The sequence below is a fragment of the Neovison vison genome, chromosome 11 (assembly GCF_020171115.1).
Source record: "Neovison vison isolate M4711 chromosome 11, ASM_NN_V1, whole genome shotgun sequence".
Classification (NCBI taxonomy): Eukaryota; Metazoa; Chordata; class Mammalia; order Carnivora; family Mustelidae; genus Neogale; species Neogale vison.
This window is the reverse complement of record NC_058101.1, coordinates 68116705-68187399: the sequence shown is the minus strand read 5'-3', so window position 1 is coordinate 68187399 and position 70695 is coordinate 68116705. Positions and strand designations below refer to the sequence as shown.

Sequence of the window (70695 nt, the reverse complement as noted above, 5' to 3'; positions counted from 1 at the left end):
AACACATGAAGGGCTGGGTGCAGCGGCCCTTGGGGGGCTCTGAGGAGCCGTCATGGGTCAGAGGCTGACAGCACCACCTGCCAAGGTGAGGGGAGGCCATCGTCACAACACAGATTACTTTGGGTCATTTCCTCTTTCTCCTCAGACTTCCAGAGATCTACACCTCTGACCTCACGGTGCTGAGCTGTGTGGAAGATCCAGAGGCTCACGTCTCCCCAACATTTGAGCACGGTGGTGTTGGAGCCGAGGTTCCTTCCTGCTCCACACCAGTCCCGGGTGAGGGTGGTCCCATCTGATGGCCAGCCGCACCCTCCGGGGAGCAGAGACTGCACGGGTCCCCAAGGAGAGCCCGCCAGGCTGGGCATGCAGGTGGAGCCATAGAACCGAGAACCACCTGGGGCCAGAGGGCAGGACACACGGACCTCTGGGAGCCGTGGGGAGAGGGGAAGTCATCAGCTGTCCAGGGGACAGAATCACTGAAGGCTGAGGAAGGGATGTGCAGGGGCAGCAGGACTCTGGGACCCAGGGGGTACTGTGGGTCTGTCCCTCCTCTGCCCGGTCCATCCTGAGGCTCTCTCCATACGACCACCACACCACTGCCCCTCTCCGGGGCCTTCTGAACGATGGATGGCTTAACTGGATGTGGGGCAGGGGAGGGGAACTCACAGGGATACTCAGGACCCAGCAGGGCCCACCCAACCCAGCTGGACAGGAAGAAGCTGAAAAACCGCAGTCTGGCCCATCCAGGTTCCACTCAGGCCCTTTGCAGCCTCTCCTCTGACCCATCAAAGAACAGCCCCAACCCAGCAGCCAGGCTGCTCCTGCTGGCCTCCCAGATGCTGATGGGAGACCCAACCCTGGGTGCGGCCCCTGGGTCACTGTCAGACCAGGCTGAGCCCGGGGCAGACGGGGGAAAGACAAGGGTGGCAGTCCTGCCTGTCTTGGTCTGTCCCTGCCCGTGTGGGGTCTCCTGAGCCAGGCTGAGTGACCGACAAGGGGAGGAAGACATCAGGGTCTCAGGGCCCCCCAGGGCCACCCCCAGGCTGCACCACAGAAGTACCTTGGGCTACTTGGTGAGGGACATGGCCGAGCCCACAGGGCAGGGCTGGAGGGGCCTGACGGTCCCCACATACACCTCCCAGAGTCCTCCCCTACCACCCAGGTCCTCCTGCCGGTGCATCCACGTGGCGGCCAGGCTCTCCATGCTCCACACATTTGCACTGTGCATCCCCACTAAGGGGAGGCCATGTGGGGCTGAGCCCTCTCCATGCTGTGTGCCCCAGGCCAGCTGCCCCCACAGCTGGTCTGCCTCCCCCCACTCTGGGCAGCCTGCACTGACCCTGGGAAAGGGGTCCAGGAGCCCCTAACACATGGGAGAGGCAGACACCACTGGGGAAGGTGGAGAGCCCCAGAGTCCCTTCCCTGGGGACCATGGTAGTGCAGGAGCCTCCCAGAGCCCCGGGCTCCCCAGAAGTGTGGAGTGTGACAAGTGGGGTGGCTGAGAGGGAGCTCCCCCTCCCCGGGATGCACACCCCTGCTCAGGGGCCTGGGAGGGGGCGGGGGAGTGCGGTGCCCTGGGCAGGCCAGAGGCTCCATCCACATTTCTCCAGACTCAGTTCTTATTCCTGCTGGGGTAGCACAGCTTGTTTCTCCCTTTCTTTCTTTTTTTTTTTTTTTTAAAGATTTTATTTATTTATTTGACAGACAGAGATCACAAGAAGGCAGAGAGGCAGGCAGAGAGAGAGAGGGGGAAGCAGGCTCCTGCTGAGCAGAGAGCCCGATGTGGGGCTTGATCCCAGGACCCTGGAATCATGACCTGAGCCGAAGGCAGAGGCTTTAACCTACTGAGCCACCCAGGTGCTCCTGTTTCTCGCTTTCTATAACCAGCTGTTAATTAACTTTTTATTTTGAAAGAAAAGTACAGATTACATGATGTTATAAGAAACTATATAAAGAGATCCAATGTACCCCTTTGCCCACTGTTCCCTGAAACTACCAATCCCAAGGGAGATGGAGATGCAGAAGGCCCCACGGGGGGTCCCTTGGGGTCATAGGGGCCGCCCCTCAGCTGGCAGTGGCCGGCCTGTCCTCTGCAGGAGGCCACACAGGTGGAGTCCGGCCGACATGTCTTTGGGACTGGCTCTTGTCACCTGGTCCCCGGGGGATCAGCCAATCCCGAGTAGGGCTCCCCCTCTCGCTGGTAGCGTCAGACGTGTGGACATCCACCCTGTGCTTCACTGTCACTCACTGAAGGACATGACACTCCTCCCAGCTTTGCAGTTGCGGGGCTTCCGGAATCATGCTCCTTCCACGCAGAGTGGCAGAGGCCTCATGGCTGGGAACCAGGAGCCATGCCTGGCCAGCCTTCTGCCCTCTGCGGGGGTCTCCCCACCACTGCCCTGGGGGGGGAGGGGCTTCCAGCCCCTCGGCTGAACCAGGCTGGCTGCAGCAAGGCCAACCCCACAGGCCTGGCCAGTGTCCTCGGCCAGCACCACCCACCCCCACACCACCCACCCACGCCCCTGCACCACCACCTGCCTGGCCCCAGCACAGCCCCCACAGCATGCAGCACTGCGCCCCTCCCCGTAGTCCCCACTCCCCAGTGGGGACTGGCCCTGTGCTGACCACGGGGCCCCATAGTACACCTGTCCCCCTGCCGACCCTGAGCCCTGCCTCTCCCTCAGAACAACCGCACACAAACGGCGGGCAGGTCAGGTGACGTGGCAGAAATGACCAAACCTCCTTGGGGGCTGTCAGCCTCCAAAGCCTTGGCTCCGGCTGCCCCTTCAGGCGAGACCCCACGCAGTCCCTCAAGGCTTCAGAGGTGACTGGGGGCCAGGTGCAGCTGGTGGCCCCCCAAAACAGTGAGGGTCTTAGTGAAAGGGGAAACTATAGGCAGCCCCACAGCCTGGGCCCTGGGAGCCCACCAAGCTGGGGCCACAGAGCGAGGGGGCCGAGGGAAGCACTCCCCATGGGCGCTGAGACCATCACTGCATGCCCACAGGCAGCGGCAGGAAGGAGACACCCGGAGAAGTCGGGGAGCCGACTCCAGACACGGCCCTTCCCACGGGCTTCACTCTGTCCCCAGACCTGAGGCTGGTCTGGAGTGTGGAGACCCCAAACCAAGAGGGTGAGAACAAAACCAGAAAACACACAGAGAGAGGGAGGGAGGGAGGCGCAGAAGGCGCCCTCACGGGCAGCACGTCTCCCGGAGACAATTTTTAAGCGTGAAGAATTACCGCTGCCGGATCCTTCTGGAAGGCCCCCTTCCCGCGCGGGGGACTTTTCTCTGCATAGTAATGTGTCTTTAAAAAAACAAGAACCACTGATATATGTTACAAGAAGTGTATCTCTTTCACCGAGACAGAACATTTTAATTCCCCGACACCTTTTAGTGATTGCTTCAATTTCCGAAGATTTTGATAAAATCGTGCGGTTTAAGAGACTCGGGAAGGAGCGCCCGGCGCGGGCAGAGCGTAATGAAATGCTCCTGCTTCGCAGTCTTCATTTGACACAGCCCAGCTCCGGGGGCTAATAAACGCTGAGTGATAAATGTTGGAGCCACGATTGTAAAAATATACTTGTAATTGAGTTAATATGCCTTAAAATACTGCCCATCAGTTACCTTTCTTTCTCCTCTCTGTGGCATGCGCAGGGGTGCGTGTGGGTGCCGCTCCGTCCCACCCCTGTCCTGTTTCCCTCCTGCTCCCCTCCACCCGTCCCTGCCTGGCAGGCCCTCTGACGCTGCGGTGAAACCATCCAGGGGTGCTGGAGGGCAGAGGCGTGCCCCAAGCCAGGCCGGGCCCTCAGTGGGAGCCGCCACACAGCAGGACTCGTGGACCTGCTGTCCTCAGGTGGGAGAGAAGGGTGCCCTCCCTGTGACCCCCAGGCTTGTGGTAAATACCCTGCTCATGGGCTGTGAGGTCTCAGAACAGGGCCTTCCTCACCCAGCCCCAACACTGGGCTGTCAAGAGGTGGGACCCGGCTGGAGACCTGGCAAGGCAGGAGTGGCGGGCAGGGCAGGAAGCAAGGGGCCTTTCCTCTCTGCTCTGAGGGGCAGCCTGGGCAGGAGCAAGGCCCCATGCTTGGCAGGACTGGGCTCTGCACTGAGCAGGGGTTATGGGAGACACATTGAAGCTGAATTGAGGGGCTCAGATGGGACCCCAGGATGGACCCCAGTGGCCCCATTGTGGGACCACCAGGGGCAGCCCGGCCCTTTCACCCCACTTGTCACCTGTTCCTGCTGGCAGAGGTGGAGTCATGAAACAGCAGTGTGTTCTCCTTGGTAGCCGAGACCCTGGAACTCACCCTCTGGATTCCCAGTGCCCAGACCACGGCCTGGCCCCAGCAGGGTCCTGTGCATGTCTGTAGACTCCCTGATCAGATGGCTGGATGGGCAGACAGATGGGTGGCTAATGGATGATGGAGGAAGGGAAGAAGGAATGTTGGAGGGATGGATGGACAGATAGGTAGATGGATTAATAGATGAATAGACAGACGAATGGATGGATGGACAGATGATGGAGGGAGAAGGAATGGTGGGGGATAGATGGACAGATGAATGGCTGGGCAGATGGGTGGATGGATTAATAGATGGACAGACAAATGGACGGGTGGATGGATAGATGGATAGTTGGATAGATGGACAGACGGATGATGGAGGGAGGGAAGAAGGAATGGTGGGGGTATGGGTGGACAGATGGGTGGATGGATTAATAGATGAACAGACAGATGCATGGATGAATGGATGGATGGATGGACAGATGATGGAGGGAGAAGGAATGGTGGGGGATAGATGGACAAATGAATGGCTGGGCAGATGGGTGGATGGATTAATAGATGGACAGACAGATGGACAGATGGATGGACAGATGGATAGATAGATAGATGGAAAGACTGATGATGGAGGGAGGGAAGAAGGAATGTGGGGGTATGGGTGGACAGATGGGTGGATGGACATTTGGGTGGATGGATTGATAGATGACTAGACAGATGGATGGAGGGATGGATGGATGGACAGACAGACGGATGGATGATGGAGGGAGGGAAGAAAGAATGGTGGGGGAATGGGTGGACAGACAGGTGGATGGATTAATAGATGAATAGAAAGATGAACAGAGGAATGGACAGACAAATGATGGAGGGAAGGTAGGGAAATGGATGGACAGATAAGTGGGTGGGCAGATGGGTGGATGAATTAATAGATGGACAGACGGATGGTTGGATGGACAGATGAATGATGGAGGGAGGGAAGAAGGAATGGAGGGAAATGGGTGGACGGCTATTTGAGTGGGTAGGTAGGCAGTGGTGGTGGAGGGAAGGACTATGGGTGCCTATCACGCAGTGCTGTGAAGCCCCTAGAGTCAACGCAGAGCCGTGGGCAAGATCAGGAGCTCCTTTGTGGAGGCCAGAGAGTGTGAGGGGCCTTGATTCAGACCAGAAGGGGTTCCACCCTGCCCCCCAGCAGCCCAGTCCCTGAAGCCAGTGTTCCCAGCTCACTCCCTCCCTGTTTCTGCTCTGGTCTTGCTCCCAGCAGACCCCCTGTCCTCCCGTCTCTGAGGAAGCAGACATGGGAGCTCCAAGATGGGGCAGAGACTGGCAAGACCAGCTCGGGCATCCGCAAGGGACCGGGGGCTCAGAGCCAGCTTGGTGGAGAAGGGGCCCCTGGCTAGTGAGGCAGGCGGAGAGAAAGGGCCACGCTCCCCCAGCAGAGACCAAGAGGTGGGAGTGGTCTGCAGAGCCCAGACCCCAGCGGTCCCAGCTCAACCCTGGCCCCTTGAAGGCATTTGGAATGTTCTAGAAGCTGCAGCCCTCAGAGACGGGGCAGGCAGCTGGGAGCCCACTGCCTGGACTGTTCCCTGGGCCACAGAGGAGAACACACGACCCACATGTTGTTTGGCCCCTTTCACAGACAAGGAGGCGAGGCCAAGTGAGTGAGCTCTGCGTGAGAGCCAGGCAGGCCCACGGAGCTGCCAGCTCACCCAGCAGCAAACGGGCTCTGAATGAAAAACCACCATGCAGATGGCAGAACGGGCTGAAAAAGGTGAACGCTGGCCTCCACCTGGGTGACCTAGGGCCCCGCGACCCCACTGCCTCTCGGCAAGAGCCAGAGCAATGCATGCAGCCTAGCCAGCCAAGGAGGCCACACTTCTTCCCTGGCACACCCTACCCCCACAGACAGACAGACAGATGCACACACGCACACTGCCCCCTCACAGCAGGCAGTGGCTCCACCCCACCATGCACACCCAGCAGCTCTCACCTGGGCCTCCCCACCCCCACACACACAGCCCCCACAGCGCCCAGGCCCACCTTCCACACAAACATTCACACCCCACCCCTGGGGACTGGTGCCTCACGCCCTCTCCTTCAACCAACGTGGAGCCCTGTGGCCTCCGACCATTTCCCCCAAAAGGAGAAGCGTCCTAGGGTGCCTGGGGCAGCAGGAGCTGAGTGGGGCCAGACTGGGAGGACAGCAGGCAGAGAACCAAGCTGGGCACCGCTGGGGGCCCCCTCGGCCTCCTTAACCCAGGCCAGTGGGTACGCGAGGCACACAGTGCACCCAGAACCCCCAGCCCAGCTCTCCAGCTCTGGAGATGCATGAGACCTACTGCTGCCCTTGTGTGTGCGTGTACGTGTGTGTGTGCATGCACATGTGTGTGTGCGTGTGCATGTGTCTGTACATGTATGTGCATGTGTGTGTGTGACTGTGTGTGCACATGTGCGTCTCTGTGTGTGTGTACATGTGTGCACGAGGCAGAGGCAGGCCAGCACCGAGCAAGGCTTGCTAACATCACTTCAGGTCTCAGGGCAGGTGGGCAGGGTCCCTCCAGGTTTAAAGAAGCAGGGGCTCTGGCCCAGCCAGCCCTTCGTGCGCCTGGCAGGTGGGGGCCCAGGTTGGGGAGGCCATGCAAGGACAAGGCCATGGCTGAGAGGGCTGTTTACCACCCAGGGTCACCCAGGAACTGTAGGTAGAACCCACATCTCAGAGCAGGCTCTCCCCAGGGCTGACCTCCAGGGACAGATGGCAGACTCCCAGGCACCAGGCAGTCCAGGTGGCCGAGAGGGACTCTCCTTGCCCCAGGGGACCAGGCCCAGTCATTACTTCTCTGGCTGACATCAACAGGCCTGGTGTGGTGGCTGAGGCTGCAGGGACCATGTAGGGACAACACAGCGGGGGTCACACCACGGGGTTGGGGGCAGGCTGGTTCCCTGATGGCAGAAAGCCTCTGAGCTGGGGCCGGGGGAGGCGTGCACTGCTGGGGTGTTCAGGGGTAGGACAGACAGGAGGGGACGGGCAGGGCATGCTACCCAGGGGTGAGGGGTGGGAGTTTGGGAGGGGTGGGGGTCTCTGCAGGGAAAGACTGTGGCCCCAGTGGAGCAGGCAGGAGTCCTGTGTGCACCCAGGAGCCCGTGGAAGCAGACCTCTGGGTGAACAGGTAGGCACGGCAGTCAGCAAGGCCAGAAGGAGCTAGAAACACCATGTCTGCTGGCAGGTGGGACGGAGAGGAACAAAGCTCAATGGCTCTATCCCCCTCTACGCCGCAACTCCAGCCTTCTTCCTGGGGATGTCCAGCCCCGTACTCCCCATCCCCAGGGATCCCCGCCCACTACCCTTCCCACCTGATGCTCCCCGCCCACTGCCCCTCCCACCCACTGCCCCTCCCATCGGCCGGTAACCCTCAGGGACCAGTCCTGCTCTTGGAGCATGGGGACCATGGTGTCCCGTGGCCCCACCACACGTGGCCAGCCAGCGATCTTGCCTGGGGCCACCACACCCATGCCATCTTCCTGTCTCAGAAGCTGTCTCAGAAGCATCTGTACAAGCTGCTGCTAAGTCCTCTCCAGAGCAAGGGTGCTGTAAAGACAGATAGACCCATTGCGTTCAGGCCATGCAGAACATTGGACATCGGGAACTCCAGGTCCCAGCCCTGCCCTTGAGAGCCCATGTCCAGAGGGAGGTGGGAAGGGGCTGTGACGCTCCCACACCAGCAAGTGCAAACCCCAAATGACCTAGATACCCCCCAGTGCCCCACTTGGGGTTTGCAAAACAAGGGTCACCTGGTCTTGGGGCTGGCCGTCCTCTGGGACCCAAGACTCTACCCTCTCCAGGGTTCGCTTGTGGGGCTGTCTGCCCAGCCCTGCACCAGTCACACAGAGTCACGACCCCAACCAAGCATGGCAGCCAGAGCTCCCCCATCCCTCAGAACCTCCAGCCTCCCAAAACACCTGGGCCAAGGGGAGAATGGGCTGGCCCAGGGCCAGGTGCATAACTGGAGAATTCCATCTTTAGAGTCCAGGCACAGGAAGGGCCAAGGGGGGGCCCGGGGGAGCCAGGGTGGGCGGGGGGCTGTGGCCCACCCCCGGGGGTGACGGCCTCGCTGTCGGCGTCGAGGCCGGGAAGGAGATGACAGGCCGGGCCTCTGGCCCACACAAAGGCCACAAATGAAATGGTGTTCGCCTGCTTATGTGCAGTGATGAAACTTTAAATGAGTCGCTGACCTTTCTGGAATGACAGGTGACCCGAGCCATATCTGAGGTGGGTATCGAAAATTGCTACTGCGGCCCGAAAATAAACAATAAGACAGCAAATGTGGTTGGAAAGAATTGACTCACTCCAACACGGGGGTGGGGGACAGGGGGAGCTGGCTAGTGAATGACTTCAGCCGCGGCTCAGAGCCCGCAGCTGGGACCTCCCCTCCAGGCAGCAGCTAGGCTGGCTGGCCAAAGACCCTACTGGGCCCCGGACCCCCCGGGCCCCAGGGCATTGGCCAGCCCTGCATGGGAAGGAGGGGTCGGAGGGCCGGGCTTACAGGCAGCCATGGGTCCTGGGGAGACACCTTCCTGGACAGGCTTCCAGTCACAGGCAGGGATTCTGAGGGCAGAGGACCCCTGGGAGCTGGCACTGGCTTCTCCTGCGCAGGTCACAGCCCAGCCCCCCGAGTCTCTCCTCGGGAGAAGCCGAGGAGGCAAGGAGCCCCTGTGTGCGGCCCTGTCCATGACTAAGACACAGGCATGGGCAAGTGGAGCGGCTCAGAGCAGAGAGCTCAGCCGCTGGTCACACACCTGGAGGCAGAACAAGCTGGAACCCAGGCCTGCCACCCCTATGGGCACCCTGCAGGCCAGCAATTGGGGTGAGGACAGCCCTCCCAGGTGAGCAAAGGCCTCCACAAGGTCAGGTGCCCTCAGCACGGGGGAGGGAGGCAGAGCTGCGTTGACCAAGCATATGGTCAGAGCAGGGAAGGCCAAGGCAAGTGCTGGGGCCCTGACGGTGGGCTGGCCAGGTGTCCTCCTGAGGCCCCCCAGGCACCGAGAGGGACCCAGGCCAGAGCACAGCTCAGTACCATTTTGCCTCAGGTGCCCTCGGGGCATCCCCTGGCCCATACCTTCCCGGAAAGAACCTGGTTCCCCACGTCAGCCCCAGATCTGGCCCCAGACAGGTCCCATCTGGCTGCTCTGATGCAGGTAGCCCCCCACCTCCCGAGGTCTCTGATCCTAGTGGTACAGCCCCCCAACCCTTGCAGCCCATGTCATCTACCCATGACTGCTGACATTCCCCCTGTAGGCCCCCTACTCTCAGTGAACTGGTTCTGACCTGCTACCCCAGTCCTGATGGGCCTGCCAAGGGAGCCCCCACTCCCAACTAGGCCTCAGTGTGGAGGGAAGCCTGTGGTGGCTCAGTGTGGGGAAACGCTCCCCCAGAGCCTTTGGATGCCCTGAGGTCATCCCATACCTATCTGGCGGGCTCTGCAGAAGTGGCAGCCCCCAGGCCCTCCATCTACCCTGCTAGACAGAGATGGGCCAGCCCAAGTGATCTCTGCCCACAGGACCTCTGCGCCCCTCTGCCCTGCAGGGCCTAATCCCACCAGTGGCTCTTGGGGTCCTCTCCATGGACAGGCCTCCCCTGCGCAGCCACTCAGCACATGGCTGGTTGCCCAACCTTCCCTGGCCAAGGGCAGGGCTCCTGTGGGCAGTGGCTACAACCCGGGGCCTGTATGAATGTGAGACCACTGCCAGGGCCCTCTGAGACCCCGAGAGCCAGGACCAGGATGAGCAGCCACCCACCAACATAGTTCCATGGCCACCGGCCTCGTGGCCAGGCCCGCAGGGTGTGTCTGTCCTCCACCCAAGAGACCCTTGGAGCTCCCCACTGTGAGGCCTGAGCAGCCCCACGGCAGGGCCCACGCTCAGAGCCCCCGACCCAGGTCCCAGGTGTGGCTTTGGGAGTCCTGATGGTGGGCCCCCCACCCTACAGCAGTGGTCCTGGGGCCGGCTCGGGATGCCCAGCTCCCAGGCTATCATGCGGGTATCTCCTCAGCCCCGCTGTCCATCAGCAGGACCCACATGGCTGGTGTCCAGTGGGCTTGGCAGACACTTCTGGCCACTTCAAAATGTGACCAAGAGGGACTGTCAGAAGAGGGCACCAGGTTGGGCTCCTTGCGAAGGGAAAGAGGTATGCAGGACTGCCCTGCACTGAGGATTCCCGCAGGGGACAGGGCCCCACATTGTCACAGGCTTCCTGGGGGGAGGGGGCCCAAAGCCACACAGACAAGGATGTGGAGGTCACTGCAGGGCTTGGGAAAGGGCGGGAGGAGTGAGTGAGCTCAGGGCCGTAGGGCAGGGGCGACAGCCTTCAGTGGTCAGCAAGTCCCCCCTAGATTCCAGAGAGTGCCCCCCTCACAGACCCCTTGCCCTGGAGCCCCCAGAAGGCCACGCACTGGCAGCTGAACTCTGGCACATTGGCTGTCCTCCTCCAGGGACCCTCCCCCCTGGGGCTGCCACCTCCCCTTAGACAGGCAGCCTCCAGCCCTGCCCCAGACAGCTCACCCCCACCGTGTCCTGTCTACATGGCCCGGTGGCCTCCCTGCAGCGTGGGCTGCAGCCACCTCAGTGGATCCCCTCCTCTCGGCTATAGTGGCGCCAGTTCCTTCCCTCCTGTCCCCCGCAGGTGTAGACCAGACTCCATCCTGGCCCCTTCCCTGCTCTGCTGGAGCCAGCAAACCATTCTGGCGCCTGGCAGCATGTGGTCAGGAGCCTGGATGAGACCCAGCGGGGCCGGCCTCCCCCAACCATGTCTGAGCCTCACCTGGGGAAGCTTAGCGTCTGGACAAGCCCAAACCACGTCCCCACACAGCTGCGGCTGCGGCTGGGGCCTCGGGCAGGGCCAGTCACCACTCCCAACACCGTCTCAGGGCACCAGGGTGTCCCCCAGCACGGGCCGCATCCCGGGAGCCCTGTCCCAAGAGAAGGAGGAGGAGTGGTCTTGCCTTCCCTGACCCGGAGGAGGGGGTCAGGCCCATGGAAAGATTGCGTGTGGGGCGGAGAGCTCCCCACAGTCCATGGCCTCCCCTCGGGTCTCAGCTCCCCCAACGGCTCACCCCACTGCCCCCACAGGCCAGGCTCCAGCCCACAGCACCTCAACTCATGGCGTAGGAGTGGGGCTCAACTCATGGTAGGAGTGGGGCTCCCTGCAGTGGTTCCTCCGTGAGATCAAGTCCTTCCTGACAAGATAGCCACCTGGCAGGCACATAGCTGGCACATGGTGGGCACATGGCTTCCTGGGACCCGCTCCTTCTTGGCTCTCAGGCTCTTGGTCAGCCTCCGAGTGGCCCTCCTATTTCCTAAATCATAACCCATGTTGGCTACTGAAGGGTTCAAGGGCCACAACAGTCTTCATTCTGTGCCATCTCTGCCCCTTTCGCTCCAAACTGAAAGAAAGAGCTTTATCGTGTCTGAGCCGCTTTGCTGGGCATTTGGGCTCCCGGTCCCAGTGTCCCAGACCACTGCTCCCAGCCTCCTCCCAAAGCAAGTCCCTCAGCCCCCCTCCATCAGGAGCCCCAGGTCCTGTCCCCTCCTGAGTTCCCAGGGCTTGGGGGCAGTAGCACCACCCCTAGGGCCATTGGCACGGAACCCAGGCGCACGTGTTAACAAGCGCACAAACATTCACGCATGTGATGTAATTCACATACCATGCAATTCTCCCACTAAAAGTACATCATCAGGTGCCTGGGTGGTTCAGTCATTAAGCATCTGCCTTCAGCTCAGGTCATTATCCCGGGGTCGTGGGATCGAGTCCCCCATCAGGCTCCCTGCTCACTGGGGAGCCTGCATCTCCCTCTCCCACTCTCACTGCTTGTGTTCCCTCTCTCTGTCAAATAAATAAATAAAATCTTTTAAAAAAATAAAAAATAAAAATACATCAACCATTGGGTTTTGGTAAATTATATTTTTTAATTGTGGTAAAATATATGTAATATTTTATAATAAAAATAATACATATATATTTTACATAAAATGTAACCATTTTTAAGTGAACAATTCAGCAGCATCAGGCACGTTCACAATGTTGTGAACAGCCTCCCCCACCTTCAGAACTTTCTCCTCTTCCCAAACTGCCCCCAAGAAACACTAGCTCCCCATCTCTTCCCGTCCCCCAGCCCGACACCCACTGTCCACATTCTGTCTCTATGTTCTGACTCCTCTGGGGTCACACAGTGTTGTCCCTTTGTGGCTGCTCATGGCACTGAGCACAGTGCTCTTGGGGTCCATCCTGGTGGGGGCAAGAGTCAGAATATCCTCCTGGAAAACATTCCATTGTGTGGATCATGCGTCCGTTTTGTTTATCTATCTGTCCATCTGTCTATCTGTCCATCCATCCATCCATTCATCCTTCTATCTGTCCATCCATCTATCCATTCTTCCATTCAGCCATCCATCTGTCCGTCTGTCCACCCGTCCATCCATCCATCTGCCCATCTGACCTCGAGGGCAGGGCTCAATACTGCAGGTCAAAACCCACCAAAACCCCAAGGGTGCTCTGGCCTCAGAGCAACACACAGTAGGTGCTCAGTAAAGGCCCCCACGGTGCCTTGAAAAGTTCCAAACCTCTGAGCACCAGGCTCAGATGCAGCCAGTCTGCTGGCAAGGTGTGTGTGTGGGGGGGTCAGCTCCCTGGACAGATGGACAGGTAAATGGGGGGGCCCTTGAACCCAGGGCGGGTGGGCAAACAGGTGGTGCCAGAAGGCCTGGTCCACCGGGAGCGGGAGCACCTCGGGGCCGGGCCCCAGCGTTTGATGCAGCCTTGAGCGGCACTCTGCTCCCCCCAGTTGCCCTCCCAGCCTCCCAGGGGCCAGCAGAAGTCCCTGGCTGTGGTCCCACACCCGAGGTCCCTGCCTAGTCAGCAGGGCCACCACCCACAAGGGATCTGGACCCCAGGCCCCTCCTGGCGCTCAGCTGGCCAGGTGGTAGCGCTGTGGTGGGGGCAAGGCCTGGTGCTCTGAGCACCCCTTGGGCGCCTGTTGGCCTCTATGGAGGTTGGGACGTTTATCACCCACTGTCCTTCACTGGCCCCCTGCTCCTCGCCTGAGGGAGAGCCGTTTGGACCTGCCCAAGCTGAACAATACAATATTTCTGTTGAGCTGTGAACTTGATTAATAATTTGGAAATGAAATCAATATGGGCTCTGCTTTCCATTCCTGGAGTATCCTCGTGCACAGGGACGCTGCCAAGCCAGCTGGCGTGCTCAGACAGGGGCCACCAGGCGGGGCTGGGTGGCCAAGATCTGCCGGCCAAACTCATGCTTGCCTCTACTCCACCGCAGAACCCAGCACCTGGCCTTGGGAAAGGGTGGCTGTCCAGACTGCAGTGGGCAGCTTTGGTGACCTCGAGCCTCCACCTGCATTCCCTCCTCCCCCCTGTGTCCCTCAAGTCATGGGGAGGCCCCAAGGTTACTTCCATGGAGGCCCAGGAGACGGTGGCTCAGCCTGGTTCCCTGAGGTCATCTGTGACCCTGGAGGGTCGCTACAGAGCCCCCTGCCCTCCTCATGGTGGCACTAGCTCCTCCGCCACTCCAGGACCCTCCTGCAGGGCCACCGCACCCCCTCCCACTGCACTCACCCCACTAGGGCCCACAGGGCTGGAGCCCCCACACCTCAATCCTCCTGCTCACTCTCAACTCCTGTAGATCCAGCCCCCAGACCCACAGCTGCATGAGAGAAAACCTGCAGGTTCATCTTAGTGAGAGCAGAGGACGGGTGTGTGAATGAACGGACAAACGAATGAATGAATGAATGGACTAATGAGAAAACAAACCCACGGCGAGGCTGAGGGAGGGGTGTGGGGGACCACAGAGAGTACAGAGGAGGTGGGAGGTGGGGCCCAGAGGAAGGTGGGGCAGGTCCTGGGATGAAGAAGGGAGCACCAGCATGAGGGTCACCCCACCCCCTACTCCAGGGCTGGGATGCTGGGGCCACTGCACCTGCTCCAGAGAGGGGGCCCTTTGGGGTTCACAGTTCCCATGGCCACCGCACCATACACCCAGAGTCCCTCCTGGTCATGTCCCCCCAGCCACCTGGGGCAGGTAAGTCCTGTACCCCAGCCCTGGGGCCATCCCCCTGTGGCAGCAAGTGTCCAGCTGGCCCCTCTCCAAGGCGCTATGTTGGGGGTATGGGCCTCCGCTGGGGCTGCTGGGGCTCTAGGCGCTGGGGCTGCCTCCACAGCCCAGCCTCCCCCTTGTGTTCCAGCTGCACCGTGTTAGTCTAGACCTCATGACTTTCACCTGCCTGGTGACCCTGGGTAGGTCCCTGAGGCCCCAGCCACCAGGCCTGGGAAACAGGGGCTCAGGACAGAGGCCTCAGGCTGCCCTGCTGATGGGTTTCACCCCAGCCCAGGGGCAGGGAGGGCATGGTGGGTGCAGACATTTCTGTCCTCACTTGGGCAGCAGCTCCCCCTCCCCACATCACCCCCTCTGCTCCGGCCAGGGTACAGGAGGCTGTGGGGTCCAGTGCCCGGGACCCTGGAGACCCTCCTGCCAAAAGACCCCAGTCTGATGCCTGGATGTCTGCAGTCATCCGACTCCCCACCTGTCTAGAGACCAGCCCTCCACGCAGGCCCCAGCTGTCGGGGGCAGCTCTGGCCTGGCCCCAAATGCTGTCTACCAGCTCCCCGACACCTCCGGGCCGGGACAGCGCAGCTGACAGGGCCCCTCCTGGGCTACCTCCGGCTCCAGGGAGGACAGGTGGCTCCAGACTAAACAGTCGGGAGTGTCCCCGAGATGGCCCCGACACACAGCCAGACACCGTGCCCAGCCCTGCAGTGTCAGCCTGGCTGGGGAGCCCCAGGGTCTCATCCACTCAGCAGACAACATGCCAACATGAAGAGGTCCCTAAGTCAGCCCGAGATGCTCCGTGGGCCAGGGCAGCAGCACCCCCACCCTCCCACAGTGGGCTGCTGCACACACAGAGGCCGGTGATCCCCGCCTGGGCCCGCAGCTCCCCGAGAGCCAAAGTGCCTTGACCCGCGCCAGGCGGGGGAATGGCTGTACAGGAGCCATTGACCGGCAGCATTGATCCCCCAGAATGTATCGCACAAATCATTTTGCACTAAACTGCGGAATCGATGGAGAAATCTCCCGGAAAATTTATATTAAAAGTCTCTGTTTGCCTAAATGAGTTCCCTGTGCCCCATATTGAATATTTGGCTGATGAATTGAATGGGTTTAAATTTGAACATTGCAGACCCATTAAAGAATGAATTCTTAAATCAAACCCTGCCATTTATGATTGAAATGAGATTTCCTCTGTGATGGGCCAGCCGCTATATAAATCAGCCCTGCGTTTTATACCGAACCATAAACAAGATATAATTCTTTTAATACACAACAGGTGCCTTAAATCTTTTGATGCATCTTGTATTTATCTGAAGTTGGGATTGCTGTATTTACACCAGGTCCCATGGGGAACTCTGCGGGTGCTGCCTGGGGAAGGGGACAGTGGCCATGCCTGTAGGATCCCACCCCCAAGACCCTGCCGAGAAACCCGCAGGGGCCAGGTGAGGCCAAGCCCGGGCGTCCAGATGGGCCCCCAGCTGGGCCCCCCTTGTGAGCACATACTACACACACGCTTGTGTGTGCACACGCATGCACACTCCCATAGCTCCTGTGTGTACACACAGGCACACGCGTGCCCACGTGGACCTGCAGACGTGCACGTGAACACACAGAGCAAATTCACACACACATGTCAAGGTGCTCCAATTTGTACAAACGTGTGTACACGTGCAGGTCATACAAGCGTGCCCTCCTGTGTACACTCATTGACACACACACATGGCAAATGACCAGGTGCATACACGTGCACACACACCCAGCTCTCCGAAGAAACCAGGCCCCGTGGGCCCTCCCTCCGCTAAGCAAGGCTCCCCTTGCGCACGGCCCCTTCTCTGTGCCATGGGCTCCACCCCCACCTGCCTGGGCTCCTAGGGGCTGGAAGGAGCCCCACCACCCCAGTACCAAGCTGCCCCACTGCCCATGCCAGGTGGGACCTACACACATGTGTTCCCCAGCTGCCCGTGGGACCCATCCTTGCACAAGCCAACGAGTCCTCTGGGAAGAGCGAGGCCAGAACCAGGAACCATCAAATCATTAGAGATGCCAGCTGGACACCCAGGAAAGCTTCCTGGGGGAGGTGATGCCAACACTGAGCCCAGAGCGTGAGTGGTCTCCCCACCTTGGCTTGGGGGCAGAGAGCAGGAGCATCTGTCCTTCTCTCTCCTGAGCCCCTCCACCCAGTCCCCCCTGCAGACTCAGAGTCCCCCCAGCGCCTGGGCCTCCCACTCCCAGGCTCAGCTGCGTACACCCAAGGGGCCCAGAACCCCCACCATGTCTAGCTAGCACCCCAAACCTGTGCCCCCAGCCCAGGCTGATCCTCTGCCCCGAGCCCCTAGGCTGAGCCCAGCACCCCCAGACCCCAGCTCTGGTGTCCTCACACCCAGAGCTCACCAGCTCACACTCCTCACCACTTGCCTCAGCCTCTTGCCCCAGCCCTCTGTCCAGGTCTGCTGCACGGTGCCCAGAGCACGTACGCAAAAGGCCACCCAGAAATGCATCAAGGCGGGGGTTTGAAACATCCACCCTCCCCCACGCCAGAGCCAGAGCCAGAGCCGGCTGGTCCCTCAGCTTCTCCGGGGGCTCCCATCTCCCTGCCCAGATTGAGCGGCTCCCAAAAACAGAAGGGGGACTTCCACCGCAGCTCCCCAGTTGGGGCAACCCTGATGCCGAAACAAAGCCCAGGCAGGCAGCACAGGACGGAACAGCAGAACCCAGAGGAGATATGTATGGATGTGTGTGTGTCCACGCGTGTGTGCTCACAGGTACAGACGCATGCATTTTAAGTGAAATACTCTGACTTCTGACTTCTGAGCAGTGATGTGCTCCTCGTGACCAGCAGGACGGGCCTCAGAAAGTTTGTCTGTGTGACTCGGCTCTACCAGGAAAACACACCATCAGCTCAAAACCATGCAGAAAGGACACTTGGTAAACATTGCTTTCTAGTTTTTTAATCTCTCCCACACCAGGGGTGAAGGGAGATGGGATCATTACACGGAGAACATGGAGCTGTCCTCTGAGCTCCGGCCGTGCACACAGATGGAGTCCACACCAGCAAGTTCTGGAAGCGGATACGGAGAAGCTGAAAGACTGAACAGACTAAGTGAGCCAGGAACTCACAGAGGGAGGAGAACCCATCAGTGATGTGGTCGCCCCGACAGGAACCAGATTCAACACAAGATACGTGTTGCCCAAGAACTGGTACCGCCCCAAGGCCCAGGGAGACAGGATGTGTGCAGACCCCACACCAGGCCCACGTGGCCAGGCCACCGGCATCGACCATCAAGAGAGGGAAGAGGGGGGCAGAAGACACATCCACACGTGGATCTTAACTGGAAGGTCACGTGGGAGGGAGCAAGGGAGGCCTGGTGCCAACATAAGCTCCAAGGCTGCAGTCCGTTCTCGCCCTCCAGGGCTGCTGGAGCCACGAACACACAGTCCAGGCTCCTGGGGGAACGCAGGGTCGGCTTCCTGGGAGCCTCTGGTCACAATAGAACCATGTGCCATGCGGCTTCTGTCTGAAGGCACCTTATTGACTCTGCTGTTGGCTCATCAAGGAACCAGCCGCTGGCATCGCCGCACCGCACCTGGCAAACCCACCCCGCTTGCAATTTCCTCCGTGGGCCCTTCGCAGCCTCTGGTGTGTGGAGCCCCAGGTGGGACTCCAGCACCATGGAGGGGGGAGGTCACGTTTTCAGCCACGGAGTCACAGCCAAAATCACGAAAATTCAGGACATGGGGCACTAGACAGACAACAGACAGGACACTGGTTTCAAGGGCGAGCAGAGCCAAGAAAGCTGGGCGCTGCCTCCTCCTGTCTCTGCCGAGGATGTCGGGTCCCGCTCCGTCCTCGCTGCTCTGGCCATGTCCCCGAACGACCATGGACACCGTGGGCTTACAAACAGGATTTAGCAAGCAGGTGAATTCGCGATTCCAGGATCCGTGAATACTGAATATCGGCTACAGAAACAGCACATGCACCGTTCCAGAAAGCCACGCACACAGTGAAGGCACTGTGTCTGCAGTCGGTGGGGGCAGGAGAGGAGCCGTGGGTGCAAATGCTGTGGGGATACTGGTTGGTCGTTTTGACAGAGGACAGCTGGCCTTGCCTGCACCAGTCATCCCCCCTCCCTGGGAGGGAGAACCCCCACCAAATGCCTCCTGCCCATACTCGGTCGCAGACCATGAAACGCACCACAGGCCAACCTGGGGGGTTCCGTTTTGAAAGGCAAGGGGAGCGCAGACACAGAGGACAGTGAGCCACAGTGAAACAAAACGTAACATAGAACAAGGCATGGGAGCGTGTGCCCGGGGCATGCGGCAAGGAGGGCACCTGCCCAGGCTATGGTTCAAAGGCCATTCATGATAGTCCTTGTTTGTTTCATTTCATATCCAAACTTAACCCCAGAGCACGTGAGTTTTGATGTGTGATGTTCTCGGTATCACTAGTTTCTAAATTGCCCTTAATGGCTGAGCTTTTGTTTCCCCTTTGAATCAATTGTTATTTAGGGAATAAAGAAAGAGATTACATTTTTAGCAGGCTGTGAGGATGCTTAGTTGGTCCGGCTTTTGTTATTGATTCTGAGTGTTATTATATTGTAGCCGGAGAATATAAATGGGGTCACTTCTGTTTGAGAAATTGACTCAGATTTTCTTTGTGGACCATTAGATACCTCTTTTTTTTAATTTTTAAAAGATTTTATTAATGTATTTGAGAGAGCACGCGTGTGCAGGATGGGAGAGGGGAAGAGAGACTCTCTAGCGGACTCCCCACTGGGCACAGAGCCCCACGCGGGATTCCATCGCACCACCCTGAGATTGGGACCTGAGCCAAAACCGAGTCAGACTCTAAACAGACTGAGCCACCCAGGTGCCCCAATCCCTCTTTTTTTTTTTTTTTTAAATTTTTTTTTAATTTGTTTATTTGACAGAGATCACAAGTAGGCAGATAGGCAGAGTGAGAGGAGGAAGCAGGCTCCCTGCTGAGCAGAGAGCCCGATGTGAGGCTTTATCTCAGAACCCTGAATCATGACCCGAGCTGAAGGCAGAGGCTTAACCCACTGAGCCACCCAGGAGCCCACCGATGCTTCTTTTTAATTAATGTTCCCTAAATGCTTAAAATAAAGGTAATCCGAGGGTACAGTATGAGGCTTGAGACATCCACACGAATGCATTTTCATCTGGCCGCCCCCCCCCCGGGTCCCTTCTGGCACTCTCCCTGCAGTTAGTTGTTCTTTAAAATGCTGTGTTGTGCGTCACAGAGTTTACACCTCCTGTGTCCTTACTGTGGAGTTTACCTCTTATCAGTAGAACGGACTTTGTCTCCATTTTAATGCTTCCTACCTTGAACTATGTTTGGTCTTAAATGCCCATAGATGTCTCAGCACTCTTCCACTCAGGACAAGGAGGATAATTCCTGTCTCCCGCGGGCAGGAGAATGGGACAGTGAACAGCTTCTCACAGAGCGAAGCACAAGCGTTGTGTGACTTTAGAGGTCACACAGGCATCGCAGTTTCCCCTCCAGCAAGGCTGCACTCAGAGGACCCGAACCGGCCCAAGTCCCAGCCGAGGCTTTGGATGACACAGCCGGCCACTCACCCATCACCCAGTGAGAGACCCCCCAGCCAGAACCCCCCAGCCACACTGCCCCCCAATTCCTGCCCTGAAGAAACTGTGAGACAAGCGTGTTTACTGTTTGAGCTGCTAGGTTTTGGGTTAATTTACTGCACAGCAAAGGATAACTGACCCAGTTTGGTGACACTCATACCTCATTTCCCTCTACAGCTCAGTGGCTCGATTCTGTGTTGGGCAAAGGTGGCGGGGTCCTGGCAGGAGGAGAGATAAGCCAGCCTCAACGAGGAAGTTGCAGGCTAAGGTGGAAGGGCACATGCGCAAGCACAGGAGTGGCAGGGCGAGCGGACAGACGAGCGGACGCCAGCATGCAGCACCCTGCCCAGTGGCAGACACCCGCTGCCTGGACACAGACACAGTCATCATGTGGTCACACGGCGTCCCACTTACCCATGTTTGTCCCACAACCGCAGGGTTCTCGCAAGGCTGGTCTTCATGCTTCCCACTCCCTCCACTTCTGCCATCAGCTGAAGACTTATGTTTTCGTTGCTTTTTTCCCATTAGTGATTTTAAGAGTAAACATGCATTCTGTGTTTTAAAATTTACATAAGGAATTGCTTCTCGGCCTTTTGGCTAAGATCAAGTGTAAAATTTACCTCTGGTTATGTTTGTATCAAAACCACAAACTTGAACTCCATTTCTCAGTTTACCGTTACTCTTATTTAGATTCATCTTTCAGGAGAACATCTTTAGTAATTTTTAAAGGAAGGCTACATGATGGGATATTCTGAGTCCTTTCATCTTGGAGAGTGTATTTCAATATCTTTACATGTTATGGAAATGATTAGATCATAATCTTGTTTCAAAATCTTATCACTTATTCACTAATGACACTATTGTTCACGTGGGAACCCCTGACCTGGCGGGCGGACTGGAGGACGCCATGGTGCTCACTCCTCACCTGCCTCCCTCCATGTGCCGTGGACCCAGTGACTCGCATCTAATGCGTGGAATCATGCGGGGATGGGTGTCTCTTCTGGGATTTAGCCATTAAAGGCTGTGGCTTCCTTTCTGCGCACATCCCCTCCCTCCCCTCTCTTGGGCCACTCACCTGGGGGAACAGCAGCCACATCAAGGGGCAGCCGGGGATGGGCCTCAGGTGGGTGAGTTTCAAGTGGCTCCCCACCCACCCCAGGAAGCCACTGGATGAGACCACGACCCCAGCCAACAGCGTGACTTGGGAGACCATGAACCCAAGGCCCCCAGTTAAGCCACACCCACTACTGACCCTTAGAAACTTTAATTGTAAATAGCTATTGTTTTAAGCAAATAACTTCTGGGAATGATAACTAATACCCCGAGGAATCCACAAAACGACTACTGACAAACAGCTCTAGTGAGATCACAAGCTCAAGGTCAATGCACAAAATTCAGTTTAATTTCTGAAAGTTGATAGTTAACAATCAGAAAATGAATTTTTAAAAATCTATTTAGGGGCATCTGGGGGGCTCAGTTGGTTAAGCCTCTGACTCTTGGTTATAGCTCAGGTCACCATCTCAGGGTCATGGGATTGAGCCCCATGTTGGGCTCTGTCCTCAGTGGGGAGTCTGCTAGAGGTTCTCCATCTCCCTCTTCCCTCCCCACAACTTGTGCTCTCTCTCTAAAATAAATAATATATTTTTAAAAAATCTGTTTAAATCAGCACCAAAAATGAAATGCATGAGAATAAACCCAACAGAATGTGTGAAAGATCTCATGTGGATAACTGACAAATCAGAGACAAATACACAGAGACACAAACTGTGTCCGGAAAACTCAGTCAGGTTGGGACAGAAATCCTTCCCTAAACTGGCACATAGATTTAACACAATCCCAATCAAACTACCAATAGCCTTTTTTGGTAAAACTTGCTGAGTCATCTGGAAACATAGAAAGACGAAAATGGCCCAAAATTTTTGAAAGAAAGGAAAAGACTGGAGGACGGCACTATCTGATTCAAGGCTTATTCTAAAGCCACAGGAGTCCTGGCGATGTGACAGGGCATTGAGACAGGCCAGCACCATCTTCGACCACAGGTCAAGGCAAAAAAAACAGGCCCATGAATGTACATGGCCAATTTACTCTGATGAGACACTGATGCTCGTTAATGGTGCAAAGCAGGTCTTATCCAAAAACAGTGCTGGGACAGCAGGTGAATATGTTCGCTCCCTCACACACTCCCCAAATTAAGTCACGATAGAGCGCAGATCCAAATCTAAAAGCAGAACTATTAATCTTCCGGGAAAAAGTCAACAGAGAATATCTTCATGTCTTCAGGGTCATTTGGGGGTTTATCTGTAGGGCTTTTGAGGTTTTCATTTAGTGGTGGCTCCTCAGTTTGCTTGCGTCTACACCGCACCAGCTTCCCCATCCAGAATCACAGGACCGCATTGTGGCTCGGCGGCAGGCAGCTGCAAGAGGGAGAGCGGCTGGCTCAGGACTGGAGGCGGGGAGGGAGGCCCAGAAGCCCTGCAGGCTTGCAGCCCCAGCCCCTCAAGAAGCATATGCCAGGGGTGCCTCCCACCTGACTGCGGCCTCATGCTGTGGGCATGTGTGCAGATGGGCTTGGTGGCAAGGGAGCACTGGGCCAAGGTGGGGCCCCAGGGTGCAAACCGCTGACCATGTAAGCCCCAGCTCTGCACTCCAGTGTCCCCTGCTGCCCACCAGAGGCGACCCCGACCAGTGAACCCGGCTGGGGATCTGCCCAGTGTTGGCAGGGAGCAGGGCCTGGTGTGCACCAAGATGGCTTCACAGTAGACCAGCCAGCAGCTAAGCAGTCACCCCATCCTTCCCTTGCCCCCGGCACAGAGCCACACTTGCCATTGGGTATGGACAGGGGAATATCCCAGGACCACTGATCCAGCCCCAGGACCAGCTGTGCACACCTCCCTGTGTCCCTCTCAGGCAGGACCTTGGGAGTCTCCTATTGGCAATGGAAGGAACCCCATCCCCAGGCATGCCGAGAGGAGAAACAAGCCCAGACTTGTGGGGGCCCTGAAGGCTCAGGGGCTGTCCACAGCAGCTGTGAAGTGCACCCTGAATTAACCCAATACATAAGCAGGTTATTCAAACTCAGGATGCCCGACCTGAGCTGCAGACACTTGGGAGGCTGCAGGGGTGCCTCTGGGGACGCCCCCAGCCACGCCTAGCCTGTAGGTAGACATAGGTAGACACGGCATCAGAGCAGCTACACGGGGGGGCCTGTGCCCTCATCCTCCCTCGAGGCTTCAGGGGTGCACGACCGCCCTCCTGGGCTCTGACACCTTCTACACAGAACAGCTCAGCGGTCCTAGCACATGGCGGGGGCTATTCCCCCCCACCTCACAAATAAGTGCCAGTGAGGGACTAGCCAGGGTGCTGTAAAGCTGTGGCCCCCTCCCCTAGCAGGTGACCCCCCTCGCCCCCCCAGCATGTGGAATGAGGTGGGGGGCTGAGACCGCTGTGCAGTGGCCACTGCCTACCCCCGACCCCGGCTGCCCGAGGCCCCTGTAACCACTGGAGGGCATGTGGTGCCTGCAGGACCCCAGGGTCCAGCCGAGTGCAGATTAGGGGGAGGCTGCTCTTGACCTTCGTGTGCCCTCTGGCCTGTGCACACAGGGGCTGTGCCCTCCAGGACATGGTCCTCTTCTGGGCCACCACTTGCCACCTCTACTTCTTCCATCACCTGGGCTGTCAGCCCTGCCCACCTCTGAAATCCTGCTCTCCTCCAGGCCTCCTAGACCCCCCTTTCCTAAAGCTGCAGCAGTCACCCCTTCCCCTACTGCCCCCCACCACCGCACCACCGTCTCTGGGGCTCAGGCAGGAGGGCCCTGGGACCGCCCACAGGCCAGGGAAGCCTCATGTCCCCTGGGGGCCAGGAGGCAGCAAAGGGCCCTGAGCCAGGAGCGCAGACAGGCAAGGGAGGGGGGCCTCAGTAGTCCCACGGGTCCCACAGCACATGGAATCCCTGGGACCCGAGTGGCTCCCCTCCAATGTCTCATGCAGCCACCTTATCTCCATGTTTTGTCTCGTCTCCACATTTCCTGACAATAAGTTAAAAACCCAGTAATGCCTCATACACGTGGTTTCATTTTCTCAAGGGAGAGCAGTCCAAGCATCTTTGGCCACTGCCACTGAACAAGAGGACCCACCCCAAGCACATTCCTTTCCCTCTGAGCCCGACAAGGCAGACCTTTCCAGGGAGCTGTGTCCATGTGGGACAGATTCTCCTCGGTTCCTGCCTTGGTCGACGATGGTGCTGACTGACCTGCCCACCAAAACACCAACCCCAGAAACACCACCAACAAAAGTAGGTTTAGTAAGTTAGGAGTTCATTTCTCATGGAGAAGACAAGAGCTGGGGGTGGCCAAACCAGGGCTGGTTTAGGTCCCATGGGAATCAGAGAGCCAGGAGCCTCAGTCTTTCTGCTCCATCACCTTGCACGTGGCCTCTTGCCTCAAGGTCACCTCTTGGTACAAACAGCTGCCAGAGCCCCAGCCATCACACCTCTGTTCAAGAAGCAGGAAAGGGTGCCTGGGTGGCTCAGTGGGTTAAAGCCTCTGCCTTTGGCTCAGGCCATGATCTCAGGGTCCTGGGATCAAGTCCCGCATCGGGCACTCTGCTCAGCAGGAGGCCTGCTTCCCCCTCTCTCTCTGCCTGTCTTTTTGCCTACTTGTGATCTTTCTCTATCAGATAAATAAATAAAATCTTAAAAAAAAAAAGAAGCAGGAAAAATTAAATACAAAGGGTAGGGGGGCTTTTCCCAGCCAGGTCAGCCACTTGTATGGAGCTTTCCCCGAAGTTCTGCCCAGCACTTATACTCCCATGGGCCAGAAGAGTCAAAGGACCCCACCTTCAGCTTTAAGGAAGACTTGGGAATGCAGTCCTGTGAGAGTACCTGGCTTGATCCTGACAAGCAAGAGCCCCAGCAGCTGGGGATTGGGGGTCCCGAGGCACAAGTCTGCCCCTCCAGCTGTAGGAGCAAGGACAGGGTCCCTGCCAAGGACATAGGGCTGGCACCAGCTCCACTCTGTGGAGCTTGATCAACCCCCATGCCCTCTCCCTCACTGACCCACGCCCCCACCCCGACTCCAGTCTGAGACCCCAGGAGGGCCCACCAATCGGGCAAACATCTGGGCTTGCATCATCCTTGACATGGCACTCAGGGCTGATGTCCCCCCCAGCTCCACGGTTTGGGACCCTGCAGTCAGCTCAGGACACAGGCCCACTCTTGAGTCACCCTGCTAAGCCATGGGACAGTCAAAGCTCGGGCCTAGATGCCTGAACTAACACCCTCCAGGCCCCTGGCCCCCAGCTGGGCCCTCAAGGGCTGGCACCCCACTGCCTCTTCCCCTGGGCTTCCCCCACCTCAGAGCTCTACCCCTCCCCCCACTGAGCCACCCACACAGGACCAGGCCTCAGGGTTCCACATTTCCAAACACGCTGAGGATCTCTAGGAACTCTGCATCAGGCCTGAGGTCGGGGGGCAGCACACCTGCCCCTCAAGCTCCCAGGGCAGGGGTGTGACAGGAGCAGCCATCTGCCCCCACCAATCAGCATGCAGTGGGAGGGGCCTGGATAGTACAAGGCCAAAGGAGAGGTCCTTTGTAGGGGCTCAGGAGTGTCCAGAGACAACCTCGTGCTTTGCCCGTGCTGACCTCCTACAAAGGGGAGGCAACATGTTCTTCCATCATACACGTGGGGAAACTGAGACAGAGAGCACAAAGCTACCTGCATGGTCACTCAGGTGGTCACCCCCATGGTGGCCATCTGCCTGGCCAGTCTCCATGCTGAGAACTGGCACCCTGGCCATGCCCAGGTCCCCGGAGCTCCCGTCCCAGGACAGAGTCACTTGGCTATAGCCAGATCCCAGCCTCCATCACTGCTATGCCCCTGTGGGGACAGCTGCTCCGTGCCAGTCAGCCCTTCCCCAGGGACAAAGCTCCCCCGTCCTGCCCCAGCCACTTCTACAGAGGAGCAGCCGTCAGCAGAAGCCCAGCCCAGTTCTAATCCCTCGTGAGGCTTGGCCACGGCTGCGGGCTCCACGGGCCCCAGGGCTTACTCGCCCATGTTTGCAGGGGACAGCTCCGTTCCATCTGCCACTGGCTGGGCCGCTTCGGGAGTCCACTCAGCCGCCCACCTTCCCTGGCGCCGGAGGCCCGGCCAGCCCCTCCCGCGGCGGGTGGTGGCTGCGCCCGTGACCTTGTGATAACCCGAGTGCCATCCGTCAGCGGCCGGCCGCCAGGCTCCGGAACACTGCGGCAGCTCATCTGAATTCAAATTACCCCGGGAGCCGCGCGCCGGAGCCTGCCATAACTCAGCACGGCAGGAGGAGCGCGGCCCGCCCGCAGATTGGACATTACCATACATTCCTGGGGCGTCGGACAGGGCTGCTAATGAAAATATCAATCAAAAACTCGGCTGACTTAATGGTCAATTTAAATTAATTAATTGGGGAGGAGAAAAAAGTCGAGGGGGCAGCGTTGACGGGCTGCGTCTCGGGCAGGCGGCGAGAAGCTCGATGCCTGGACGGGCACAGCCCCTGGGCCGGGGAACAGGGCATCCCCTCTGCAGAGACCCCAGCAGGTGCACGGGCCTGGGGCCGGCACCCCCCCTGGGAAGGGTGTGGGCCCTGCGTTCCCACCTCGGCAGCTCCAGGCAAGGTTCCGGTGGCCTGTCCCACAGTCCAGCTCCCCGCATCCGTGGGGAGAGCCAGCTGCCTCCTGCCAAGTCCCCTCCCAAAGCCACGCAGTAAAAAAGCCACTTAGCCCGCAGGACTGGCAGGGCTGGCAGGACACTAGTCCCCTCAAGGAGGCCTGCCGACCCCAGCCAGGCCTCAGCTCCTTGTCCGCAGAGGGGACAGTGGGCTCCACCCCCAGGGCCTGGCAGGGGGTGGGCAGGAGGCCATGGAAGGGCTCCTGCAGGGACTTCCAAGGTTGGGCACCCCAGGGGCCCCTTGGGAGGGTCCAGAGATGGTCTTCAACATGCAGAGAGGGAGGGCGGGACCGCAGAGCACAGCCTCAATGCGGCAACGCCAGGAGCCTGTGGGTAGCCGGTGTCCCCTGCAGCCACGTGACACTGGGAAAACTCTCCATGAGCCCCGGGTGACAGGAGAGCAGGGTGCCAGGCAGGTGCAGGCCCCCCACTGCCCAAGGAGGACACGGAGCTCATGAAGCAGTGAGACCACCCACTCTGAGTCCCAGATGTGACAGCCCAGGGGGCCCGAGGGGGACCCCAGCAAAGCCCACCAACAGATTCCCACCCCGAGCCCTTGAGGAGATGCTTCCCACCCTCAGAAGCCCTCCTCCACAAGAACCAAAGGGGAGAGATGATGGCAGCCGGGCAGCCCCGGCCCCCCACACCCCTGCAGGGCACAGGCCAGCCGCTGGATCTTTCCAAGAAAGCTGGCCGAGAACTCTGTCCGAGTGGAGCTGCCCCTCAGGTCAGAGGCAGGCAGCGCCGTCCTGAAGGGGTCACTCATGGACGTCAGCCATGGCATGGGAGGCAGCTTAGCCCAGGCTCTAGGCCGGCGTGCTCAGTGCCGGCATGGCCTAGGCAGAGTGGCCGTGGCCGGAGGGGCAAGTCTGGGTGGCCAGGGGCAATCCAGGGAGCCACACTCCCAATGCCCATCCCTGATCCAGGACCCCACAGCCACAGCCTTTCAGTACCAGAGACCCGCTGGCCCTGGGTCCGGCCATCACAGCTGACTTGACCCACAGGACACAAGGGGCCATGACGCACTGGCCCAGGAGAAGCCACATGGGCCGGGCCTGTGCTTCCGTGAGAGATCAATGCCACTAGCCCCTCAGCAGCAGCAGGACAGAAACCTGACCCATCCAGAGAGGCCTCCTGGGCTCCTGGGTGGACCCAGCAGGAAAACCCTGCCACAGGATCGAGGAGGGGGTCCCCCAAAGACCCAGAGACAATGTCCTGGTCAAAGGGGCTGGGATGGGGTCCCTGTGCACCTGTCCAGGAGAGAGGAACCAGCCCCCCCACCAGGCCCCTAGGTGGGCAGGGCTATGGGATAGGACCGGTACCCAGGCTTGGCATAGAGTGGCCCCAGAGAACAGAGCGAGGCCCCCACTGAGAGAAGAGCTGGAGGAACAGGAACAGGTGAGGGGGTTGGGGCAGCACCTACCCAGCCCCCCACCCAGCCCCCCAGCCCCCCAACCTGTCTCGCTCCATCTCCACGGGCTGCAGCCAGTTGGGTGTGGGCTGCCTCCATTTGTAAGGCTTGGGAAGGGCAGGAGGGCCCTGGGTACCTGATCCCAGCAGTGGCAAGTCCCAGTGAGTTAACTGGAGGGTGGCGTGGGGTCAGGGTAAGGCATCAGGGTGGCCGTGGGATTTGGGATGGGTGGGGGTTGTGGCTGGCATTCAGGCTCAGCTGGGGATTCGAGTCAGCACTGGCACTACGTTGTGGTTGAGGCTGGGGTCCCAAGTGGGCCTTGGGCAGTACCCCCTGCACACACATACAGCCCATCTTCCAAAGGAAAGGCCCGCTGCTTCTGCGGGACCCAGGGCCTGACGGCGACCCCAGAGGCTCCAGAGAGGGTCATCAAAGGACACATGAGGGCTTGGTGTCTGGTGCTAGGCCAGGAGGACTTGGGGGTCACATGTGCCCATGAACTGGGCATTGCCTCTGGCCCCCACCAGGTCTTCCTTGCCTAGTGCCCACCTGCCCCTGCCCCCACCTGGCCTTGAGTGCCCACGGCTTCCCTGCACAGGGGAGGTAGGACCCCACCTGGTCCAGAAGGTAGAGGGGTGTCCCCCACACAGTGCTGCATCTGGTCTGGCCAGACCTGACCATGCCCGAGCCACAGGGACTGATTGGCTGGTGGCTCTGTCCCTTTAGTGACAGCTGGGATCCCTCATGTAGGGCACACTTCCCAGGACCCTTAGGTGTCATGACCACTTCTCCAACAGCCTCAGGACCAGGGAGACTGGGGGTGCCCAGCTTACTACCCTCTGAGCCCAACCACCGTGCAGCCTGGGTCTGACCCTATTTGTGCTCCCCCATGACCAGAACCAGTGTGCACGCTAGCCCGGGGGGCCTGGACCTGCAGCCGAGGCCAGCGTGGAGTGGGGAGGGAACCCAGGGGAGAGGGCTCTCGTACCCTTACTGATATCCTCTCCTGTGGTCCCAGGAGCAGGTCCTCCCAGGGCTCCCCTCAGTGAGGGACTCTTCCCAAGGTCACAGGGCAAGTCAGTGGGGGCCTAGGGCTTGAAACTCAATTTCCCCAGAACCCACGGGGCTCCCCACCAACCATGGAGTGATCCCTGGAAGAGTCCAGCTCCACTATGAGCTATGTGACCTCAGGCAAGTCACCCCAACTCTCTGGGCTCAGGGTACCCTCCATAAACTCTACACAACCACATAGGACCACACTCACAACCCACCTGGAACGACACACTCACCTGGGTCCACACCCACAGCCACAGCTCACCCCTACCCAGATCTGGTGCACTCAACAATCCCCTTGGAAGGCTGGGCTTCACTGGGGGCGGTGGGGAGGGCTGTCTCTTCCCCATCTATGTCCCCCGAGATGCCAAACACTCCTCGGGGACAGCACTGTAGTCCCTTCCTTGGACTAGCACTGGCTAGGATGTAGAAGGAGCCACCAGAGGGCCTGGAGTAGTGGGGCTGGCGGGACTGACCAAGATCCCCACTGCCACCTTCCCTGGGGCCCCAGAGGGTCTGCACCCCCAGCCCCTGGGCTCCAGCACCCCCCCACCTCCCACCCCCAGCAGACTGAGGGAGCAGGCCCAGCCAGGGGTGATCTTTGCTGCCACCCAGCGGCTTCCAGGGGCAGCACGGCTGGGGCTGCAGGCCACCGTAGGGCCACCCAGCCACAGGGTGGGAGACAACGGAGGCCTCCAGGGACCAGCCCGCGGGGGCAGAGCACTGGGCCTCGATAGTTGCCCCTGGCTGGACTGTGCACCTCGGGCCATGCCCAAGGGCAACTGGGGACGGTGGGGGCTGGGGGTCAGCCAGTTCTGGGCAGAACAGGACAGCACCCTCCCAAGACTGCCTGGGGCCATGCTGGCTCCACCAGGTCCAGCAAGAGAAGGGGAGCCTCCCGCCATCCCAGGTGTCCACCATCCAGCTCCTGCAGGGGGGGTTCTGGCCGGCTCTGGAGCACAGGAAATCCTAAGAGTCCCCGGAGAGCCTCCAGCACCATGCAGGCGCCACCGTGACAGCGTGCCCTTGGCACTGTTAGCCGGCAACCCCTGACATAGCAGCAGGCTCTCAGGCCCCAAGCCCCAGCTAGTACAGGCCCAGCCATGACGCCACAGTAGCTCCGGTCCTGAACATGTAGCCTCAGGGACGCGCGTCTGGGGAGGCAGCTGGGCCTGTTGGCAACAGAGGCTGGGCACCTAAAGGGCACAATGCAGACTGCAGGGTTGGTAAAGGGCAGAGCCACTACTTCCATTTCCTGGGTCAGATGGTCTCTGCCGTGAGCCCCCAGACAGGCGTGTCCCACAGAGGTCTCCATCTTCAACACTAGTGGCCTGGGTTTGGCCCCTGGGCCACAGCCCCCCACCTGGAGCATGTGTGCACACCGCAGGAACGAGCTTTAGGAACACACACCGCGGGCCAAGCTCGGGCCAAAACTGGCACTGGCACCAGGCCGCTGCCCCGAGGCTCCCCATCTCCGCTGACTCTCCAGACCCAGGGGGCCGCGCTCAAGAGTCCCTTCCTGTAAAGTGTCCAGAACACGCAAATCCACACCAACCACGCTGTCGGGGCACACTGAGGGGGGCCGGTGTGACCGCCAAGGGCAGGAGGACACGGGGGCGCCCGCAGGCCAGGCAAGCACACTACAGGCCGCCTTCAAACGGCCACAGCTGCTCTTGCTGTGAGAACAGCACCTCAGAGGTTAAAAGAAGACAACGAGTTTGGAAGTACCCATCTCCAGTGAAAGATCGCATCAATTTAAAACCACGATAATGGGGGTGCCTGGGTGGCTCAGCGGGTTAAAGCCTCTGTCTTCAGCTCAGGTCGTGATTCCAGGGTCCTGGGATTGAGCCCTGCATCGGGCTCTCTCTCTCTGCCTGTCTCGCTGCCTACTTGTGATCTCTGTCAAATAAATAAAATCTTTCAAAAAAAAGAAAGATTTAAAATAAAATAAAATAAAATCACAATAGTGTAACAGACAGAGGATGGTTTGTGCCCCGAGGCTGCCACATCCACCCTGGCCCGGTGTCCTCAGCCCACTGACCCGTCGTGCCCAGGTGCCCGCAGCATGAGCCTCCCCGCATGGCCACACCCCTGCGGCCCACGGCAAGTGTGGCCATCATCCCTGCCCACAGGTGACACCTGATGCCCAAGCCTTCGAGTTCACCCCAGGCGCCAGCAACATGACTGCATCCTCTGCAGGTCAGGGACAGGGCCATGGGGTCTCACCTGCCACTTAGCATCGTGGCTTTCTGCTCCCTGAGTGTGCATCCAGGCAGTTGGGGAGCTCCTCCAGGAGGGGTCCCACCTGCAGGGACTGGGGAGCTGACCAGGCTTGGGCCCAGGATGAACTACCCCACGGAGGGATACACGTGAAGCTGGAGCTCAGAGGGTAAAAGCGGCTGCGGCTGAAGCGGCTGCGGCAGAAGCTACCTGAACTGACACAAGAAGGTCGTTTTTACATATGTCGGGGCCAACTTGCTGGAAACCAAAAATGAAGAGAAAATCTCAAAAGATTCCAGGAAAAACAAAACAAAACAGGACACATTACAGACAGGGAAAGCAGCGAAACCACTCTGATTTCTCGTGGAAAGCCAGCCAAGCCAGGAGGCAATGGATGGTTTCTTCAAAGGACAGGAAGGAAGAGACAAGCCAGAATCCTGGATCTGGGAGAACGAGCCTTCAAAAATTAGGGGAAAAGGAATGTATTTTCAGGTACGTGAAGGCTGAGACAGCATTCCTGATTACAACAAATGGTAAAGAAAAATTTTCAGGGGCACCTGGCTGGCTCAGTTGGTGGAGCATGAGACTTATGGTCTCAGGGTTGTTAAGTCTGAGCCCCATACTGGGTGTAGAGAAGACTTGAAAACATCTTTAAAAAAGGAAAAAAAAGAAAAATTTCCAGGCTGAAGACAAATGATGCCTGAAGGAAACTCAGAGCCACTGGCAGGAAGGAAGGGCTGACAAATATGGGGGCCAAAAGATAGGTGGGGCATCTACACCACGAGGCCAAGGAGAATGTGAGCCGAAGTACAGCTACAGACACACAGCGTCAGCATGTACTTATGAAAGCTCGATGCAGGAGAGACGTGTAATAATTCTAAACACAAGCGCAAGCACAAACCGCCAAGAGAGACAGACAAATCAGCCCCCTGAGCCTACCAGGCATGAGGACTTGATGCATCCGGTAGACAGAACATTCTGTAAGGGTGTAGATCTGCATGGTAAATCCAGACCTAACAGACACATGCGCAATGCTGCACACATTTCCGAAATATACTTTCTTTTTGAGCACAAGTGGAATATCTATAAAAATTGGTCACGTTAGGACATAAAGTCTCAATAAATTTCTTACTATAACACAGGTGTTCAGTATAAACAGTAAAAAAACTCCACAGACCCCCACGTCACAGCCTGCAGGACGGCTGCTCTCAGAGGAGCAGACACCAACAAGCCGTGGCGAGGACGTGGGCAGACAGGAGCCCCATGCACTATGGGCTGCTGCCGCCATGGAAAACAGTATGGAGGATCCAGGATGAGTCCATGGTCCAGCTGTTCCACATCTGGGCATGTTCCCTGGAGAAGGGAGAGCAGGTCTCAATGAGATGCTGGCACCCCCACGATCATGGCAGTGTTAGGCCCCACAGCTGAGACAGGCAGGCACCTGAGTGTCCACGGGCAGATGGATGGATGGATGGACAGTAGATGGATGGATGGATAAATGATGGACAAATGGAAGGATGGATAGAGAGACAAATGGATGGATAGATGGGTGGATAAATAGAGAGATAGAAGGACGGATGGGTGGGAGCTTCCGGGTGGCTCAGTGGGTTAAAGTCTCTGCCTTTGGCTCGGGTTATGATCCCAGAGTCCTGGAATAGAGCCCCACATTGGGATCTGCTCAGCAGGGAAACTGCTTCCCTCTCTCTCTCTCTGCCTGCTTCTCTGCCTACTTGTGATCTCTCTCTGTCAAATAAATGAATAAAAACTTTTTTTAAATCTTTTTAAAAATCTTTAAAAAAAAAGGATGGATGGGTGGATGGATGGATGGATGGATGGAAGGATAGATGGACAGATGGAAAACAGACAGTTGGACAGATAAAAGGATGGATGGACAGATGGATGGACAGATGGATAAACAAAACAGACACACAACCCACACAATGGTACATTCTCCAGCCTTAAACAGGAGGGACATTCTGACACCTGCCCCAACTGGGATGGACCCCGAGGACACTATGCTCAGTGCCATGAGCAACCACAAAGGGACAACACTGTGTGACCCCACTTGTGTGAGTCCCCAGAGGAGTCAGATGATAGAGACAGTGTGGATGGTGGATGTCAGGCTGGGGGACGGGAAGAGATGGGGAGCTCATGTTTCTTGGGGGCAGTTTGGGAAGAGGAAAAAGTTCTGGAGGTGGGGGAGGCTGTTCACAACATTGTGAACGTCCTATTGCTGCTGAATTGCTCACTTAAAAAGGTCACAGTGGTAAATTTCATATTATGTGTATGTTGCTACAATGTAAACATTGGAGGTAGGGTCTTTAAAGCAGTGGTTCAGGTAAAATGAGGACACTGGGGTGAGTGCTAATCCAATCTGACTGCTGTCCTTATAAGAAAAGATTAGGACACACACACACACACAGAGAAAGATGACCACCTAAGGACACGGGAGAGGATGGCTGTCTCCACAGCACAAGGAGAGGCCTCAGAGGGAACCCACATACCCATACCTGGATCTCAGACCCCCCAGCCCCCAGGGCTCTGAGAGAACACATGTCCCCTGTGGCCATGGCCATTGTTTCAGCAGTCCTAGAAAACTCATATACAGACTGAAGAGGAACTATCATATGATCATCTCAATAGATGGATAAAAATAATAAAGTTAGTGTCTACTCACAATTTCGTGTAATTAGCAAACTAGGAATTAAATGGAACTTTCTGTATGAAAACTGCCTGGGGCCTCTCCAGCACTCCTCGCACCTGCTCCGCCACTCCTCAAGGTGGGAGGGATGATATGAGCCCCGGACGGGCCTGCGGGTGCCAGGCCTTTCAGATGCCACAGGGCCCTATCCGCAGCGAACCTGGCCATCCGGCCCCGAGCATGCTGTGTGGGGTCAGCAGTGTCTGTAGTGAGCACAGCAAAGATCCCAGCTCCACCATGAGGATGCTGGCCTGCCAGACCCCCGTGCGTGGCCTAGACCACACTGGAGACCCAGGAGAGAGGGCAAAAGTGGAGTGAGGACAAGGGCCTGCGGTCCTCCCATGAACACCCTTGACCGGGGAGCAGCAGCCTGGTCGGGAACCACAGAACACGCTATAGGCTACATGCACACACGTGTGTGTGTGGTCACAAGGGCAGAGCAGCAGGCCGGGCGTGTGTGCACGTTGCCTGCGTGTGCCTCACTGCAACCCAAACCATCACACGTCTGCAGCCCTCGCTACCTAAACCAATGCCACCAGCCCAAAAATTAATCCAAGGAGCTAAGAAAGAAGCAGGAGGAGCTGAGAATTCAGAAGCACTCCCCTAAATAACTCCCAGGTCAGAGAGTAAGTAGAAGTCGCCGGGGTGGGATTTACAGCCGTCCAGGAGAGAGAGGCCACACACCCGCGGAGCTGGCTTCGGGAGGGCCTGGTGGAGAATTCACAACCCTAAATGCTTTTACTACTGAGCAAGCAAGACTGATAATAAACACCGTAAACATTCGACATGAGGAGGGAAAACGGAACAATAAAGTAAATCCACGGGAGCAGGAGGGGTAAAGATAAAGGCGAATTAATGAATTGGAAACAAGAAAAATGGAAGAACTCATCAGTAAATCCAAGAGCCGGTCCTCAAAATAAAGAAACAAAATAAAGCAACCTCCAGCCGCGGGGGGAGAGTGGGAGAAGTGGGGCCGCGAGGGCCACGCACAGGGAGGGGGAGGGGGGCAGAGGCGCAGAGTGACAAGCCAACATGTCAGATCTCGATGAAATGGGCCATTTTCTAGGACAATATAAATTAACAAAAGTAACTTAAGGCTTAAATAAGCCATATCCACAGCTGCAGACAATTAGAAAAAGCATGTGACTGGACGTTGGGGGATCGGGTCAGGCTTCCTGTCTGACATAACGCCAGGGCTGAAATCGAGAGGACTTGGCCCCTGCTGGGGGCCAAGGTCACAGGCACAGGGAGAGGGAGGGAGGAGCTTGGCTCCACGGGCTGACACCCCTGTGAGCGGACCAGGGCCTCCTCCCCCAGTCTGGAGGGTGGGGATGAAGGCTGCAGGAGCCAAACCCTGCTTGCCCATGACCTTGAACTTGGGGCACAGTGAGAGTGCCCTGAACTTCTTCACACACAAGGGAGGCTGTGCAGGCGGCAGGAGAGCAAGTGGGAAGGGTGCCCTCAGGGCCCACTGCCTAGGCGGGCCCAGCTGAGGCTCCCCAGGGCCCTGTGGGCTCCATCCCTGGTGCCCCAGTCGCCTCCAGCCACCTAGAAGGGCGGGCAGGGGAGCAGGGAGAGGAGACTCTCAGAGGCCCACCCCAGGGCTTCTCCACCATTGTGGTCACAGTGGTCAGTGGTCGGCCATCAGCAGCCCCACCACCCTCATCCCTGCCTGTGTCCAATTCCATGTCAGGGTCACACTTGCATGTTTCTCGAGACTGGCCTTAAAAGTCAGCCTGTGCTGGTGCTTTCCACACAGAAAGGTGTTGAACCACAGCTCCTCATCACACAGAATGGCCCAGGACCAGCCCTGGCGCCCCTCTCTTCTCCACTCACCTGTTGATGCCCTTCTTCTAGGAACATGTCCATGCCTTCCACGTCACTCATACCAGCCCCATTCTCCTCATGGCCTGAGCAGCTCCTCCACCTACCGAGGACAACCTATCTGGCCCCTAGCCCTTTCCGGTGCAGCTCCCCGCATCCCGTCTGGCAAAGCAGTCTCCTCAAGCTGCCTTCTCATCGCCTGCTCTCAGGATCGCACTCCCGCTTTTCCCTTTGGCTTTTCTCTTCCATTCCCCACAACTGGGGGTCAGCAGATGACAGTGCAGGGATGAAATCAGGGAGTGGGGTAAGGACAGACACCACCTGCGCTCCTCAAAATCCAAAATACTTACTTCCTTCAAGGACATTTGCTGACTTCTGCCTCGTTCTTCAGTTGGAAGCTAGGCTGGCTCACTTCCCACTCTTATTTTTTCTAATATAATCATGTAGGCTTTAGATATTCTTCCTTCTACAACCTAAGATATATTTAACAAGTTTTGGTATGTGTACCATTTTCAGGATCATTCAGTTCTAAGTATTGTCTAACCCGTACGTTGATTCCTTCCTTGGTCAATGAGTTATATAAAGTGCATTTTAAAATTTCCCAAACACATGAGCTTTTGTTTGCTTTTTGTTGTTGGAGCAAGAAAACACAGTCTGTGTGATACCGGTGCCTGGAACTACGCAGATATTTTCTTTCTGGTCTCCCCAGGGCCGAGTCCCGGCAGCACCCACCTCCTTGCTAGAGGCTCCGCTGACAGGCTGGGGCTCACCCGCTGGGTGATCAAATCCTGTACATCCGTACTGTTTCCTCTGGGGTCCCCTTAATTGCTACAAGGGGATGAATAAAACCCTCCAGCTAGGTCGGATTTGTGGATTTCTGCTTGAAATTTTGTCAGGTTTTGTTGCAGCATATAACTTCTGGAAATAGTTTGTAGGTTTCCCTTCGGTTCATGGGCTGTCTTTGTCCACCTTCAGATAGTGCATTAGGCAGGGCATCTGGACCCTTGTTCCCCACAAGTCCCAGGCCACCCTGGAGCCCCGAGGCTGCTCCCCTCCCAGAGCTGTGCATGCGGTGGAACCGACTTCCTGACAGTGCTAGTCCTTTGCCTCCCCAGGTCTGCGCCAGCGCCCATCCCTCATCTCTCCAGGCCCATGCCAGCACCCGTCCCTCCTCCCCAGGCCCACACCAGCACCTGTCCCTCGCCTCCCCAGGCCTGTATTGGCGCCCGGCAGTCATTTAGCAACATCTGCCAAACAAGCAAGACGGGGGCCCGAGACCTGGTTCTCTGATGTTTCCACAAAGGGGTCTGCATTTGTGTCCCTAGCCAGGTGTCAAGAGGCCATTGGGAGCCGCATGGGGTGCAGGGTCCTCCGGGAGGGGTCCTCTTCCACCCAGAGGTCAGACAGGTAAGGGGTCACAACCCATGCCTTCACAGAAGGTGAAAGCATCGTCTCTCCCACTGGGTAGAAAGGCAAGAGCTGCAGACACCTGCACCCGGCCACCACTGCCCTCTGTCACCTGGCTCCGACCAGCAGGGAGGCAGAAGGTCTGCAGGGTCTGGGCACTGGCACTCAGGCAGAGGTGGCGAGGGAAAACCCAGAACAAGGGATGAGAGCGCTGCCCCCATTGGCCCCAGCACTGCCCATCATGGCCAAGGCCCCTGGCCATGCCTCCTCCCTCAGAGCCCCCTGAGCCGCCTGGCGGGCAGGTGCATAGTCGGCCAGGACCATGACCAGGGCCATGAGGGCCCCGTGCACAGGCCAGCAGATAGGTGGCTGAGGCTGTGGACAGGGGGCTCAGGGCCCACCCATCCCCAATGGCTGCCTTCCCTGGCCTGGTTTCTGGAGGTCGCTCAGCAGGGACATACTGAGGCCAAAGGGAGGGGGCAGGCACTGGCCCCAAGAGTGAGGCCAACCCTCAAGGTTGGGGGGGTGTCTCTGGGGGAGTGTGGAGGGTGATGGATGTGGCCTTGGACAGAGGGTACAGGAAGCCTGGGCTGTGAGGGCAAGTGGAGGGGGGCTGCTGTCCAGCTTCTCAGCCAAGAGGCCCCATCTCCCATCTCCCAGCCTTAGCACCCTATTGGAAGCCAACACCCCCTGCCCTAGGACGCCTGGAGTTGGGGAGGGCCCAGGAGAGGGAACAGGGTTCAGGGGAAGAGCAGGAGCCCCGGGATGGGGGCAGCCCCAGATGAGGGGCTGCTTCCAGGGGGACTGAGCTGGGGAGCCCCTCCAAGCCGGCCCACCTCCCCACAGGAGGGGACACTGGGCTGATCCAGAGTTGTACTCTGGGAGGGTCAGCACCAGGGATAGCAAGCTTTCTCCATGGCGCAGGGGACGAATGGCCCTGCCATGTCCACACTCGTGCCACTGCAGGACCTTACCTGATCCGGCCCTCCCCTGCCCACTCAATCCCGTCTGCCCCTCCACAGAGCTAGACACTGACAAGCGGTTGGCACTCTCCCAGCCTGCTGGATGTGAGGAACCCTCCACTCCCGCCCTGCCTGTCCCAAAAGTCCCCAGTTTGGGGTCCACCTGGACCTGCTCCCACCCACAGTCCATACCTTCTGTCTCTGATGCTCTCCTATCCTTTCCCAGCCCAGGACCCCCAGCCAGCAGCAGCCAAGGACTCATCTGGGAAGGCCCTCTAGCAGCCCAGTACCCTTCCATGCTGTCCCCCGAGGCCCCCTCCCATCTCCCCCCACCCATTGCTCCCCATATCCCTGTGGCCAGGCTCTGCCAGCACAGGGGCCCCGCCCCACCAGATCCATGGGTCAACCCTGGAGCAAAGTTCTGAGTGGGGACTGCTGGCTCTAAGCAGGTAAGTACACAGAGCCCATCTCCAGAAACTCAACCCAAACACAACCTCCCAGGGTAGAATCTGGCAGCTGTGTTGGAAATCCAGTGCAGTGAACCCGAGACCCAAGTCACATGCCCACCAAGGGCCTGCCTACTGGTCCCAGGGGCTCTCTGGGCCCCTCCCCCTCCTGCCTGGCGAGGTGCTGGCTCTGGGGACGCCGATGACACCCGTGGGCACCAGCATGACCCCAAAAGTTACTTGGCATTGCAGGTGTCCTGCTGGCTCTGATCCCACTCCAGACCACACGTGGCCAAAGGTCTGTCAGCCCCAGAGACCACTGAGGACCAAGGGTGACTCGTTGTCCTAGGGCAGGGAGGACAGCTCTGCCACACCTGCATCATCTCTCTCTCCTCTTTGGGTTAAACCCGGATACCTCCCAACAGCTCCCGTCCCCATCCCGTGCAGGCAACACCCCAGAGGAGCCCAGATGCCAATGTTTTCTAAACTCCCCCATGGTTGAGAGCCACTAACTGGACAAGTGGACTGTTCTAGAACAAAACACAGGCAGCTTTCTGCACCCATATGGCCAGAGCACAACTGCTGAGACTCAGAGTGCCTGCTCCCTCAGGAGGCCCTCCAGGGAGCAAACAAGATGAACTGAGCACTCCCAGAGTCTCAGGGACCCTCAGACTGCAACCCAGGGTGGGAGGAAAAGAGTTCTTCCACAGTCATTGGAGAAGCCATAATGGCCACTTCCGACTTCCGCGAATGCACGTGTCAGCCCCGGTGTGGTGGGACATATCCACGCAGCCAGGTCAATGGGCCAAAGGACCCCCCATCCTGCAGAGAATGGGCTGGCAGGCAGGCCCCAGAAAGCTCAGCGTCCTGCAGACTGGCACCTTCCATCTATATCTGCACCAGGGACGGTAGCCGCTGTGAATGGCTGTGACCTTGGGAAATGTTCTTTGGCGTGAATAAATCAAGAAAATGTCTCCAAAGGTTATCAGTGTTTTCTTTCACTACCACAAACCATACCCTCCTACTCAAACCTCCTGAGGTCAGTGTCTTGGGCAGAAATCCCCCATTTCATTAAATGAAATTCCTGTGCTGTGTGAGACCCACAGGCTCAAGGCCCGACGGCTTTCAGCCAGAAACAAACGTGGGGAAACAAACTCCTTTTATTGAAATCAGACCACCGTCCAAGCTCTGAAGAGCCGGCAGAAAACTGGCCGTGGTGGGCCAGGCAGCACCCACGGCCCCCCGTGCCCTGCATGGCAGGGGTTTCAGAAAAGGGACACCCGCCCACTCTACCATCAGCCCGCAGCTCCCATTTCATAGAACGCCCTTCCAAAAACTCATTCAAAATAGAACAGCTTTCTCCAGAACTGTAACAGCCATAAAAATCCAAAATACTTCTTTAGGAAAGACTAGATAAAAATTAAACCTATTGTTCAAAGTTCTGCGTAGCCCAGCTTCTGTCCATTGCCAGCCCAGACCCCTGCCCCGCCCACCTGGGGTCAGTTGCTCTCGATCTGCCCCAGGTCCAGCTCGCCGCGGCCAGGAGGAAAGGTGCCCTCCTCCCCCGCGCTATCCCCATCACTGGGGTCCCCACCGCTGCCGCCCTCACCCTCAGCGGCCACGGGCTCCCAAGAGGCCCAGGGGCCAGGGCCAGTGCAGCAGGGGCTGGGGTGCACGCTCCATGGGCTGGAGCCAGGCGTGACGACACCCATGAGGCCATGTGGGTCATACGGGGCCAGCTTCCCCTGGCTGTCATCCTCCTCTTCATCTTCATAATCAAGGGAGCAAAGGCTTTTTGAATTTTTTAAAGTCTGCAACAGAAAAGATACAGGCTTAAAAGCATTTCACAGGGTTACACAGGAGGCAGTGTCCCAGTGAGGCAGTGTCCCAGTGACCCAGGAACAGATCCCCCCATTCACATAAAGCATCTTGGGTTCCCTGCGTGTCACCCACACACCACATTCAAGCCTTCCCAGAGTGACAGGCCTCCAGTGCTGACCCAGGAAGCTGCACCACTGAGACCCACTCCCCAGATGGGCCGGCACTGCCTCGAATCTCCAGCCAAATCTTCCCCGTGCTGTTAGAGACAGAGGCGCCCAGAACCATCCTGTCCAACAACAGCACTCTTCCCCAGCTGCAAATAGAGCCCTGTCCACTCAAGTGGCACACCCCACACACATACCTCAGCTACTCCACAAGGGCCCTAAGATCCAGCAGGCCACCCAGCCCTGCTAGGGTTCCTAACCCAGGAACTGGGAGCGTGTACTGGCCTCCTCCCCTTCACGCCTAGCCACGGCCCACCTCCAGACCACACACAACAGCAGCCCCCTTGGCCCAGTCAGGCCCCCGTCTCCCCAACACCAACACCACCTCCTGGCCTCGCCCCGAACTCCCAGCCCTGCATTCTGGGGCAGCACCTGTATGGGGTCTGCCGTGTGCCAACCCCTAGGCTGGAGAAGCCTCCCATCTGCCCAGCTGTGACCTCAGCGACTCTGGAGTCAGGCTCCCCTCTGGGCCGCCCCCACACAGGGGTCAGCACGTGGTTCAGGGTCCCTGAAGGTCACCTGCAGGACACAGAGGGGGGTGGGTCCTGGGGATGCAGCCGTTCCCGCACTCTCACCGGGGCCCCGGCACCTACATCTGGGAGCCCAGAGCACAAGCTGAAACAATGCCACGCAGCCAAGTCCCAAACCTTCCAGAGCCAGGACCTGCCTCCTAACAGACCATCTCCTTGGCTAGAAAATTTCCTAGAAACAGTCCCACCATGAATTCAAGTAAATAAACGCTTGCCCCTTAGGAGAGTAGAAATCCTCTTTGAAATCAGCACTTTTAAGGAAACTATTTGGGGGTGCCTGGGTGGCCCAGTGGATGAAAGCCTCTGCCTTCAGCTCAGGTCATGATCTCAGAGTCCTAAGATCAAGCCCCGCATCGGGCTCTCTGCTCAGCGGCAAGCCTGCATCCTCCTCTCTCCCCCTCTGCCTGCCTCTCTGTCTACTTGTGATCTCTGTCTGTGAAATAAATAAATAAAATCTTTAAGAAAAAAAAAGGAAACTATTTGGCTCTAGGAAACAGTCAGACTTTCCTTGTTGTTCTATAATATTTAAGCCACAGAAAAGTAAAATTCTAACAATTCAATCCTTAAAGATGCAACTGGTCATACACTCTGCTCACAGAACAAGGGCTCACGAAATAACTTCTTTATTCAAATTGAGGTGGATGTGATCGTGAGGGTCAGTCCTTGAGGACACGGCCTGTCTCTGCAGCCTGGCTGGGCCCTTGCGTGGCCCCCAACCCCATGGCACACACACGAGCCAGCAGTGGCTGGACATTGGCAGAAGGACCGCTGCAGAGAGGTCCTCTGTCGCTGCGCTGGGAGCCCACCCATGGGTGGCAGCTGGAAAGCGGCAGGCTCTGTGCATGACCACTCAGGCTGCCTGGGAGACGTAGCGGCCGCTGATGAAGCCACACACGCAGAGCTATGACCCATATTCGGCATCAGCCACGTGCCCGGGGTGCACCCCCACATAACACTGGGGACGACGGGAAGCCAGGCTATAAGGCCCCCTCGGGGTGGCTGGGGCCACGTGGCCACATGTGACCTTCTGCCTGGACAGTCCCGCCACTGCTATTGTCACTCTAGTTTCAGGTCACCCACGAAAGCAGATGAACATAAACTATGTTTTTTCCAAAGTCGAAGGTCAAGACTTTAATAATAAATGAGGGGTTCTCAATTTGAAAGGGTCGCCCAGCTTGTGTGTCATCTGCAGGGATGCCGCAGCCCCAGAGCCAGGCCCTGACCTCCTGGGGGTACGAGCCGGTGCCCAGTGCCTCCACCACCCCAAGCCAACGTCCCAGCACCTGCTAAGCAGCGAGACTCTGAAGAGGAACAGAGAGGCGCCCATAAGCCATCCCAAGTTCCCTTCAAGGACTTTCCAGGAAACAGCCAGTCCCATGGGCACCCACTGAGGTGTCAAGCCATCTCCAAACCACAGTATGCGGACCTGCACTCCTGGACGGCACAGCCTCAGCCACGGGTGGGAGCTCCTCGCGCCTCTGCTCAGCCAGACCAGACCCTGTCCATGGGCCCCACAGGGCCCCAGCCATCCTGAAGGACAGGGCCGAAGAAGAGCCCCAGTTGGGGGGACCCAGCTGCCTGCAGGCACCCGGAGCCCAGCACCCATGAGCACTGGTCCAACCAGGGCTCCGGCTGTGGAGAGAGATACAGACGCCCAGCAACAAGATGCCCCACATGAACCCACGTGGCAAACCCGAGTGCCGGCCTCAGCCAGCTGAGGGAGGAGGCTGGCCTGGCTCAAGCCACCGAGGCCTGCAGGGCTTTGAAGGTCCACATCACACATGGGGTGTACACCAGCAGGTATACGTGTGTGCGGGGTGCTGAGTGTGTCTGAGTGTGTTGGGTGAGAGGGCTGGAATGAGGAAGCTGGCTGGGAAGCAATGGGATCCCTCGACCCTGCCCCCACTTACGGGCCAGCACAGGGGTGAGGGACAACATGGGCAAACAGATGCCCGGCGGACATCTACACCCTGAGCACAGAGCCCGGTCCCATCAGCTCCCAGCCTGCCCTGGTGGGGACCAAATGTGTTCTCCATGGAACCTGACCCCACAGCAAACTCAGAGAGATGGGGACATGGGCGCTCCCAGCATGTGGGAGACTCAGGTCACCCCCAAAAACCTCAGGCCAGAGGGCCACACCCACAAGACAGAGACTGTGGTCCAAAACCCAACTGACATGAAGTGTCACAGAATATCCGTGGCCTCTAACAGGGAAGACAAGTGAGGCTGGAAACCAGAGAGGATGGTATGGAGGAGCAGGCAGCACAGGGTGAGAAACAGCCCCAAACCCAAGTCCACTGCCAGCATCCCCGGAGACAGGGCTCCAGCCCTGAAGCGGGACAAGCAGGGAATCCATGGCCTGCAGGAGCCCCGACGTCTGGACAGCTGGGGTCCTGGAGGCTGCAGGCACCAAGGCAGGGAGGGCCGGTGAATGTGCACGCCGACCCAATCCCCCACTCCACAATCCAGGAAACTAACTGATGCAGCCCTGCACACGGCACCGTCCATAAAACAGACACACCAGGTCTGTCACCCAGAAGCCCCAGAGTGCAAAGGGCAGAGAGGAAGTCTGAGCCGCACCACCTGCCTCACAGCAGCACTGGCCCAGAAGGCAGCCAGCAGTGCCCCCTGAGCCCAAAGGAACTGCTCCACAGAGAGCAGGACAGAAATACTTTTGGATTCACTCAGTCTCCCAAACCTCCCCCACTGGCAGGCTCCACCCAAGAAGCTGCCCCCCCAAATAACACCACAGCAAGGAAAGGTGTCCACATGTGTGGAGAGGGCCAGTGCAGAGCTGGACGACACACACACCTGGGCACCTCCCACCCACATCACCAACAGAGCACGAACTGGGCTGCCTGGGGCCTCTGGGGACGCTCCCGTCACCACTCAAAGATCTGTGCTGACCCCACAGGAGAAGCCTGCAGTGGCCTGATGGGCACCCACTCTCACAACCTTCCCCCCACCTCATGCCCAGGAGCTGCACACTCCCAGTGCCCCAGCCATTGGGCCTGTGTGTCCCACACTGTGCCTGACCTGGCACCCATGCCTGACCCTAGCGTCTGCTCTGGACCCTGGTGCCCACACCTGACCCCACCATTGACATCTGACCCTTGAGCCCACAGCCCACACCTGACACATGACCCTGGCGCCCACACCTGACCCCGGCACCCACACCTAACTCCAGTACCCACACCTGACACCGAACCCCGGCGCCCACCTCTGACCCCAGCACTGACTATAAAGTGGGGACCAGAGTGTGACCCTGGGCCTGCTGTCACCACAAGGGTAACAACATCCCTCTGCCCATAGAGCGGTGCAGTGCTCATAGCCTCGCCTCTCATCTAACTGTAAGTAACAAAATAACCTGCTAACGGAGCAAGGAAAGGAGAAAAGTTAAAGGATAGCAGATGTGACACCCCAATGCTAATGCGTAAATGAAAGGATCAAATTTTCAAACTGAGACTCGCACATGGGGCAGGAACAGCCGCTAAGCAGATGGAGGACAAGCCCCACACTGCAGGCGTCCCAACACAGCCCGGCCTGCCCACCCCAGATACCAGTGGGTGGCAGAGGAAGGACCCCCTGCCCCCGTGCACACATATGCGCCGACACACCTCGCTGGCTGTGCCTCGTGGAGAGTGGTGACAGTTGCAGACCCGCACATTCTCCAGTGCCCCTTCTGCTGCGAGCCCCCAGGGAGTGCTGCAGCAAGCCTGCTGGAGCAGACAAGATGTGACTCCAGGCACAGGATGGCAACTGAGTCCCTGACTCTCGGGCCATGGATGCCATGGTCTGTTCAATAAGTTCCAGGTCTCCAGTAACCACAACAGCCTGAAGAACCAGGGGTCACTCCGCCTGCAGGACCCACTCACCCATGTGTCCCTGGGCAGCCCCCCACCAGCCACCCCTACACTGCCTGATCCGGAGGACGGGGTGTTCCTCCTCCGCCCTGCAGGGGCTCTGGCCTCTGCCCACCCTTGTCTAGGCGGGCGTGGAAAGTTCATGAACACCTCCGTGTGTTCAAACCCAGGCCACCCACTGCTTGCCAGCTGTTTTCTCTTTCACAGCTGTCTCGTTCAACAACCTATCCAGGGACTTTAGGACGAGATGCCATAAGTCACCACCCAGCTGTCCACTCAGGCTGAGAGTTGGTTCCCTTGTCCTCATGAGGGGACCCTCACGAAGTCGCAGCTAGAGTCCCTGCCAAAACCCCTAAAGTACTAGGTATAACAAAAATAAAGAAGGAACCAACATCACAGATGACAAAGTGATAGAAAGCCACAGGTGACCAATAAGCTACGGCACGTGCCACACATGCCACGTGCCACAGACTGGCACATGGCTCCAGGCAACAGAAGTGTGTGCATTCTTCCGTCTGCCCCACCTGACTACACCTGCCCTCCTCGGGGGCTGAGTCTGCCATGGAGGCTACGCTGACCCAGAGGCAGGGAGCCACACATCCAAGTTACAGGCTGGAGCAGTTCTGCGATCACGCCATAGATGGCTCAGAATGTCCTGCACATCAAAAAGGCTTCTGAAAACCCTGAAAACACACAATTTCATAAAAACAAAGGCAAAAACAAAAACAAAACAAAAAAAAACAGCACCTGTTCCTATACTCGGTTGAAACCATGACTATCTGCACATTTTCTATAATGATGTTTTAATTTCAACTTTGAAACCTAACTTTGCCAATAAAAATTAAAAACTCTTTACGTTTTCCTGTGGAAACAGTCGCTTACCCAGAACAAGGATTAGCCAGTGTCCCCTCCTCGCTGACCAAAGCCAAGCCTCAGGCCCTGCTGGGCCCAGAGGAGGGTGGCCCAGAGCCAAGCCTCAGGGGCTGCTGGGTGACCCCGCCATGTGGGTCATGCCCCTCAGGGGGCAGTGCAGTGGGCTGCTCAGTGTCGGCCTGCAGTCAAAGGTCCCACATTCTTACCCTCCCCCAACCCTTTCGCCCCCCGGCTTCAAGCGCACAAAAGTGGCCTGCTGATGTCAGGAGCATCAGACCATGGCACACACACACAGCAAGGATGTGAGAGCCACCGAAAGGCTCCCGTCCCTGCTCATAGCCGCACCTTCACATGGACAATAGACGCATCCGAAGGCGGGCCCCGGGGACAGCCATCCAAACCCTGCCATGTCCTGCCTCAGTTTCCCCCATGGCGCTTTGCCCAGGCCGGTTCTGAGAAGCCTTGTGTACATGCAAAACCTCAAGAGAAGGGAACATTCAGGGTCTCCAGCCACGAACCTGACAGGATGTGCCCATTTCCCACAACTGGCAACATGCTTCTTAGGGACCCCTGCCCCCAGCAGCAAAGCACATCAGGGTGCACAAGATGTCAGGGCACACATGCGGCCCCTGGCAATGCTTGGGGCCTCTGTACCCCCAGCGGCAGCCAGAGGGCGGTGGCCTATGCCCACCTCCCATGCACGCCCCCCAGAGACCAGCAGCCCCTGTCCGCCCCACATGCGTCTCACAGAGCCTGGTGGCCCCTGCCCACCCATCTGTGCCCCCAGACCCCAGCAGCCCCTGCCTGCCCTGCACTTTCACCCCCAGAGCCTGGCGGCCCCCACCTGCTCCCACACATAACCCCAGCCACCCCCAGAACCTGGCGGCCCCTACCCACCTCCACGCAAGCCCCCAGTAGCCCACCCCCAGCCACCTACACACTTCCTGTCCTCCAGTGCTCAAGGGTCACATCCACACTTCCAAAAGTGTTTTTAAGTCTTCTGCTCCCTTCCGTTGTATGTTGACCACAAATGAGTGTCCATCCCACTTGTAGAAGACATCTAGGTGAACACTGCACCCGAGAGAAACCCATAGGTCTCGTCCAAAACATCAGAGTCACCAAACCTGGCCACTTAGCCCTTAACAGCTCAGCTGCTGCTTCCACCTCTTTGTCCGGTTAAGACAACTGACCTTCCCAGATTCCTGCTGACACAGCAAGAGGTATGGGTTTAGCCTTTGGCCATTCCTGGTTCCTACCACCCAAACCCTTAGAACTTCCTGAGTGATGGGGTGAGCGGTGTCTTTTGTGATTCGTAATGAGCCCCATTCAACTACACCTGGGTTTACACTAACATAACCCCTGGGGACTCCTAGCCAGCTTTGGGATGGGGCAGTGGACGGAATGACCACACCAGGCTTAGTGGGTTGGACTTTAAGTCCCCCACCCCCACCCCCAGGGACAGAGAGGGGATAGAGAGGTGGTCCATCTCAGTGGCCAGCGATCTCAAAAGTCACATCTGGGCAGTGGAGCCTCCATAAAACACCCCCGCACAGGGGATGGGGGGGAGCGGGAGGGCTCCCAGGTTGGGGAGCACGTCTGAGGACTAGGCGGGTGGGAGCTCTGCACCTCCTGCCCCTCACCTCTTTGAGGGTGAGTCTCTTTGGTCTGGATGATCTTGAGTTGTGTCCTTCATGATAAATGGGTCATGAGTTAGTTTGGGTGCTTCCCGCAGTTCTGCAGCTTGAGCAGGAGGTCGTGGGAACCCTGATTTGTAGACAGTGGGTGGGAGGTACAGGAGGCATCTGAAGGAGGGGTGGTCTTGTGAGGCTGAGCCCTCAGCTTGCAAGGTCTGCACTGACGGCAGCCAGTGTCAGAGGGGCACCAACTGTCAGACCCCTGTCAGCATCTGCAGACCAGAGACCTGTGGGCAGGAGGCTGCATGCCCGGCACAGAGGCAGTGTAAGTGGAAACACGGGCTGACAGTGTGCCCTGACCATGAACGGCACACTGAGAGACCATAACCAGGGGCGGCCAGGAGCTGGGGAGGGACAGGGCTGCAGCAGGACCGAGGACTGGGCTCAGAGATGGCCTCCATCCCCCAGGTCACCATGGGACATGTCCATCAGCTACCACAACGGCTCACGACGCCTCTATCTGTTTACATTTAATTATTCAAAACATCAGAAATAAAAGAGCTACCAATGCACCAAACATTTTAAAAGCCCTAAAAGATACAATGAGCAACTTTGTGCCCCAAATTGACACCTTAAATGCAATGCCACTTCCCAGAAACACATCAATTCAGGAAGCCCCGGCAGATTGCCCCAGAGACATGGCATGTGCGGGTCCGCTCACCTCCACACACATCCCAGGCCCAGATGGCATCCCAGTGAGCCCCCAGCAAACAGCATGTGATGGCTGGGAAGTGGCTCATAAGGCGTGTTGAGCCGGCAGGAGACACAGCCCCGCGGAGTGAGAGCGAATGGGGGACAGAGCAGAGCCGCCCCGCTGAGCATGAAGCCGCATGGACTCCTTGAGGGCTGCTACACAGGTAAAGCAAGGCAACAGGACGGTGAGGCTGGGGACTCGGGCAGAGGGGCTCTCCAAACCAGGGGCCAGCACAGGGGCCCTCGAGGATGCGGGGGGCAGGGAACACCCAGCAATCTACCAACAATGACAGAAAATATTTTAGAAAGACAAGCAGGGCACCTGGGGCTCAGTTGGTTGAGCGTCTGACTCTCAGTTTTGGCTCAGGTCAGGATCTCAGGGTGTGAGTCCCGAGTCAGGCTCTGAGCTCAGCAGGGGCATCTGCTAGAGATTCTCTCTTCTTTTCCCTCTGCGCCCCCCCACACCCGCCCCCATACCCCTCATGTGCTCATGCTATCTTGCTTGCTCTCTATAAAGGACAGACAAGCAGGCTTCATATCTCCTGGGCTTTGTCTCCTTGGGGCCGCCAGATTCAGCTCCCCACCCGATGCTGTACCCTGCCCTCCTGCTTCTAGCCGCCCTGCCCCCCTGCCTGCTGAATCCCACTTAAGTCTGCCCCGTCCTGCCCCCCAGCTCACCGCTCTGCTCCGCGGCTCCCCACACCAAAAGGTGGTCATGGCCAACCCGCTCCAGGGAGGGCAGGGGCCCCGAGAGCCATGGGGACACGTGAGGCCAGGATCCTGACACATCTACACGCACAAGCACACACACAAGCACACACACACGTACACACACATGCACACATGCACGCACAAGCACACACATGCACACAGGGTGAGCACCCCACCCAGACAGGCAGACGGCATGGCCACAGGAGCTGGTGCAGGGGACGCAGCAGCCTTAGGCCCTGCCAGGCCCAGAGCGCGTCCCCAGGCCGCTGGGCTCCCGCAGAGGGGCGGAGACTACCGGACCAGTGCCACCGGCCGGGCACACAGGAAACAAGACGAGCCTCACCCGGGTCATTTTCAGAAAGTCCAAGGACGGGCGCGGCCAGCGAGTGCGCTCCTCTCGCCGGCGCCGCCATCTCCTCCCGACTAGCACACAAGGCTGTGAGCGACATCGCAGCAGGCCCAGCCGCCGGCCCAGCTCGGGTGTGGACGAGCGGCTGCTGCTGGTGGACGCCAGGGCTGTGCCCAGTCCCGCCAGGTGCTCCTGGGACAGGGACAGGCGGCGCCACCAGGGGGGGCACGGGCCGCTCTCACAGCCATCTGTGTGGCCGCTGCTGGCCCAGGGCAGCTGGGTTCCAGGGGGCAAGGTGGGGCCGGGCCCCAGGCTTTCCTGCGGGGTGGCGCTCCCGCCGCTGTGGCACCGCCTCTTGGACACCGGCGTCCAGACCTTGGAGCCTCCGGGGCGCCAGGGGGAGCGGCAGCGGGCCAGCCCATCCGGCTCTGACAGCGAGCGGCAGTGGCGCTTGGTTGGTGGGGCCAAAGGGGGCCCTGCGCTCTCCCTGAGGTCTGTGGCGCTCACGGCCCCCAGGCCTGCGTCGGGGCCCCGTGTGCCCGTGACCGTCTGACTCCCGACGGGCTGTCTGCCACCTAAGACCTTCCAGGGGCACCTGTCTTCTGAGGAAACACAAAAGAGAAGAGATGGGTGAGCAGGGGACCAGGCACAATCTATGCCAGGCCCTGAGGCCCCAGCCCAGCTGGGGACGTGGCCAGACATGAAGCCTCACGCCATGTAGATGCCAGGGGACATGGCATCTCGGGCCCAGACCCACCTGCATTCCCCAGGGCAGCTCAGCCCAGGAGCCAGCCTCACTTTTCCAATGAAGACACACCTGTCAATGAGGCCAGCTAGTCATTCCCTGAAAATGACTAGAGCACGCTTTTGTCCTTTCATTTCATGGAAAGACTTGCCCGGTGTCACCTTCCCTGTCTGCAGCCACATCTTCCTCCTGTGTGCAACCTCACCTGCAAGATCCGCCAGGCCGCTGCTTCCTGGCAGCTGGGGCCCCTCCCCTCCTCTCCGGGAGGCAGCTCTCAGCTTCCAGGACCTCAAGGCATGGCCACGGCACACGATAGCAGGGACCACGCACGGCGCCAGAGACCCCCACCCCTAGCCTCCACAAGCTCACGTCCCACAGCTACCAGCCTCCCACAAGACGCAAGTGTCCAGGGTCAGCGCTCCACACCTGGCAGACCCACAAGTGAGCACCCACCATGCAAGCACAGGGGCTCCCTCCGCCCACCCGCCCCCAATGCCCCAGGAGGAGCCCACCCACCCCAGCCCTTCTTCAGACTCTCCTTCACACATCCTGAAGGCCCAGAGCCCGGATGCACCCACCAGGGCAGCAGTCGCAAGCTTTGCATCTCCCTGAGTCCCACTGGGGGCAGAGTCAGGTGAGGGGTCTCCCGGGACTCCTCATGCGGAGGCAAGGTGCACCACAACACCCTGACTCCCACTGACCTGGCCAATAGTCAGTTCGGCAGCCCCCACCACTGCAGCCACTCACAGTCACTACCAGCTAGGGACCTGGACATGGAGGCAGTGGGGCCCAAGAGAGCAGGCCAGGACCCTTGCAGGGAAAAGCAGGGGCCAAGGCCCTGGAGTGACCCTAGGCAGCAAAGAGGCAAGGTCAGACCCCCGGGAATGCCTGTTGAGGACTGGCCCCATGTGCAGGATGGACTCCCACTGAGGACACGAAGCCAAGGGCCTGGTGCTGGGCTCACACTCCTACCTCTACCAGATCACAAAAGAGTTTGGTAAATAACCTTCACTTCAGTAGTCTAGAGAGCCACATAACATAGCGCCCTTGCTGGTGGCCTCTGAGTGCCGCCCAGCACCCATGGTGAGCCGGGCTGGCCGAGGGAGGACAGGCACTCAAGTCAGAGCCCAGCTAACAGGCTTCGCCACAGCCCGCAACCCAGAGCCGAGGTTAGTGAGAGCAGAGGGCAACAGGCTCTGCACACACTCACACAGTCATATGGGGTGGATTTTAGATGGTCAGGAGGCGCATGCACTTGCAGGGGGCTGAGCCCCAACACACACTGATGGCCCATCATGGGCCACATGGGAGATGCACACGCCTTCTGAGGTGCACCCGATCCCGCCCTATTCTCCCTTCAGTGGCCACAGGGCCCCAGAGGGTGGACCTCTCCAGAAGGGCCTGGCCTGGCAGAGGGAGAGACCCGGCTGTGCCCTGACCTACAGCCCAGCAGGGAGAGGCCTGGGGCTGGTGACCTTCCCCAGGAAGCAACAGGAGACACACCACCCTCCGGCTTTTGCTGCGGAAGTCAGCACCACACCCCAGCTCCGCATCTCAAGCCCTCTGTGTAGGCCCTCCACGTCCCCCACCCGTGGCCACAGAAACCCAGGAAGATGGGTCTGGGCTTTGGAACACTTACCATTGCTCTCAAAAGGGAACAAATGACCACTGTTGCTCAGTGCCCCAGCAGAACGCTGAAAGTAACAAGAAAAACCAGTATGAACACCGTGGACACAGACACCGAGTACACAGCAACACCAAGTCAAAGCTAATGTGATGGTCTCATCTTGGAAACCCCTTCTATCTTTCCCCAACACTCTTTTTGGCAATGAAAAAGAAAAGCAGGGGTGCCTGGGTGGGTTGGGCCTCGGACTTTGGCTCAGGTCATGATCTCAGGGTCCTGGGATCAAGCCCCGAATCAGGCTCTCTGCTCATCGGGGAGCCTTCTTCCCCCTCCCTCTGCCTGCCTCTCTGCCAAATAAATAAATAAAATATTAAAAAAAAAAGAAAGAAAGAAAGAAAAAAGAAAAGCATGGATCCCAGAATACCTTTTTTTCTTAATCAAGATTCTTAAAAGCCGAACAACACTCAGCTGAGGGAAGAAGATCAAAAGCCACGTGCATGCCCCCGTGTACTCTAGCAGATAGTGCAACCTCCCACAGCCAGGACCATCCTCAAGGCCTCCCCATGCAGGCCTTCTCCCACGCATACGAGCCCACAGGGCAGGCCCTAAAGGCAGTGGGGTCTCCCTAGAACCCGCAAAGCTCTGTGTCTCGGCTGCAATCTTCCCCGTGGCACCAGAGGGGCTGCCTGGCTGGTCAGTAACGCTCGCCTGGGTCTGTCTGCTCTTCTGGGCTCTCCCCACCTGGCCCAGAGGCACCATCATCATCCGGCCAGGTCCCCAGGGCAAGCCCCCGGTGCTGTGGGGACACAGAACCATCCTGTGGGGTCCCGGAGCTGCTCAATGGGCTCTGCCTTTCCACCTCCACGAGCAGGAAACCTCTCCTGAGGCCAGCTTCCTAAGGGGTCAGGCCCTGCGACCTTTGAACTGGTGCTAAATTAGAAGGAGATCCTTGCTGATTCTCATAAAGGGATAGAGGTCATTCAGGACCCAGAAAAAGTGCTCATCAACAGCCAGCCTTGGCAAAGACAGGCCTCCATCACCCGGCAGGGCTAAAGACCTGGAGAGACCTGGCCAACCAGAGGACCAGCGGACCAGCAGTTCTACAGACCTGAGACCCAGGTCAGGCAGCACAAGGAGGAAGCAGCTCTCTAACTTCCAGGAAATGGTCAACACAGAAGCCAGTCATTTACACCATCAGGAATCATACCTCTCTATGACTACAAATCCTCCCCAGGGACCTGCGGCCCCCACAGAGTGCTCCCAAGGCCCTCCCAGCACCCCAGAACCCCACAGTACCCCCAAGGCTCTCCCAGCACCCAGCACCCCCAAAGTATCCCCCAAGGCCCTCCCAATCCCCCAATACCCCAAAGCCCTCCCAGCACCTCAACACCCCCACAGTGCTTCCAAGGCCCTCCCAGCACCCCAGACCCCCACAGTGCCCCTCAAGGCCCTCCCAGTTCCCCAGCACCCCCACAGCACCCCAAGGCTCTCCTAGCACCCCAGCACCCCCACAGTGGCCCCCAAGGCCCTCCCAGTCCCCCAGCACCTCCAAGGCCCACCCAGCACCCCCAAAGTATCCCCCAAGGCCTTCCCAGCACCTCAACACCTCCGCAGTACCTCCAAGGCCCTCCCAGCACCCCAGACCCCCATAGCAACCCCAAGGCCCTCCCAGCACCCCAGCACCCCCACAGCTACCCTCATGGCCCTCCTAGATCCCCCTGTGCCCCACAGCACCCCCCATGGCCCTCCCAGAGCCCCCATCCACCAGGCCACCCCCCCACAAGCTGGATTGGCCAGCTGCTGTCCCCCAGGTGAGCACCAGGCACAAGCACTTTCCAAGGGCTGTAATCCCCACAAACAGGAAACCTGAACAGAAGCACCGTCTGTCAAGGAAAGATTCCAGTGGCTCTCACGCAAGTTGCCCATGCTCCAGCCCAGTGTGAAGGTGCAGCAGCCACGTGGGGCAGCCAGAGGGCATGGGCTTTGTGGGTTGCGCATGTGCTAGGGAGTGGGGCAGGGCTGGCCTAGGGCCTTTCTGTAGCAGGACAGCTGCAGCAGCATGGGCCTACACATCCAGAATGGGTCTGTACACCCTACTTCATGCTGATTTCGACCAAACAAGGCCGCCTCCGAACATGCCCCCAGGACGCCAGGGGCCACGAGACCACAGGCTGGCACTGAGGCAGGCCCAGCCCCACCACACCTGCCACGACACTGTCCACCAGAGCCCGGGGTCGGCCCATGCAGCCCGTGGCCTGCAGTCCACTCCCCTAAGCATCCTTGACAGAGGCAGGACAGCTCCTCTGTGTAAGCCTTGGTCTCCCCACCTGGGCCAGGGTGAGAGTGGGACGCACACATGGGGCAGCTCCTGGGCTATGTGAGAGCACAGAACCTACCAACTGACGGTGGAGAGAGGACTACCTTTTCCAGAAAGGGTGCAAGAAAGAAAACCCAGCCTTAGCCTGGCCTCATCTCACACACTACTCAGCTCCAGGGAGAGTGTAGTTTTCAAGCTAAAGGAAAATTGATGCTTCTAGGAAAAAACAGGAGGATATCTTCAAGCCTCAGGGTAGCAAAGATTTCTTAAGTGAGATACAAACACGCTAACTTAAACGGATGCTTCCATCTACACTGAAATCAGACAAAGCAAACCACAAGACAGGAGAAAATATTTGCAAACAGGAATCCAAGAAAAGGCTCATAGCAGAATGTATCAATGACTTCCCACAGACCAGTTAAAAAAAAGGCACACGACCCAACAGGAATATGGCCAAAGACCTAAGTCACTCACAACTGGCCACTGAGCAGAACAAGAGGCACGATCTCCCTCGTCATCTGGGGAAAGCAGGCAGAGACTGGGGACACGGTGCCATGCGTGACCAGGGCACTGCAGACAGAACCAGCCCCTGGGGACCGCACGTGGGCTGTTCACAATGTCTGTCTCAGCGGCCAGAGCCTGGGAAGGGCCCAAAGCTCCACTGACAGCAGGACAGAGACCGCACTGCAGAGGAAGGACAGAAGCACCAACGACCATCCACATGATGAGTCTCCCGAGTTCCCACCAGGGAAAGAAGCCAGACTCCAAAAGGACAGGCCGCACAGCCCAGACAACCCAGGACGGGCTAGGCCATATGGGCCCCCAGAAGGTCGAAACCCATCTGGGTGGTGGAGGTGGCATTACCCGTGTGCACAGCCAGCAAACCTCACCCAACAGGACAGCAGAGCCCGTGTCACGGTCCACCATGTGCAAAGTCTGTCTCACTAAAAAACGAATTTTCCACGAAAGGTTTTTGAAAGCCAAACTCCCCACCATCCAAGCCCGTACCTGTGCAGCTGGGCACATGGCTTGTGGACAGCCCACACCACAGCTGGCAGTATTAGAAGCCTGAATGCCCACCCCCCAGCACCCCAGCTTGCGACCCTCCTCCTTGGCCCCGATCCCCCACAACACACACCCCCAACCCCCCTCGCTGCCCCTGCAGCCTCACACAGCACCCTGTATTCCCAGACCCCACCATGGCCACGGGCCATACACGAATGAAGCCCAGAATCTACAGTTCACCCTAGAGCCGCAGGGTCCGGCTCCACAAGCACCATGGGGTTTTCATCAGAGCTGCAACCACCCTACAGCGGGCAAACTGCACCCTCATGTGAGTGCCCCTCATCCCCATGGACCCCAAAACCACCCAGACACAACTCTGGGCGCCATGAGGAGCAAAACAAGCATCTCCCCAAAGGTCATGGACTTGGTGCAGACCATCCTTGAACGACAAGCCACAGAGGTGGAAGAGCCTGGCTGGAGGGAACAGGTGTATCCACAGCAGGTCCACAGGAGAGAGCGCTGGACCATCAGGGAATGGAGTTTGCACTCTGTCTGCGCTGCCCCACACAACAGCCAGCAGCCACGGGCTGCAACTGAAATCCGAACTTCAATTACACAAAACACTCCCAGCTCCCCATTACCCCAGCCACATCGTGGGCTCAGTAACCCCATGCTTTAAGTAGCCACATACTTGGCCAGCAGGGAGCATTCCATCACCACAGACTGTGGCCCTGGATGGACTGCCCCAGGTCCCCCATCCACACTCATGGGGGCAGACAGCATTTGCTGACATGACCCAGAGCACCAACTACGGAAAACACCAGAAACCTGAGACACAGTCCTGTCTGGGCAAGGGATGGGACAGTGGGAATCGGACACAAACTCATGTGTTTCTAGGCCTTTTTGGTCATAGTTAGACTAGCCTCTGTCCCCCAAGAGTCCCAGAGGCAAAGCAAGAAGAGTTGACCCCACCCCCATGTTCAGAAGGCTTTGTAAGAGACTAGGGGCCTTGGCAGGAAGTGGGAATGCACCTGAGGCCAGAGAAAAAGGAATATAAAACAAAGGAACTATCCCCACTGAATGGGTGAGGACAGAGTGGCCATGGGGTCGACCAGAACACCCACGAGGAGGCACTAAGCACAGCAAGGCCAGGCACACAGAGCACTCCGCACATCTGTGTTGAATGAACCATGCTACACAGGGGCACTGACCCTCGAGATACATGTCAGCTCTCCGTCTGACAGGGCAGAGACCCTCAAATGGATCAAGCCCTCGAGACTGGACAAGGTTCCCCCACTAGGCCTTCCACTCCCACCACGCAGGTACTTCTGACCACGCAGCAGGTGGCAGTACTCGGGGAGGGATGAGTGAGTGACCAGAGCAGCACATGGCTGGAGAGACAAAGGCACCGAGTGTTTAGTGATTTCCAATTTTGTTTACAAGTATCTTGAATTTTAGTTTTAAAACAAATGATTCAATTTTTGGAAAACTTTTCAGTGCCCTTAGAACAACAGGAGTGTGTGAAATCTACTTCTTCAACGATAAATTCCATGAAACGTAAACACAGATCAGACATTTCTGTAATGAGAACCTCGTGCCCAAACTGAGATCTGTTGTAAGTGTAAAGTACACAGTAGGTTTCAGGGACTTTGTTTTTAAAAATGTAAACTTTCGGCAAGGGCACCAAGGACCAGTCAGGGGAAAGGAAGAGTCCTGTGAAGAGATGGTACTGGGACAACTAGGATCCACACACAAGAGAACAAAGCTGGACCCCTACCTCACACCACACACTACAAGTAGCTCAAAGGGATCAAACACCTAAATGTAAAAGCTAAAAATATACAACTGATAGAGGAAAACAGAAGAATAAATCTTCATGACCTTGGATTTAGCCAAGGATTCTTTTTTTTTTTTTTCCAATTTATTTATTTTCAGAAAAACAGTATTCATTATTTTTTCACCACACCCAGTGCTCCATGCAAGCTGTGCCCTCTATAATACCCACCACCTGGTACCCCAACCTCCCACCCACCCGCCACTTCAAACCCCTCAGACTGTTTTTCAGAGTCCATAGTCTCTCATGGTTCATCTCCCCTTCCAATTTACCCAAAAGCACATACCCTCCCCAATGTCCATAACCTTCCCCCCTTCTCCCAACCGCCCTCCCCCCAGCAACCCACAGTTTGTTTCGTGAGATTAAGAGTCACTTATGGTTTGTCTCCCTCCCTATCCCATCTTGTTTCATGGATTCTTCTCCTACCCACTTAAGCCCCCATGTTGCATCACCACTCCCTCATATCAGGGAGATCATATGATAGTTGTCTTTCTCCGCTTGACTTATTTCGCTAAGCATGATACGCTCTAGTTCCATCCATGTTGTCGCAAATGGCAAGATTTCGTTTCTTTTGATTAGCCAAGGATTCTTAGATACAACACGAAAAGCACAGGCAACAAAAGGAAAAAGAGATCAGTTGGACTTCGATAAAATAAAGCTTTTGTGCTTCAGAGAACACTATCAAGAAAGACATCCACAGAACAGAACAATGTTTTTTCAAATCACATATCTGATTATGGATCAGAATATATAAAGAATCCTAACAACTCAAAAATTTAAAAACAGGCAACCCAGTTTTTCAATGGGCAAAAGACTTGAAGACCTATTTCTTCAAAGACGATCCACTGATGGCCAGAGGGCATGAGAAAAGGATGAGCATCATTACTTGGGAGGGAAGCGCAGATCAAACCACAAGGAGACAGCAGCTGTCAGGGCGGCTGGAGTCAGACAGCGGGATGGCTGCAGGTGTTAAGGAGTATGAGGAGACTGAGGACTCTTGGTGCACAATGGTGTGATCACTGCAGGAAAGAGCTCCGTTTCTCAGGGTAAACAGAGTCACAACACATCCCACAAGTCCCACTCCTGGACGTACGCCCAAGAGAAACAAAGACGTCTGTACACAAACATTTAAGGCAGTAGTGCTGGTAACTGCTGCCAGGCAGAAGCAACCCAGATGTCCACCAACTGACAAACGGACAGAGAGAAATGCAGTCTATCCAACGGGACTCTGGCCACACCCGGCAGCGCTGTCCTGGAGGTCCTCCTGGGAGGAGGGGCCGCCAATGCACTGCCTGCTGTGGGAGCCACTGGCCACATCAAGACACAGGGCACCTGACAGGTGTCTAGTGCAAATAAGAAATAGCATGTTGTGTTTAATTTTAATTAGCTTTCATTTCAATTTAAAAAGCCACATGGGTTAGGGGCTGTCACATGGGGCAGCCTGGCTCTTACCAGCCATCTGTGCAACACACCGGGGACAGGAGACACCCGAAAAGACGTCTATAGAGACACACACAGAAACAGTCCGAGAAGAACAGTCTAGAACTCACTGTGAGACAACCGTAGGCGGCCTATTGGGGGATGGCACAGATAGGACAAGAGGCTAGGGCCTGACAGTGACAACCTCAAGTTCTCTAACGCTCTACTCTTACCTGTGTTCTGATTTTGCCATGAAAATACGAACATTAGTCACCTTTAAAAACTTGGATTTCTATTCCTAGACAACAAATTGGCTTTTAAAACTGTCGACTTGTTTCCGTGAACGTTAGAAGTACCATGTACTGAGATGCACGCGGGCAGCATGAGGGGATGGTCCCCAGGTAAATCGCTGACCTCCAGGGACCCTGACAAGTTCTGCAGAGTTGACCGCACCAGCCTTACTAAAGCCCAACATCAAACGTGACAGAGATAACAGACTTCTGGCTCAAAAAGACAGGACCACTCATGCCTTTCACTGCCTATAAATTACATCTGGTTTTTTAAAAAGTGAACAGTTAGGGGCGCCTGGGTGGCTCAGTGGATTAAGCCTCTGCCTTCGGCTCAGGTCATGATCCCAGAGTCCTGGGATCAAGCCCCGCATCGGGCTCTCTGCTCTGCAGGGAGCCTGCTTCCCTCTCTCTCTCTCTGCCTGCCTATCTATCTACTTGTGATCTCTCTCTGTCAAATAAATAAACAAAAAAATCTTTGAAAATAAATAAATAAATAAATAAAAATAAAAGTGAACAGTTAAAAACAGCAGGTTTCTATAAATAAGGCGTCAGCAGACGTGGGCAGAAACCCTGCAAATGCAGGGACCAGCCTCCCCAGGAGGTCGGCCAAAGGCCCACTTGTCTTGGGGACAGGAAAGGCCTGTGCTCCCGTTTCAGGAAGAAAGACCTACCATGTAATTAACAGGCTATCTCATCAAAACCACATGTCTTGGGGCACCTGGGTGGCTCAGTGGGCTAAGGCCTCTGCCTTTGACTCAGGTCATGATCTCAGAGTCCTGGGATAGAGCCCCACATTGGGCTCTCTGCTCAGCTGGGAGCCTGCTTCCTCCTCTCTCTCTGCTTGCCTCTCTGCCTACCTGTGATCTCTGTCTGTCAAATAAATAAATAAAATCTTAAAAAAAAAAACACACACGTCTTGAGGAAACACACAGATCACCCCCAAGGGCAGAGAACGGAGCCGGGAGTGCCACGGGCTGACCATGTGGGCCTTCCTCCTGGGCAGGGTGCTCCCAGCGGCCCTTCTCTCCCCCGGAGGGGTGACATGTTCCCCAAACGTGGTAGGACCAGCCATGTCCACTCCTCCACGGGGCCCTGCAGGCCCGATCTGTCACCCATCTCCCCAGCAAAGCCACACAGCACCTGGTCACCAGCTCCCGGCCACACCATCTGAAGGGCATGTGGCCATTGGACACCATGCGTGATGTGCTACAGCCTGGGTTTCAGTCACTGTACAGGAAACAGTCACTGCACTGGGCACAGGGGAGGGTGAGAACACACACACAGCATGCCGCCAGAATCCCATTAGGGCCCCGAGCTCCAGGCCGGAGAGCCACACCCCACAAAGGCCCCTGGGTGCCCCTAAACCCCCAGGCTGCAGACACAGGCCAACGCCCCCAGCCCCGCACTCCCGTCCACAGCACTGAGACTCGGAACCTCACAACCACCCACAGTGACAGTGATGGTGATGGTGACAGTGGGCCATGAGCAGAGGCTGGAGACCCAGCTTCCTGCCACCACAGGGAGCCCTGACTCTCAGCCCAGCCGCACCAACAGCACTCTGGGCACCTGGCATCAGCAAGACTGTTCAAGGCCTCTGAGCACCGTGTGGGTTGCACACCCAGCCACCTCCACCCGCACCTACAGCCCAACCCAGATAGTCCCGAAGGTCTCGCTCATGCGACCCTGGAAAACCGGCTCCACCTATGTGAACCTCAAGCCAGGTAAGGAAGCTGTGGGGGCAGATCGAGAGAGAGGCCATCAGAAGGGATGGCACCGGCACGAGGGGCGTCAGGGTGTGGGCACCGCGTGCTCAGAGATGTGTGATGGGTACAGAGAGCTGCGTGCTGCACACTCAGGACTGGCACACCTCCAGGACTTGAGTGGACATTCACTAAAAGCTGGGATTTGTTTTTAATGAGGCTAAAAAACCCACCATGAGGGCGCTGAGATGTGGGGCTGCGTGTGCACAGCATGGCCCCAGGACACAGCCCCCTCCAGCCCTCCTCCTACCACATCCCCACAGACCTTGGCTGCACAGTCCAGCCCGGCCAGTCACCCCCAGACCACTGGCGAGGCACAGGGTCCTGCCTATGGCCGTCACAGCCAGCTTACCGGGCTGGCATCATAGCTCTTGTGGGCAAGGTCATCCAGGCTCTGGTTCTGCAGCTTCTCAGTAATGAGTGTGACCATGGTCAGGGGCCTGTGTCGGTACCGAGGGGTTCTGGGGGGCACAACAGCAAGCTTCAGGAGGCCTGGGCCACGGCTGGGTCAGAGCTGACCCTCCAGATGGATTTCCGCTTTACAGAGGAGTGATCCATTTCCAGGGAGTCTTCAGGACTCTGTGTTTGTGGGAAAGAGAGAGAAGTAATTATGTGCAGAACCACTGGGTCGGCGCTCCTACTCTATGCTGAGTACCTTGTATGCAGAATATTTCTGTTATCTCCGGCTGATAAAAACCCTCTGGCTTCACAACCACCGTACAAGTGCCCAGAAACCACTAAAAGCGCCATTCTGGTCGAAGGACGGTAAGTTACATGCACAGCTGAGGTCCAGTGCTCCCGAAGCCCCAAGGAAGCAGCCCTGAAGGCCAACCGGCCTCCCCCAACCACCACATCAGACAGAGCAGACGGTGGTGGAGGGGAGACGTGGCAAAGCTGGGCAGGAGCAGGAAGCCACAGCCTACCCCAAGAACCAGCTGCATGAGAACTAACTACTGAACCCCTGCGCATCACTGTCCCCCCAGCGGCTACACAGCCCTCCCCCAGTCCATCCAGCTGGCCCCATGTAGGAGGCCACAGGGGGTACAGGGCCCGCCCCAGGCCCACAGTGAGGAGGCTATAGGGGCAGCTGGGGGGGCCTCCAAGCCCAGGAGTGGGCACTCACGCTTGCACCTGGGACCTAGCTGCCCACAGACACCAGCAGGGGGAGACTCCTGAGCACCCGTGCAGCCTGCCACCCACTTGCGAACCCCAGCTTTCACCCTTCTCAGCGGCCCACTGCTTAGTGTGAGTAGGACCACCTGCCTTGGAAGCCATGGAGAGCGCCAGCCTAACAGGAGGGCCCTAGCCACCCAGAGGAAACAGCATCAGTCCTGCCCTCAGAGGGAGAAGGCACCCAGTCCACAGAATAAGATCAGAATGCCCTTAAAAACAAGTATTCAGGGGTGCCTGGGTGGCTCAGTGGGTTAAAGCCTCTGCCGTCGGCTCAGCTCATGATCCCAGGGTCCTGGGATCTAGCCCAGCATAGGGCTCTCTGCTCAGTGGAAAGCCTGCTTCCCCCCTCTCTCTGCCTGCCTCTCTTGTGATCTCTGTCTGTCGAATAAATAAAATAAAAAAAAAATTTTAAGTATTTAAAGAAAAATGAAAAGAGTATTTTTTAAAAATGAAAAATTAAAAGAAAAATGAAAAGAAATTAAGAAACGAGAACAGTGACAGAAGGTAATCTCCAGGGAGCCAATTCTGAGCCTGCCCCATCCCCACACCTGCACCACTCACCCACAATCCCCTGGGCAGGACCCACCGAGCCCGCAAGCTGGCCTGGCTCTCTCTGCCTCTCCCCACAAATTCTCCTGGAGCCCCAACTCAGAACCTCCCTCCCAGGACGGGGGCACTACCAGGGGCCCTCCAGGCCGACCAACTCTGCTGCAATTACACCCACCCACAAGGGCCAAGGCCCTACCCTCCAACTCCTTTGCCCGCCAAGCCCAGCACTCAGGGGCTCTCCCAGCCTCCTAGCTAACCCTCTGAGCTGCACCCAGCATGCGCAACCCTGGAAAAACTACAGCAGCCACAGCAAAATTTGAAGAAACTATAACATGACCAGCTTTTCACTGGAAAACCAGGTCGCGTATCCCTTGGGGAGACCACTGGTTTCCAGGGCTGGGACACAGACAGAGGCCCCGAGGGTCTTGGGGCACCAGGAAGCCAGGATATGTGCAGAGAATGGGGCCAGGGCTCCCAGACGTGAGTGTTCTGCTCTACAGAATAAAGTGAGAGTCCAGGAATCTGACATGAACAGCTAGGAAAGATCTGTAAGTAGGGGAGGGAAGCTGGTCCCACAGGCAGGGTGCAGACCAAGGAGTGCAGAGGGAAGGAGGGATTGTCTTTACTCCGGTCAGCATGTAACCAACACCTCATGCTGCTTCAGGCAAGAGTCATCGTGAACGCCACCCTGGTGTCCTCACATGGTGTCCAAGCCTCCCCCAACAAGATACTGGCTAATGACATAGAGGGAATTGGTCTTGCGTCTGCAGAGATGGCAGACGGCACCTGGAACAGTGGAACAGGCAGTCCCTTGGAGAGGTGACCACGTGTGGCATGCGGTGGGACACAGCTGCTGCCTACACCCAGGGGTTCTACCCGGACTGAGGAAATGCCCGACAGACCCACACGAGGTAGAGGGCATGAAGGAACTGGTCACTGTTCTCCCACAGTGTCAGGGGCACGAAACACAGGTGTGGGGCAGGGGCCAGCCTGGGGGGGACAGAGGGGACCTAATGACCTCCCCCAACTCCTGCCCCGGTCAGAGAGCGGACTCCAGGGCAGACACTGCAATGTGAGGGAGCCCCACAGAGGGGAGACCGGCACACACTCCCATACATGCTCAGGCACCTGTCAGACAGGAGCAGGGGCCCCGGCCGGCACAGGCCAGGGGGGCAGCAAACACGGCTCTATCACAGCTCTCAACAGAGGTTCAAAAGAACAGAATAAAACAAAGTGCGCGGTGTCCAAATGCAAGGGCTGGCCAGCGTGACCTTGGCGAGTGGAGGCCACAGTGGGCAGAGGGTGCACCTGCATGTGAAAGGGACAGCACCGGGCAGCTGGCGACACCTTCCAGAGGCCACCGAGATGGGGAAGGAGTGCTGTGCATGCAAGTTTCATTTCCTGTGAGAAGAAATGCATAGTATCCAGTGGCCATTCGGGCGTGCCCCGCACCCACAGGGGATACCAAGGCCCCCCTGAGATGCCTGAAACCACAGACGGTACCAAACCCTACAGATGCCGTCAACCCCTGAACAATATGGTCTGAACAGCACAAGCCCACTTACGGGGGGCTTTTCATCCATAAACACAGGACAGCACTGGAAATGTCTCTTCCTTACAATTTTAGTAACATTTCCTTTTCCCCAGCTTACTTGATTGCAAAAACACAGCGCGCAAGACATGGAAACACACAGACGGGTGTTCCCGAATGGTTCATGCCATCAGTAACACTTGCAGACACCAGGAGTTCATCAGCAGGCAAGTTTTGGGGGGTTCCTAAGTTCTACATGGATTTTCGACCCCCAAGGGCTAACTGTACTATGTTTTCTCCTATGCATGCGTACCTGTGGTGAAGTTAATTCACACATTGCCACAGCAAGAGATTAACAAGAATAACAATATGGGGCACCTGGCTGGCTCAGTGGGTTGAGCCTCTGCCTTCAGCTCAGGTCATGATCTCAGGGTCCTAGGATCAAGCCCCACATCAGGCTCTCTGCTCAGCAGGGAGCCTGCTTCCCCTTCTCTCTCTTCCTGCCTCTCTGCCCACTTGTGATCTCTCTCTCTCTGTCAAATAAATAAACAAAATATTTTTCTAAAAAAGAATAACAATATACTAGCACAAGGGTAATGTACACCCTTGTGCTACAAGTGTGAGTGTGGTCCCTCTCTCTCTCTCTCAAAATGTCCTGCACTCACCCTTCTTCTTGTGACAACGTGAGGTAATAAAGTGCTCACATTTTATCATGAGGGGCGCCCAGGGGGCTCGGTCGGTTGAGCAGCTGACTCCTGGTTTCAGCTCAGATCATGATCTCAGGATCTGAGATCAAGCTGCACGGGGCTCCACGCTTAGCCGGGGGTCCGCGCCAGTGTGTCTCTTTCTCTGCCCTTCCCCCCCACTCTCTAAAAAATGTAAAAAATAAGAACTAATGTAGTTGCCCGTGTGAGATGGAGAAAGAGCATGACATGGGTGTCGTGACCCAGTGTCAGGCTACCGTTGACCTTCTGGCCACAGTCAGGAGGAGGATCACCACCCTCTGGACCGCGCTGACAGTGAGCGACTGAAACCACGAAGACAAAGCCACGGCTCGGGGGAACACTGGGTATTCACTGAAATCTGAGTGTAGTAGCTTCCTGGGGCTGCTGGGAACTGGAGGCCAGAGGTGGGAAGTAGAGATACGGGCAGGGTTGGCTCCTCTGGGCACCCCACAGGAGATGGGTTCCCTGTCTCTCCCCCAGCTCCTGGTTGTGGCCAGTAATGCCTGGTGCCCTCGGCTTGCAGCTGCCCCACATATTCCCACAGCCCTCTTCCTGTCTGTCCTGTACCCACATCCCTTCTTTTAAGGACACCCCCACTCTAAAGTAGTAGGTGGCCTCACCTTAATTTATATCTTAGTTATATCTGCAAAGACCTAGTTCTAAATAAGGTTATATGCACAGGTCCTATTGAATCTTTCTTTTGGGGGACACAATTCAATCCACAATGCCATGCCAGTTCCTGATGGAACCATCAGGATAGAACGTCATGGTCACAAAGCCTAGCACAAAGTCACAGCAGAGAGAGCCAGAGATGGAGCCACTCAGGACAGTGCCCTGGCCCTGAGGGAATGCACGGCCTGCAGCAAAGGCAAGAGACAAGCAAAACAAAGCCAGGTGGGGGCAGGTGCAAGTAGTAGGGCAGCCGGTGTGGGGGCTCAGAGAAGAAAGCCAAGACTGAGACTGAGCAGGTGCCGCTAGGAAACAGGGGCAAAGCCAGGACTCTGGGCACCGATCCCAGACACAGGCAGGCCAGAAGCTGGGGACTAGGTGAGAAGACCGGTCAGCCCCAGGGACAGAGAGGTGAAAGGTGGGGGATGGGGACTCTGCAGGAGCCACCAGGAGGACTGACAGAGGACATGTGTCTGGGCTCACGGGCACCTCTGGGAGCACAAACGACCGGACCTCTCCTATAGCTCCTGCACACGAACCAGTCCTATGTGACCCGACCCGCCCAAGCCCAGGATGCCCTCCTCCCCTAACCAACACAGTGAGGGCCAGAGACTCCCCACCTTCCACCTCCAAACCTCCCAGAACAGCTGTCTGAACACTCCATCGAGCCACCACGAACACTATCATGTCCCCATAAATAGCACTCCTGGCTGAGCTTGCACAGAGAGAATCGCTCCCCAAAGTTAATAACCCGCCTTTTCTCACATGCCATGTACCTGCCCAATACAAACTCCTCCCCAGAAGAATAAAACTCAAAAAACAACTCAGCCCTTCCATACCCCCAGCCTCCACTCAGGTGAGGGGGGGCTAGCCCCTGGCCCGGAACTGCACTGATCTGGCAGCTTTCGGTGTGGGGGGTTGCCTGGGGGAGTGCCCACAACCCGTCCCCCTCCCTAGATGCCTGCAGGGCTCACAGGGTTTTGTTTTTCCCCAAGTCAGGGGTCAGAAAACTCGCAGGGGCACATGGGGCGGGGTCTTCCTAATAGGATTTGCTGGTGTCACTGTGGAGGGCTGCCCACCCAAGTCCCCTGGTCTGTTTCTAGACCAGCTGGTGGTTGGACACAGGACGCTGAGCCTGACCCTCCCTTGCCTTCAGTCTCTGCCACTCTGCTGCTACTGACTGGCTTCCAGGAGTGGCCCCCGACCTCATGCTGCAAGCCTTTCAGGGACATGCTTTATCTCAAAAGCCCTGGGAGTGTGCCCACCGAGGACCCACAAGGACCTACTGCATCTGTATGAATTGCCTGTGCCAGCCTCACCTGGCTCCCTGGCCTCTGCGGCTACCGAGCCCCAGCTTCTCCGCTCCCTGCACTGGACCATCTCTCTCCCTCAGTCCTCTCTGCCCATCCTGGCTTCTGCTTTCAGGCTGGTGGCTTCCTCCATGCCTGTCATCTCTGCCTTCTGCTCACTCTGAGAGGGGCTCTGCATGACCTGGTCTCACGGCAGAGGGATGACCAGGGCCATGCCCCCTCAGAAGGCCAGCAGCAGCAGGCTGTCCCATACAGAAACTTGCAGAATAAAGGAACCTACAGGCCGCCTGGGGGCTTAGTCGGATGAGCGTTGAATTCTTGGATTCCGCTCAGGTTATGGCCTCAGGGCCTTGAAGTCAAACCCTAAGTCCGGCTCTGTGCTCAGCAGGGAGTCAGCTTGACTCTCCCTCTGCCCCTCGCCTGCTGGTGTTTATACTCTCTCTCCCTCCAATAAATATATCTAGTAAAATCTTTAACAATATGTATAAAATAAGCAAAACCAGGAGCTTGCATTGACAGCCAGACGCCAGAGCCCCAGGAGCCTGGTGTGTGGATCCAGCCAGATCCACACACAGCCTCTCAGCCTCCCGAGTCCCAGGCAGAGGACTGGCTGGCCCGCAACCTGGAGCCCTGCCTTGGCTATGAGTCAGACCCCTGAGCTCAAATCTGGGTCCTGGACAAGACAGGCCAGCTTCTCCATGCTGCTTTCTGGAGCATGAACCGGGAGAACAGCTCTAAGTTCCCAGTCAGTGTGCTGTGCCCAGAGCTTGCCACGGCACACGCTCAGTGAGTGTCCTCAGTCACAGGAAGCGTCCCCAGGAACGAAAGGCCAGAGCCGGGCCCTATTCCCAGCCCAGAACCACCAAGTGCCCAAGATGGTTTCCACGGAAAACCATAGGAAGTAGGCCCACCAACACTGTGAGACAGAGCACATTCCAGACTCCAGGAGTACCATGTGGACGCCCCACCACGCAGCTCACGCAGAACAACCAAGTCCAGGTCTCGGACTGTCCTTCAAGGAGCACCCAGGCAACCACATGGTCTGGCTGGACATTCGTTATGAACCAGCCCTCAGTACCGTGCGGGTCTGAGCACGTGACTGCAGATTCTTTGGCACAGCTCCCACAAGAAGGCCGACTTCAACTTCCCCTTCAACGGGGACTTCTGAGATTTGGGTGGGAGAAGCCCTCCTACCTCCCGGCTATTGCAGGATGCGTCCCAAGGCTGCTGCGCTCGTGGAGACCAAGAGCCCCAGGGGCCCCACTGCTCAAGCCTTCCCAGCCCAGGTACTGGAGGCAAAGAGGGGGATGCCCGCAAGGAGACACTCGGGCCCCAGCCAGCACTGGACCAACCTGCACAAGCCCCCTTTCCCCCAGCAAAGACAGTCAGACCAGCTGTTGAGAATTCTGGACCTCTGAGCCTGTGAGCAACAGTAAGTGGTTCCCGTTGTTTGAAGCCACCACTTCTGGAGGCTCCATTAATGCTGCCACACAACTAACAAAGCCAGACGGGGCCAAACACCCCTCTGGCGTGCAGGAGGCGGGCCTCAGCACCATTCCTGCAACACACAGAGGCTGGGGACCAAGGGAAAGGGGCCATGTCCTTACATGCACACTCCTGGGTACAAGCCCATACTCAGTAGCTCCTGGAAAACCCTAAGGCAAAGCCCTGTGCTGGCCCCACAAAACTGGTGCTACTGAAACACACGACATCTTTTTGAAGAGACTTCAAAACAAAAAGACCAGCATCACCCATCCTGATGAACCAATAGCTAATATTAACACCTGCAACTAGATAGTTTGGAGAGCCACACGTGAGGTTTAAAGGTGCAAAGAAGGGGTACCTGGGAGGCTCAGTCAGCTGGGTGTTGGGCTCCTGGCTTTGGCTCAGGTCAGGATCTCAGGGTCGTGAAGTCAAGCCCTGCCTCGGGATCCTCGCCAAGCATGCAGTCTGCTTGGGCTTCTCTCTCTCCCTCTCCGGCCCGCTCCCCATTGCTTGCACTCCCTCTCTCTCTCTCTCTCCCCCTCAAATAAATAAATAGGTGCAACAAAACCACGTCCACAAGTCAACAAAGAAGACTCACATTGTAAACTAGATCATCTTTGTTCCCCCAACTACTATGGGGAAAGTATAGCACACTGAAGAAAAACGAACTTCATTCTGAGAGGAGGGACGTATGGCAGGATCTGGTGGGCTGGAAGGAAGCCTGACGTCAGCCCTGCTGGGCTCCCCCAAGCAGGGGACCGCACCTCCCTGGGCCTATTTTCCTACACTGAAAACAGTAAAGACTCACACACTTCATGAGGCCACAAGGAATCAAATACCATAACATACATGAATATGCCCAGGTCCCTGGGACACGTTTAAAATGGTGGCCACTCGTAACAGAGGCTCAAAAGATTGTGAGTCAACTTTCCTTCGAGAAACATTACTGCAGAAAAAGCCAAAGGGATTTCTATAAAAATTTCAACTTGCTTTAAAAAAAAAAAAAAAACAACCTTTGAGGGCCCTTGGGTGGCTCTGTCAGTTGGGCAACTGCCTTTGTGGGGGAGGTGGTTGTGATCCTGGGGTCCTGGGATCCAGCTCCCTGTGGGGCTCCCTACTGAGTGGGGAGTCTGCTTCTCCCTCTCCTGCTGCTGCTCCCCCCAACTTGTGCTTGCTCTCTCCTGGGCTCTCTCTCAAATAAATAAATAAAATCTTTCACAAAAATAAAATAACTTTTTAAAAAGTTTGTTTCGGGGTGCCTGGGTGGCTCAGTGGGTTAAAGCCTCTGCCTTCAGCTCAGGTCATGATCCCAGGGTCCTGAGATGGAGCCCCACACGGGGCTCTCTGCTCAGCGGGGAGCCTGCTTCCTCCTCTCTCCGTCTCTGCGTGCCTCTCTGCCTACTTGTCTGTCAAATAAGTAAACGTTTAAAAAATAATTTTTAAAAATGACGATAACTTTAGTGTTTCCTCCATCCAATACTTGCAGGAGCCATCCCAACGGCTCTCTTTTCTAAGGCCCGCGCACTCAACCTCAGTCGAGAGAACCCCGGGCAGAATGTTAGGATGGCCCGTTGACACCGCTCGCTCCCACCGCCATCGTGGCACCCTCCTGGGGTCACCCCAGAGCCCAACAGAGGGCCCGAGCCGCACAACCGCGCGGCAGGCTCAGGTGCCAGGGCCCAGCCACAAAGAGCCGGACGAGGGGCTGCAGGTGGGGCTGCCTCCGCGAACCGTGGTCTGGACCCCGCACCCACGGACACAGCTGAGGGAGAAGCCAGGGCGTCTATATGTCCACTCTCCTGCTCCTCCACCGACCGGACACGCAATCCCGGACCTGCTCCCCTGGGTACACGCCGGACCCACGCGACGCGGGAGCGCTGGGGCAGCGGCAGAATCTACGCCGTGTCCAGCGTCTTGCACGGAGCCCGCGGCCCGATGAACCCCCGTCCGCAGCTCGCAGCGCTCGGAGACCGCCCTGCAGCCGGCTCCACATGAGCCACAAAGGGCACCCTGGAGCCCGCGAGCCCGGCCCTAACCCCGGCAGAAGCGCCGCGCCGGCTGAAGCCGCGGAAGTCCGGCCTCCCCCGGACCCGCCGGCTGTCCGGCCCGGCCGCCCGGCAGCCCGCTCCCGCCACGGGACGACAGCCGCGCGCCGGAGAACAGGAGCCCCCGCTGACACGGCCCCTGCAGCCGGCGTGGCCGGGACACCCCAAGCTGAGTCCCGAGCTCCGCGGCACCCGCCCGCCGCGCCCCCCAAGTCCAGCAGTGAAAGCGCTCATGCGCGCGCCGACAGACGCAGGGACCGTCCGGCCCCAGTTCCCGCGCGGCCCCGCGGGGGGCGCGCGCACGCGCACCCGGTCGGGGCATCACGGGCCGACGCCGGGCGGCGTACCTGAGGGCGGCCGAGCGGCCGTGGCCACGGCTGGACCGGCGGAGCGCGGGAGGCGCGGGCCCCGCAGGCCGCGTCCCTCCAGCGAAAAGCCGGCGCCTCAGCAGCGTCGGAACACAACCGCGGCCTGCGCCCCGCCCCCTCCGGCCCCGCTCATTGGCCGCCGCGGCCTCCGCGGCCACCGCCGCGCCCGTCACCCGGCCCTCGCCGAGCCTTCCCCTCAGCGGCGCCGCGCGCAAGGGGGCGGGCCCTGCGCCGGTGCGTGGGCGCGGCCTCTCGGCGTCCCGCCCGCAACTCCGCCCACCGTCGGCCCTGTTCGGAGCGCGCATCCACGGCGGGCTACCGGAGGGCGCGTGCGCCGCCTGACCCGCCCCCCCCGGTCGGAGCTCCGCCCGCCGCGCA

General features: G+C 57.7%; 1 protein-coding gene across 1 annotated transcript; it reads right to left on the bottom strand.

Annotated features, from left to right (window-relative positions):
- Window positions 1-39848: 39848 nt before the first annotated feature.
- On the bottom strand, window positions 39849-70448 carry FAM53A (family with sequence similarity 53 member A). Its single transcript, XM_044267961.1, has 5 exons — window positions 70297-70448; window positions 60815-61041; window positions 51853-51907; window positions 49463-50070; window positions 39849-40521 (listed from the first exon to the last, which is right to left on the bottom strand). The coding sequence occupies exons 2-5, from the start codon at window positions 60890-60892 to the stop codon at window positions 40210-40212; spliced, it is 1053 nt and encodes a 350-aa protein (XP_044123896.1). The 5' UTR covers window positions 60893-61041; window positions 70297-70448; the 3' UTR covers window positions 39849-40209.
- Between the last annotated feature and the right edge of the window lie 247 nt (window positions 70449-70695).

Coding starts and splice junctions, on each gene's coding strand:
- FAM53A (XM_044267961.1), bottom strand. CDS start 60,892: ATGGTCACACTCATTACTGAGAAGCTGCAGAACCAGAGCCTGGATGAC. Junction 51,908..60,814: donor AGAGCTATGATGCCAGCCCG/GTAAGCTGGCTG, acceptor TGTTACTTTCAG/CGTTCTGCTGGGGCACTGAG. Junction 40,522..49,462: donor ACTTTCTGAAAATGACCCGG/GTGAGGCTCGTC, acceptor TTTCTGTTGCAG/ACTTTAAAAAATTCAAAAAG.